We start from the raw sequence: 72,089 nt of genomic DNA, 5'->3' as shown, positions 1-72,089 counted from the left end.
CCATGTTTAACAATGGCATGAGGCTTTGCTTGTTAGCTTGCTCGAAAAGGATACTTCTAATTACGAGCTTTTAGTTGATTTAGGAAAATAGTGACGATAAAGATGAAACTTAGTTCTAACTCATCAGTGAAGTAATGCCTAGTTAAGGGTATGGCTTTAGAAAGTGAATTTATATGGAATGAGGACCCAGTTTACGACGATATATTTTCCTTGCATGTTGGTTTGTTGCTGTGATTGTTTTGCTCTGTGCTCAATGTGTAGCCTTCTATTAACATATGCACAATAATAAAAGATTCTAATACTAAGGCTGGCAAGATCTCAGTAGTAGTTATCAAGATGTCTAGCATGTGGATCTTTGATGTTCATAGGAAGAAAAGATAAGCATGGATATATAGGTAAAAATGGGGATGGCTACGTCAGCATGATTATTGAGGAGCTTTTATGTTAATGCTGACTACATAACAAGAAAGGGTAAATAGTTCCTAATGATGGAAATTTTGGAATTTGGTTTAGTGCGCTTTGGTTTTTGTACAGAGAAGCTCTTTACCTAATGAGGCTAATGGTGTTGAGTGCTTGATTAAAAAATGCATGCAACCTGCTTGTGTTGTAACAATGATGGCTTGAAGATTGATCTGAAGGAGTGTGCCTGTTTGCTTGAGTAACTATAGCATCTGAAGGCTTGGGGCATATTATAATTGTATCATGAATGCCTTTTCCAGCTTTTTAGAATCTCCTTTGTAACTAGTTTATGGTCTTGCCTCAGGTTGGATCGGTATTCCATTGAAGATGAGATGTCAACTTCATTAGTTGACACAAGTTACAGCAGCAACTATCCGCCACAGGCATATTGACATGAATGGGGGTTTAGCATCGCATCTTAGCATGATTGGATGTTCTCTCCGTTTGACACCAAGAGGACTCTGCTCGTCTTTTGTGTATAGTTTGAATAGAAGTTTTGCTTCTTAATCAAAGTCACAGCTTCTGAACATTGTGAATTTGATAGGGAGGTTGCAATTGGAAGATGGAGTTTGCACGAGTCACAGCCTAGTTCCATGAGAGGAACATGAAAAGATGTAATTAAATTTTCTTTTTTTAATACCCAATTCTTGGCTCTTGGAGAAAATAAACCACTCTTGTACTAATATATTTTTCTTGGTGTATATCAAAAGTTCACAAGAGGTAAGAGAGTAGGAAACCGAATATGGATTTTTCAAAAGTGAAGAAAACAAAAATGTTTTCTAATTAAGCTTGACTATTTTGCCTTTATGCTTGACTGTGTATTGGCAATGTTGTGACAGCAAAAGCATGATTTGGGTGGTTTGAAGCAAGTTATCATCCTGTTATGGAACAAGTGCATGATTTTTTTTTTCTTTCAAAAAGCATAGAGCATTGATGTGAAATTGAGGGAGTTTTGTGGCACTAATGGTTGTGATGTTTGAATGGTGTTTATAAATTGCTGCCAGTGGTGATTGTCAAGATAATCATCAGCTATATGTTCAGCAAGGAAGAAATTAGCTGCTGGAAGTGATTTGAGATAAAAGGTTCAACCTTGTAAGGACGGGATTTGAGATAAAAATATGCATATTTTTAGGAAAGAGGTAGTACAGACTATGAGAAGAAGAGGAAAAAATGTGATTTCTTTTTCAATAGCTAGAGTTTGGCTTTTGAGGAGAAAAACAAAACATTCTTTCCTGGTGTAAATCAGAGTTCATAGGAAGGTAAAAGTGCAGAAACCTAAATCCGAGTTTTTAAAAGTGAGAACAAAATGAAGTCTTTTCTGAGTAATAAGCTTGTTTGCATCACTTTTAACATGTTGCTTCTCTGCTTGACTATATCAGCTGGAAGTGTGTGTTTGCAAAATTGTTTCTGGCAATGGTTCCTGATCCCATGAACAGAGCTTAAGGGATAGATTGGGATCTACTGCTGTTAGAATATTGTAGCTTGAGATATGTCGCAGTGAGGAAGAAACCACCAGCTAGAGTCACAGCCTAGTCCCCAGTGAAGTCGCCAAAAATGTGAGGGTCTTTTTGCGTCTTAGATCTTTTGCAACAGGGCCCTCTTGATCAAGCGAGACTAGGCCCAAGATTGATCAAAGGTTAGACCTGAGAACAACCTCGTTGTGACCAAGTTGGTGTAACCGCAGCTATTTGGCTTGACAATAACGGCAGCGATTTGGCTTAGTGATAACGGCAGCGATTTGGCTTGACGATTACGGCAGCGATTTTGCTTGATGATTACGGCAGCGATTTTGGCTTGATGATAATGGCAGCGATTGGACTATATTTCACAGGAACAGGACTTATAGGCAGGCATGGTGTGGGAGCTAGATGCATGAGAGTTTTAGCAGAGAGAAGGTTCCAGCAGTAACATGATTTCTGGGTTTTGGGTTAAGGTTGGTTGGGAAGAATCGGTGGCTATTGATTCAGAGACGAAGCTTGATCTCTTGCTTGATGTTTCTGGGCTGTTGTGGCTTGCTTTCCTATGGCAATGAACTCGCCTTTTATAGTGGTGATAGACGAGAAGGATTTGTACCAAGAACCAGAGGCTTTGAAAGGGTATTCTAAGTTTTGGTGGGATCATTCTAAGACTTTCAGTGTTTGTTTTCCCCATGAAACCAGAAGAGTGAGAGCTTGCTTTGGCTATGTGGGTAAAGACCAGCGATGTAGGTATAGGACGGCGAGGGAGATCCCCGGTTTCGTGCTGCCGTGATTTTGGGGAGGTCATAATCCCTTGATTTGTGCTATTGTGAATTGTGAGTTGTGATCACAGAAACCTATGGATTATTGGAAACTGAGATAGGACTTAGGAGGATGAGAGTTTGGGAAGCTTTTGCATAAACTTGGGGTTATTACCAGAAATAGATGGAGTAGTAATCCCAGCAACGATTTGATGAAGCAACGTTCCTGATTTGGGGAAGATGACTCCAACAAATCTTGGGCTGCCGGTTCTAGTGTAATGGGTTTTGGATAGGGTGAATGACCCTAGTGGGCTCTAAGTCTTGTTGGGCCTGCTTTTATCTCTCTACTAGCCCATGTTAAGATATCGGCCCTCGAAGCATGAATTTTGGTTCCCAAGTCCAAAATCACCGACGGGCCTTATCATAACAATGGGCCTCGCACGATCTGTTACCTTCCACACCACACCCCGCCGTATAAGCCCCAAACGTAGCTTGGGTCTACGCGTATCGCATGGTAAATAAGCGTGTTGGCTCATTTGAAAATGCATGTCAATTGTTTGAGAATTTGGGCTTCTCGTATCGCTTGCTAAATAGAGAGCTTCCTTTTGATGTGAAATGGGCTTGTTTGAAGGCCCAATTAGGTTACGAGGTTGATGACTTCCCCTCTTCGCTTATCACTCATAGAATTTGAACTCGTGGAAATTTGGGTGTCAACACATCCTTGTTTGGGATCCTCTTTCTTAGATATCCCTGCATAGATGTAATAACATGTATCGGTGAAGCGGTATCAAACCACCAAGAACTAGAGGACACACTGACAAGATTATTTTCTAAATGAAAAACAGTTTTGGTTTTAAAATTATTACCTTTCTTTAGAAGCCAGTCCTTAAAACCCTTACAATCCTTTTTGACATGTCCAGGCTTTCGGCAGAAAAAACATTTCACAGAACCATTCTTAAAGTTTTTAAAGTTGCTAGACCCCTGAGCCCTGAGAAACTTTAGAAGATGAGGCACCTGATTGGTTTGATTTGCTGCTGAACCTTTTCTTAAACTGAGGCTTGCTGACAAAGTTGATTCCTATGCTCTTTCCCTTCTTAATTCTATCCTCTTCTTGAACACATATAGAAATTAATTCATTCATAGTCCACTTCTCCTTCTGTGTATTATAGTTAGACTGCATCTGACTATATTGTTGAGGCAGAGAATTCAAAAGCAAATGTACCAGGAAGGTTTCTTCTATGTTAAGATTAAGGGCCTTGAGTTTTGCTGCTACATCAATACCCTTCATTATATACTCTCTGACGCTTCCAACTCCATCGAATTTCATGGTAATGAGGGTGTTCATCAGGTTTCCAATCTCAGCCTTATCTGACACCTTAAATTTCTCCTCTACATTTTTGAAATATTCCCTAGCATATTCAGACTCGGGTATACTCCCTCTCACAGCTTCTGTCATAAATTTCTTCAAGATTACTAGGGTTAATCTGTTGTGTTTGTGCCACTGATGGTACCTATCTTTCACATCCTTGCTGGTAGTAGGTGTTGGTTCAGCTGGTGGGTCTTCCTTAAGGACATGGTCATAGTCTATCATGCCTAGATGCAGCTCTATGTCTTGCTTCCATCGCTTAAAATTTGATCCATTCAAGTTTTCAATTTGATGAAGTCCTAAAGGGAGGTTCATGGCTGTAGCAAAACATTAAAAGTTCCAGATTTAGTAATGAAAAATTATTAATTAGAATTATGGCATTAAACTGAAGTGCCCCCAAAATGCATAAGGTGTCTGCCTTACCTAGAGTGGCAAAGGACATATAGACACTAACTGAATCATATAACCAGAACATTAAAACAACTATAGGTTTATTAGATTATGTCAACACCTGGAGTGGCAAGAAGAACAACCTCTAACAACCACTGAATGCATTTCAATCTTCTGTTATATGCTAATATTGAACCTAAGAGATGTGAATGTTTAAACCTCCTAAAGGGAGCAAAGACACAGACAATTAGATTCAATATTACAAGGCGTTGATCCATTACTTATGTTTAATTTAGGTTCTTTTCAAAAGATTGCTATTGACAATACAGTTGGTTAAAGAATTACGATTAAACTGGATCAAGAGATTATTTGAAGTTTTATGTGTCTTGAGTTTTGTTAGATCGTTTTCACAAGAAATTAAATATACTAAATATAGAGAAAAACATAAAACAGTGAGCAGCTAATATTCATAGAAGAGGCAGAAGAACAATACTCAAAACACACTAACTTAATTAATAACAATAATCAATTATATGCGTGAACAATGCCAAGGAGCAGAAAGAAACATAAAGCATATATGAATTGATAATTGTTTTCCTTTCAAATTTTGTTTTCAGCAGTACGAAAGCATACCCAGATACTATACTTCCTTCTTGTCGATGAAGAGAGGCCAAGCCAAGACCCGTATGACAGCTTGTAGGATTCTTCAATCATGATCCCAATCCACTTGTAAGAAGAATTTAGGCGGAAAGACTCATGATCGAGATCACCATCGAAGAACCCAGAATTTTGGGAATGAAATTTGGGGCTGACCGTTATGGGATAACGGTTAGTTAGAACTGACGGCTGTTTTTACAAAAGCGGGTCTTAGGCTTGAATGGGTTTCGGGCTTCGATAATGAAGCGAGGCCCAACCAAAATTCTAGACAAGAAAAAAGTTTTTTTTTTTTTTTTAAACGATTTTGTTTTCAATTTTGGGTTCTTAATTGAGCACAATGGCTCTGATACCAATTGTTAGAAGTTAAAATAGATAGTCATATAAATATACATTGTACTCAACTATAAGAACACACTCACATATGCAGCATCTATGAATTAAGAATACAAACCTGGATAGGACATGTTTGATCTTCTCCTCTGAGCAATCTGATGAATGCAATCTCAGTAATGGGGCAGAGAACTTGAATGCTTGTGTAATTGCTAGAGCAGGGATCAAGGTCCATATATAGGCTTTAAGGATTAGGTGCCTCCCATAAAGGTTTCCTAATCCTATTACATCTAGGCCAACCTTTTCCTGTTCCATATGCAAATAGGTATACTTCATTAGCAAAGTAACCTTTAATCAGTACTGATATCAATAGGCAACAATCATGGAACCAATGAATACTAGGAATGTCTATTTGCTTCTTCTGTAAGGTATGCAACTTAGTTGTTGTAGTTCCTAATGAATATTGATAAGTCCACATCAAGTCTTACATCAATTACATACACTGGATGCAAAAAAGTTCATTAATCTAGGAAGTATTTCACTTTAAACAATGTAGAGAAATGGTTTCACAGAAAATGATTTGAAAAGAAGGAAGCAAAATTGACTTTAGAAAACGTATGGGCCTTATTCTTGCCATAAGGCTGAAAATCCCACAGATACCAAAATACCAGTCCTCTTCCACTTTCCAATTCCAAAGGAGTCATCTCTCACTTGGTACTAGCAGGTTAGCCGCCACCGACGGTGCATTCGAAGAAGATAAAAAGAGATGGCAAGTGGTCATTTCCTTTTTTTTGCTCTTTTAAGTGCATGTAATTTTTGATACCATGAGTTACTGTTTGGCATTCATAGCCAAGGATAGAAAGCGAAAATTGTAGCCATCAATTCACAGATTGGGTTGAGAGCATGAACAAGTATGGAAAGAAAAAGTAGAAAGGTGTGACTTCTTCTCCATTATTTTCGGTAACTTGAAGCATGCTTTGATCATTTCCATATCATGCGTAATTTTTGGTAATTTCCTGGCGAAGAGGAAAAGTGCGCGTGGCTGGTTAAGTGATTACACAATAGTCTGTTTTGTGACTTAGTCGCTTGTTGCTTCATTTCTTTTCTTTAAGAGATTGAAAAGAATTTTCTTAGAAACTTACTCTCCATGCTGCTGTCCCAGATTTTCTTAATTTGTTTATCATCGATAAGAGCCAAAGGCATCCATTGCGACTATGTGTGGTGGAGACCGGAGATATTGTTCCACAGTTAAGCAAAGACAGAGAGAGAAGCAATTGAGTGTCTGTACATAGAAAATTATTGATTAAAATGGGAGTGTACACATCGACTTTCCGCATTAAGTACGTAACAGAAATGAAATGGGCATGCGCAGACGGCAGAACTATAGGTTTTAAGAGTCATCTCTCCTTTCGGTTCATAAATAAAATGATAATCGATCAAATGATATAATGTGAGCAAAAGAATCTTAAACCATATAGAGTTCATCCAACTTGTAATCAAAACCATCTGCTTTGATATTACAATTAAATAAATATGTAAATAATTGTACGAGATAACAATCGAAAAATAATGAGAAAAGGAAATAAGAGATGAGTAAGTTACTTGCTTCGATGCAAGCATCTCCAATACATTATGAGAGGGTCAAATACTCAAATATATCCTACCTTCATGAAAAAGGGCGGAAACCATAATTTCATGATGGGTGTTTGATGAATATAGTGGTTTTCCACAGTCCTATTGGGCACCTAGACACAGGAAAGTTCCTAGCTAGTTAGCATATAGTGGTTGTCCACATAGTACCTCGCTAGTTAATTTTAAGAAATAAATTATATATACGAGTTTTTCCATCTATAAATAGTATCGCGCGCTAGAGTTGGATTAACCAGTACTTTTGCTTTGAACTAGTTTGGTTCGATCTCTCTAAGCTTCAAAATATTTATTCGTCTTGATTAAAATACCTTATTCCCAGTTACTACCCTAGCCTTCTTTACCATCTAATCCCTATTTCCTATTTCATCAATGGCAATCATCAGAGCAACAAGTTTCTCCAAGATTTCTTGCATAAGCATGGTCCTTATTTTGTTGTTGATTCAGATGAGTGCCAACCCAAAACCTGTCTTAGCTTATAGGGCCTTAATGGAGACGGAGAAGAGTGTTACAAATACAGCTCCGCTGCAAAGAGGACCAGTTCCGCCTTCCTCGTCCTCTTCATGCACTTACATCCCAGTAGATGGCCGTAGCGGCCACTGCGAGATTCATAAATAAACAGTGCAAAATACTAGCGAGCAGCTTCAATCTACTACTGCAATGACTGTAGCTGCATGCATACGAATATAGATATCTACATAAACAAATATGTCTTATCTGTGCGTGTATGTGTATCTCAGTTCTAAATTAAGTTCGATGATGTAGTACGTGATTATACATCATTGATTATTAAATAAGACTGATATTTATTATGCTTCTGTAATATATGCATGATAATATACAAAATAAAAGGTTTTTAATATATATATGATCGAAAAGTTGGTCTAATGCCCTACCCTATCTCTAGAAAAGATAAAAAAAAAAGGATCCCTCACTAGAAGGGCCCTGTATATATATACAGATCCTATCCAGAGCGGAGCTCCGCTTTGAAATTAATGTGTGAAGTTCGAGTTTTCGGTTATTTTTCGGTCGCATATCCACATCTCGACCGTTCAGTTTTTATGTACTACTGTATAGATCATCTCTGCAAATTTTCAGCCAAATTGAATATCGTTAAGGTATCTAACTCGCATAAACCAATGGACGGACTGAATCTGTCAACCTGAACCGTACTAGGTTTAAAGCAGTTATCAATGCCATAAGGATCATCAATTTGGCTGAAAATTTGCAGAGATGATCTATATACTAGTACCTACAAACTGAACGGTCGAGATGTGGATATGCAACCGAAAAGTGACCGAAAACTCGAACTTCACACGTTAATTTCAAAGCGGAACTCCGCTCTGGATAGGATCTGTACACACATATATATATATAGAATTATTCTCAGGTGCGGACGTCCGTACCGAATTTTCGGTACTGATTTCCTGTTTTCGACCACTTTCCGGCTACATTTTTACATCTTAACCGTTCAGTTTTTAGGCCCTAGTGTATAGATCACCTCTACAAAATTTCAGCCAATTTGGTGATCGTTAAGGCATCCAAAACTGCATTTTACACGAACGGACCGAATCTGTCAAACCGGAACCGTTCGTATTTATAATGGTAAATTGCAGTTTTGGATGCCTTAACGATCACCAAATTGGCTGAAATTGTGCAGAGGTGATCTATACACTAGGACCTAAAATCTGAACGGTTAAGATGTAAAAATGTGGCCGAAAAGTGGTCGAAAACAGGAAATCAGTACCGTCCGCTCGGTACGGACGTCCGCACCTGAGACGGACTATATATATATATATATACACACACACACAGCCCTTCTTGGCTGCGGACATCCGTTCCTAAGCTAAGGAACGGATTTCCAGTTTTGACCCACTTTTCGATCACATTTTTACATCTTAACCGTTCAGTTTTTAGGTATATATGAGTAGATCACTTCTGCAAATTTTCAGCCAAATTGAGGATCGTTAAGACATCCAAAACTGCAATTTACCATTATAAACACGAACGGTTCCGGTTCGACAGATTCGGTTCGTTCGTGTAAATTGCAGTTTAAGATGCCTTAACGATCATCAATTTGGCTGAAAATTTGCAGAAGTGATCTACTCATATATACCTAAAAACTGAACGGTTAAGATGTGAAAATATGATCAAAAAGTGGGTCAAATATGGAAATCAGTACCTTTTTCTTAGGTACGGATATCCGCACCTGAGCAAAGTTGTATATATATATTGTTGGACCATTCTTTGACACCATAAATTCTTTGGAAAGTCCATCTATTATCTAACCAAAAGCATAACTCATTTTGTAAGACGTCTTGTGTACGGTTGATCAAATCTTTTAATTTTTCGGTATATTATCAGGAGTTTGATTGTTTTTTTTTTTAATTTTTAATTTTATTATATTTTTAAAGTTGAAATTGAAGATAGAAGAGCAACAATGCCCTTTATCTCCCCTTTATTTCAAAAAAATACACGGGGTTGGGGGGACACAAAATCTTACCCCTAAAAAACAAACGGAAAATCAAAGGTAACTCAAACATCAACTAACGAAAACGAAAATGAAAATTAAGAAGAGCTACATTACACAACATACGATGAAATAAAATCAAGAGGCAAATCCCACCAAACCAAGCCTGGTAAAGAAAGACCAAAATTTACAAAAGTACTTGCAACTTGATTTTCTTCTCAAAAAATGTGTGATTTGGTGAAACCCTATGAAGAAAAAGCATGCCGAGATCTCCTCCTAATGATCGTCAGCTAATCTTTACTTTTCCAGTTCTTCTGGATAGTGGAGTAATGTTATGTGGTTTTTAAATCATGATTCAACAGACCTAAGAATCAAGCTAAAAAGAGCCTTTTATATACGTTTGGTTAATTATTATTAATTCCATTATAATCATGTAGGGTTTCATAATTTGCGGCTTGGATATCTAGGCTTATGCCATAATCTAAACATATTTTAAAATCTGACATTTGGTGGCGCACGTACGCATACTTTTAAAGATATTCTTGAAAATAAAATATATGCAATAAACTTTCAAAATGAAATGAGAAATGCATAATATGTACTCTGCAATCTGCAGAATATATGAACCGATAGTCAAAAATTATATATTGAACAGAATATTACGTACACATCGAAGCTAGTCATTACACTCAAACTTTGGTATTATGTTTTGGATTGAATACCTGCATTTTGGGTATACTTTAGCAATCATTGAAAGCACTGTTACTATAATATGTATTGAAGGTTCCTCTTCATTTCCAAGTGAACTGTCACTCTATATAAAATACCACTGTTCTGACGAAATCGTTTTAGCAATTGTAGCTATAGGTTAAGGTTTGCAAGTTCTAGCAACCTAATAAATGGGAGGTTGGTTACTATTCATTTTCCTAGCGAATATTATATCTCACTTTGTACTAATGATATGTTCATATCACTGCACATTACAAACTTGCCACTTTATATAGTGGATATATTCTAGACCAGCTAGATTCATTCATATATATAACCTCCTTGAGACCTTAATTGACTTGAAATTCATGCATTATATATTGCATGACAGCATACATAGGGATCTTATGATTACCAATATATAAGCTTTCATTTTATGCCATAAATATTTAAGGTAATGTATAGGTGCACGTGTGCATACGACAGAAGATTTTAAACTAAAACAAATGTGCGTGCCTGCCTTGAGAGATAATTAAGTTAAACCTTTTACTGCAAAATATAAAAGCTAGCCACTAATGTCTTTGCTATATATATGTACTCTATAATATGCAGAAATAAACAATTTGACTTGAGACCTCTACTGTAAAAACATCCATTATATATATATATATATATATATATATATATATATATATATATGGGAAAATTTCACAAACAGTACACTAAGTAAAGACCACTAATAAAACTTATACATAATTTTTCAAACCGATCATTTTGGTACACGAAATCTGAATCCCAACCCACTTTGTAGACACACCGTCACTAACGCCGTGAAGACTTCTGCCACCTGGCATAATTTAAGGGGTAAATTGGTCTCTCCTTATCTCTTGCTCTGGCCACCCATCTATTTCTCTCTTATTCTGGCCACCCCTCTCTCTCTCACCCATATCTTACCGTGTCCTCCTTCTCCTCCATGGGCGAGTACGCCGGCGGGTCCATTAAGAGATGAACGAGGAGGAGACTAAGATTCAGTGTCCATTATCGTGTCCTCCTTCTCCTCTAGGGACTGGGGCTGGACTTAGGTCCTCTCCAGAAAGCCCATCTTCGCTCAGGATCTGGAGATGAACGAGGAGGAGACCAAGATTCTCGGCTCCGACAACAGATGTAGCTGGAGACATGTCTTCTTCAAAGTCCGGTCTGAGCTCCGGAAGCTCGTGAGCTCCTACAACGTCACCACTCTTCCTCAAACTTACAAGCCCTACAACTCGTTGAACTACCCCAAGACGAAGAAGTGAAGATCGGAAGTGCGAGAATAAGGTTGCTATGTTCTTGTTCGGAAATCCAGAATGAATGAAGAAGATTGATTATATGATTGTAATTAGATGATATCTTTTCTTGTTCTATTATGTGTCTGTGGGGACTGCTTGTTATAGAACTACTTGCTGCTTTGGTCGTTGCTCATCGGATCGAAATCCTCTTGGATTCTCTGCAATTTTTTCTGTCGGTGCGGGTCTCGGGATCCGGAAGAAACGAGTTCCGGTCGTCGGCGCCGGTGATGATCCAATCGAAGGAAATTGCAGGGTTTTGCTGGTGCTTATTATCATCTTCTTAATTAGATTTAGACAGCATTTCATTCATTAGTAAATACCGATTTATTATGATTGTTATTATTTTTAATTTTTTTGGATTAAAGGCAATTAGTTTTCCAGACAACCTCCCATTATTAATTTGTATCAAATATTATGTGCTAGTTTTTCTAGTGATTATGAAATATTTATTAGCTGCTCTTTCATTCTTCCTGGAGATCTTGCTTTCAGTCCACATTTTTGAATATATATACATGTTCTTATTGCGGTGGTAGATCTAAGGTGAGGGATGCCTTGCGAGGAAAATGGGCACAAGGGTTGTGGTAGTGATCGGAGGTGGGGATGTGGCTGGGATTAGAATTAGAATTAGGGTTGTGGTGGAATTAGAAGTGGGATTGAGTTTGATGGGTGTGGATTTGGAAGGTGGAGGAGATGCAGTGGTCGCCGGAGTCATAGAGTTTTCTGGGTTTCGGTGTGTGGAGAGAGAGAGAGAGAGAGTCAGAGAGAGAAGAACTTCTTCTTTTTTTGACCAAAAAGAAGAGTCAGAGTGAGAGAGTACTAAACTATCCCTTGACAAATGAAAAATGACATAAAGTTAACGGCGTCATTAACGTCATGTATGGATAGTGGGCCGGGATTCAGATTTCGTGTACCAAAATGATCGGTTTGAAAAATTATGTATAAGTTTTATTAGTGGTCTTTACTTGGTGTACTGTTTGTGAAATTTTCCCTATATATATAACTTTGCTCAGGTGCGGATATCTGCACCTAATAAAAAAGGGTACGGATTTCCAGTTTTGACTCACTTTTTGATCATATTTTCACATCTTAACCGTTCAGTTTTTAGGTCCTAATGTATAGATCACCTTTGCAAAATTTCAGCCAAATTGGTGATCGTTAAGGCATCCAAAACTGCAATTTACCATTATAAATACGAACGGTTCCGGTTCGACAGATTCGGTCCGTTCGTGTAAATTGCAGTTTTGGATGCCTTAACGATCATCAAATTGGCTGAAATTTTCCAGAGATGATCTATACATTAGGATCTAAAAACTGAACGGCTAAGATGTAAAAATGTGATCGGAAAGTGGGTCAAAACTGGAAATCCGCACCTTTTTCTTCGGTGCGGATTTCCGCACCTGAGCAAACTTCTATATATATATATATATATATATATATATATTGTGCACAACACGTACGTATTCGATATTTTGGATTCCTCAAACTTAAGAAGGCACTCGTATCTTAGCTATCATTGAAAGCACTGCAACTACATACAGCTAGATTTTTGATCGATCGAATGTTAAATGTAGTTTAAATCGATCTCCAATAGTGCCGTTTATACAAGTAGATACGTCTTTTCTACTCTACTACTCGCACTAATTATCTCTGCATTATAGACTTATATAAACCCACTAGTAATCGATCACCTCCCCTTCCACTACATCGATCACCACGTACCTTTGGTTTCAAATATCATATATTGAGCTAGTTGTACTTAAAAAAAGTAACCTGGAAAAAATGTGACTTAGTTCGACCATCAAGTTATTGGTGCATGAAAATACTGAAAGAACTAACTTTTTTATTAATTTCACTCAATAAGATGAGATTCTTTCCACTTTAACGAAAGAGATAAAAAGCTGTATAAAAATATCTAAATTAAGAGAAGGAAATTATTGCAGCATTGCAAGACCATGTTGAAGATCGAGATCATGATTGATTGGGAGACCTTTTTTGCATGTGAAGCCAAATGAAGGCTTGAGGTAGTACATTGAAAATCTTATTTAAGTAATACAAAGTTACAAACCACTTTCGGTAGGAAACTTGAAGCTTAGCTAGTGGAAGAGTTGCTGCGCATGCCAAAGTTTTTCTCCTAATCAATCATAAATATATATGTAATGGATGAATGTTTGATACACACACACACATATATATATATATATATAAAATATTCTTTTCTATTTTGAGCCTGTACGAAAACTTAATTTTAGTATACACACACACACAACTTCTCCACCGTTTAATTGTGTCTATATATTCTCTCTCAAATAAAAAAAATTGTGTGTCTATACACACACACACTGTCACTGCTTTGATTTATGCTTGAGTGGAGAATATTGACAAGAGACAAGCTGCTTTTTGGTTATTTTATTATTTCTAGGGTAATTTTGTTTTCTTGTTTTTGCGCTTAATTAAAAAATATGGGTGTGCTAAGCGTGTGCTTAATAGTATATTCGTGTGAGGGGTGTATTTTGTGTACTCTGTGCGAGGACTTTTTCTGATGGCCTTAACAGACACTTCTTCATTGTACTGCTTGTTGAATTGCATAATAGATGACATTTTCAACTCAAAAAAAAAAAGACATTCTTAAACTTGAAAAGTGAGAATATTTTTATCTTTAGCATGTATTTTAATAATCAAAACCACTCATTCTCTAGTTACCTACGCACATATGAATCATACAAAAAGTTCGCCAAATCGAAAAACGTTTAACCATTTGATTAGCGCAATGTTCGTTTTAATTTAATCTACGAAAAAAAAACACAATATTGAATGACCAAATGATTATGAATTTGGTTGTTTTTTTGTTGTATAGAAATGTAAAGGATTAACGGTTAAAATTATTGAATTAGTTCATATAGTAGTGCAAAATAGTAAAAATCCTCAAATTATACACACACACATACATACATGGACGATCTGAGGCGAACGTCTGTAAACAACAAAAAATAACCGTTGGATATCATTAATGAGATCTCACATTAATGCTTAATTAGTATCCTTTTATAAAGCCAATAAGTCCTCTCTCTCTCTCTCATACACATCGATAGATTGATTACGGAGTGAAAATGAAATTTTTCTTGTTGCTTTTCAAGCCAACTTAAGATTCAAAACAACACATAGTAACCGATTAGAGAATCTATGACTCTTTTCAACAACAATCTGTCATTCCGTGTATTATTAGGATTGTGTATCTTGTATATTATTAGGAATATTCTCTTCTGTTTTGTTTCCTAATAGGACATGTTGTATCTTGTATATATACTCCTTTCTTGGAGAAGATAAATAACACATATGAGAAAACCCTAAAATTCCTTTGTTTCTTGGTTCCTTTTGACTTGGTATCAGAGCCGAGATCAATTCGGACTCGGCTGTGCTATTTGGTTTCCGCTGCGAGAAAATTTGTTCGCTCTTGACCTTTTGTCTCTTGTTCTTTCGGGTCTGTTTACTGGTTCTTTTGGTTGATTGGTTCGATATTGCTGGTTGTGCTTTTGTGGGAATTAGCTGCTGTTTTTGGTTCGTGATTTTGTGGCCCTTACTTTGACTCGATTGCTGGTTGTCCTCTTTATTCTATTGATTTGCTGAAGTCAACACGGGTGGTACCCATCTTGTCTCTTGCATATTCATTGATCAACCTTTATTTAGTATTTAAAGGTTCTGCATTGTTACAACTTTCTTTAATAGTTAAGGAAGAAAGAAGTTCCCAGGTCGTCTGCTAAGAAGATGGTGGACTTGAAGATCACTGACGGGAAAAGTGGAGAATCCCAGGAGTCTGGAGAAACAAGTTCTGTGGCACGTGAAGTTGTGATTGTTCAGAATGTCACAGATAATTTGAGTTTTGATGTCAAACTCGATGGTACCAATTATCAGTTATGGCAGAGACTTATGAAGATCCATATTCAGGGGATTGGAAAGTGGAGTTATGTTACCGGTAGTGCAGCAAGACCTATTGCAGGTCCAAAAGCTGATGAATCGGATACGGCAAATAATAATGTGATGGGAATTCTTCTCAAAGCTATGACTCCGGAGGTGATGAGATTATTTGCTAACTATGATTCTCCCAGAGCAATTTGGGATTCTGTTGCTGCTACATATTATGATGGGAGTGATTTTGCTCGTGTTCATGAATTGAATGTCAAAGCTTTCAAAATAACTCAGAGTGGACAGCCTGTTGCAACCTTTTATGCGAATTTGAAGACAATTTGGCAGGAGCTTGACCAAAGAAACCCTAATCCTATGACTTGTGAAGCTGATATTAATTCATATCGGAGTGAGCAGGACAAGATGCGTGTCCATATTTTTCTTGCTGGCCTGGACCCTCACTTTGAAGGGGCAAAGAATGAGTTATTGCGTCTTGCAACTCCACCTACGTTGGAGCAAGCTTTTGCGTATATCCGAAGAGATGAAGGTAATAAGGCTGCCGCTCAGAATCTTCATACTAAAATTTCTGGTTTAGCAATCCATGCTACACCTCTATCTCAAGCTTAGATTGGGAATTCTACTCTAGTTCCATCTCAGAACCAGTATCAATCACGGACTCAGGGATATCAGCAGAATTAGAATTATAACCAATTAACTTGCAACTATTGCAAGGAAGTTGGCCATTTCAAGAATCAATGCCCTAAGCTGCGAATGTTTAATTACAACAACAACTCTGGTTGGAGAGGAGGCAATAATAATACTGGAGGTCGTGGAGGACGCGGTGGTGGTCAACGAGGCAAAGCTGCAATTCAATTAGTGCCAGAACCTGACTTCTACAACATTGAGGGACAAGATCCCTCAAAGGGTAATGTTTCCTTGACTAAGGAAACTCGAGGTAAGATTGGTGTTGCTTTACATGTTTCTGACTTTACTGGTAGTGATACATGGATAATTGATTCTGGTGCGTCTGACCATATGACCTATGATAAGTCATTCTTTCTGTCTATGTCATCCCCTTCTATATCCCATGTTTCTAATGCGAATGGTGCATCTTTTCCTGTCTTAGGTGTTGGGTCTGTTCAGGTTACACCATCCATTGTATTGCATAATGTGCTTTATGTCCCTTCGTTATCTCATCATCTTTTATCTGTATCCCAGTTGGGGTCACAAAATAAGTGTTCTGTAACCTTTTACCCAATGTATGTTATTTTTCAGAATCTGTGCACCAGGGTGATTATGGGCAAGGGAGACTTGAGGGGAAGACTGTTTCACTTGGATTGCATGTACGCAGAGCCAGCACAAGCTTCGGAGCCGCCTTTGGCCCTGACATTGAATTCTGATCGATTAAATGAGCTATGGTTGTGGCACCGGCGGTTGGGTCATCCATCTTTTGGAGTTATGAAAAAGTCCATGCCTTCATTGTTTCTGGGAGTTAGTGAGTCTAGCCTGCATTGTGAAACTTGTGCTTTGGCTAAGAGTCATAGGTCTAGTTATCCTTCCAATTTTCATTCTAGTACTATGCCTTTTGAGTTAATTCATTCAGATGTGTGGGGTCCTTCTAAACATTCTACCCTTTCTGGAATGCGATATTTTGTGTTATTCATTGATGACTTTACTCGATTATCTTGGGTGATTTTACTTAAGTCCAAGGATTCTGTTTTCTCTGCTTTTACAGCATTCCATAATCTTGTTTGTACTCAATATGATGCGCATGTTAAGATTTTTCGTTCCGATAACGGGGGAGAGTTTGTTAATCATTCTTTTCATGACTATTTCCAACACCATGGCATCATACATCAGACCTCATATCCACAAACTCCTGAGCAAAATGGGGTGTCTGAACGGAAAAATCGTCACCTTTTGGACATGCCTCGGTCTCTTCTACTTAGTGCTAACATGCCTAAGTATCTTTGGGGAGAGGCCGTTTTGTGTGCTTCTCATCTTATCAATCGTCTTCCGTCTGCCCCTCTTCAAGGTCGTGTCCCACTTGAGGTTCTGTCTCACTATGTTTCTATTCCATCGTCTAACACCCTCCCTGCTCGTGTCTTTGGTTGTGTCGCTTATGTTCATCTGTATAAGAATCAGAGGTCAAAGTTGGATGCTAGAGCTCTTAAATGTGTGTTTGTGGTTTGTGGGGTATGGGTCTCATCAGAAAGGCTACAAATGTTATCATCCCTAATCCCAAAAATTTTATGTCACCATGGACGTTACGTTCAATGAAGATGCGTGTTATTTTTTACCTCCTGTAACTCATCGTCAGGGGGAGAAGTCTTGTTATTATGAGGATTTGTTCAGTGGGCAAGATGTGAGACCCGAGTTCTCTAGTCTAGAGGATTTGGGAACTGAACGTGACAAAGAAGCTAGTCTGGAGGAATTGAGCACTACACGTGACAAAGAAGATAGTCTGGAGGAATTGTGCACTACACGTGACAAAGAGAACAGCCGCCCATTGGTTGGTCCCACCTTCACCAAACGCGTCACACATCTTGATCGGACATCCACCAATCACGGAACCCAGCTTACCCATCTTGATCCGGAGCTCCATCCACCGACCCACATCGTGTCTAATTTGGACCTTGCAACCTGGGACAGCAACGATGGGTCGCCGGACGGTGGGAATTGGGACCTGGGTAGTCCGCTCCGGAGAAGGGAACCGCGACGAGGTCTTGGGTCGCCCGGAGATGGGCTTCGCGAACCGCGACGAGCACCGGAAATTGGCAAGTTGGCCGGAGACAAAGAGGCACCAGCTTCTGCAGTTGTGCCTTTGGCCGGTCCAGTCGGCCGGAGATGCTGTGATTACAGATTCCGTCGTTGATACCAGTTTTCTTGATTTAGTTGCTTTGAACAGTCCCCCTTCTCCTTCAGCGGTCTCACCTGCCCCGTTGTCACCTGAGGTACGTTCTCCTTCTTTTTTGTCTAATCCTTCTTCTGTGTCAGCTTGTGTTCCCACCAAACATATGCCTAGTCGTTCAACCCGTGGTCAGCCCCCGAAATACTATGAACCCACTCTAAATGCAAAACCTAAATACCTTGTTGCTAATTATGTGTCGACCCATAGGCTGTCTAAACCATATGTTGCCTTTGTGAATCAATTATCCTCTGTGTCTCTTCCTAGTAAAGTGCAGGATGCAATGAGGGATGAGAAGTGGATGCAAGCAATGGCAGTCGAAATGGATGCTCTTGAGAAGAATTGTACGTGGGAGTTAGTAACATTACCACCCGGGAAGAAGACAGTTGGTTGTCGGTGGGTGTTTACTGTGAAACACAATTCGGATGGATCGGTGGACAGGTACAAAGCTCGATTAGTTGCTAAGGGCTATACTCAGAAGTATGGGGTGGACTACGATGAGACGTTTGCACCAGTGGCCAAAATTAACACAATTCAGGTACTTCTTTCGTTAGCTGCTAATCTTGATTGGCCTTTGCAAAAATTTGATGTTAAAAATGCATTCTTGCATGGTGATCTGCATGAAGAAGTTTATATGGATTTGCCTCCTGGATATGGTACTTCCACTAAAGAGCAGGTGGTGTGCAAATTGAAGAAGTCTCTTTAATTATGGTTTGAAACAGTCTCCCAGAGCTTGGTTTGGCCGGTTTACCAAGTTCATGAAGAAAATTGGTATCGACAGAGTAATTCCGATCACACCTTGTTCCTTAAACATCAGTGTGGTAAAGTGACTGCCTTGATTATTTATGTTGATGACATGGTTGTGACAGGTGATGACTTGGAGGAGATTCAAAGGTTACAAGGTCAGTTATCTTCTGAATTTGAGATGAAAGATTTGGGTAGTTTAAAATATTTCTTGGGAATTGAAGTTGCTCGTGGGAAGGATTGTTGACAGGACCCGCCCCGGATTTCACCCCGAAATCCTACCAAAAATTTGGCGGAACTTCCCCTAAAAGTAGGCTACCCAAAACCTGTAGGAAAACATTTACACTTCTAAATCATCCATCCTTATTCTCCTGGAGCCATCTGCTCCCCAAATCACAACTCCAGTTTCACAGATATCAGTCTCAACCCAAAAACAATATTAATCTCATAGATTATCAGAACAATACTAATCCCCTAGGTAACCAAGAAAACAGAAATAGAATGAGTACGCGGAAGCAATGCTGTTGGCTATGCCTCGACTCCATGTACGCCCGACCTCAACTAATTTCGCTTGCAAACTGGGCATTTGAAACCGAAGGGCCCAGGGGAAAGTAATTGAAAACACGTTAGTGTGAGTGGACAAAAATAAATAATTAAGATGATTTAAATGAAGCAAACTTAAATACTTTCCCACTTATTTAAATTTATAAAACTTCGATGCATGCCACGTTTATAAAACACATTTCTTTAAACTCAAAATCTCGTGAAAACATACCAGCCCCGCTGGTTAAGAGATATCGGACTAGGCCCCGCTAGTCAAGTAATAATAGGATATGGGGAAGAGATATCACCATACGGGTAAAGGAGCCCCTTAGGCTCTTCCTACCCTCGACTGCCACCCACACATAGATTGTGTGAGGAGGAAAACTAATAACCTCGACTACTACTCACGTGAGGAGGAGAATAAACTACCTCAACTGCCACTCACAAACACAAAGTAAGTGAGGAGGAGACCTAGTATTGGACCCCGGTATGGTAAGGAAAACAATCGAAAACCAGTAAATCCATAAATCCATAAAGCTTCCCCAATATCTCACGAGAAAAGATATCTTCCAATGACGTGGCCCCGCACGCCAAAATAGTCTCGAAGTCATAAACAAATGGGCAAGAAATAATAAATAATTATAATTTCCTTAGGAAATCCCATTTCCGATAATATTCCAGAAAATCCCAAAATCATCATTAAGGCATTCCCAATGCCAAAACCGAAAGTCGATAAATAAATAAGAAATATAACTCCAACGAAATTCCATTTTGAAAATCTTTCAGAAATCTCAACTCGACGAATAGAAATATATTTAATTCCGAAAACCACCTCAGAAATAATTCGTCGAATATCCATATCAATCATAAATTCAAATCCGAGCATAGAAACTCACGTTCGAAAATCATGATGGAAAATCCAATGAAAATTCCAATAAATATTCAAAACCAAATAATATCCGAAACTAAATAATATGCTCAAAGAATAATATGATAGTTAAATAAAGCATTAATTTAAGAAACAACCCATGCATCAATTCTTAAAAACAAAAGTCCACTCACAGTACTATTTAGGCGATCAAGCGTACGAGTTTCTTCGTCGAGCAATAGCTCAGTACGTCGCCCTGTACATAAATATAATTCATGAATAACGGTTCGGCAATTAAATGCGATTCTAATAACTTATCCTCCTAATCAAACTTCCAATTTCTTTTCCAATTTAATCCAACTTCACCCCTAATACCAACTCATTAGTTTAAAGGTTCTAGGGCAGAACCGAGAGAAATCCGACGGTCGGATTCTCGGAAATCGATATTCGAAACCCTCAATTTCAGAAATTCATAATCAATTCGTAACTCCTCCAAAAATTACCAAACTTCATAAACAAGCTCTACTCAAATTATAGGATTTAATGGGCTAAAAATTGGAATTAAATGTCAGCCCTACGCGCCACCACACGCCACCCACAGTGGCGGCGCGTGGGGCCCACGCGCCGGCGGCCACCACCTCCGATGGCCACCAAATTTGGACAGTAGCTTCTACTCAACAAATCCAACCATTCTTTCAACTACAACAAGTTTCAATTTTACCTTGAAGGGCTCCAAACTGGCCGGTGAAGTTTTTCCAGAAAAACCCAAGAACCCTAGATATTGCAATTGTCAATCCGGCCTCCACACAGCAAATTGGAATGCAAGACCTTAGGGGAAATGATCCTTGGCAAAAACCCGACCTTCGATGTCCGTTTGGTGGCAGGAGGTGGCCGGAATCGCCGGGAATCGACGAAAACTCCAAACTGCAGCTGTGAAGAATTTTGCTTCGATCCGAGGTTTCTTGGCCAAATCGTCACAACCCAAGGCCGCTAGGGTGCAGGGAGGAAGGAGGCGCTCCTGTGGTGGCCGGCTGCGCGCCGGTTGGTGGCCGGAAGACGTGGAATCGAAGGAAGGGAGAAGAACCCGAAAGGGAAGGAAGAAAAGTCGGGGGAGAGGAGAGAGGGAAGGGGTGGGTTTCCGGTTTTGGAAACCTACCTCAGTAAATTTCCTTATTTAACTAAATTTTTACCATGAATAGTAACTTTCGTATTTCACTCATAGCTTTCACATACGAACTCCGATTTTTACGTACCACATATGCACGCGCTCGGTTTAACGTCCTCTACAACTTTCATGAAGAACATTTTCTCAAATTTTGACCCGAACTAAAAGTCAACTTTTAGGGCCACTAAAGTTACCAAAAAAGAGTAAAAGTAAATCAAATTGTCGTTTACTGTCCAAATGACTAGTAAACTGGTGAATTAAGATACGGGATGTTACAATTGTATTGTGTTGAGTCAAAGGAAGTATGTTCTAGACTTGCTGGAAGAAACAGGTATGCTTGACTGTCAACCTATCGATACTCCTATCGAGCAGAACCATCGATTAGCAGAGTATTTGGATCAAGTACCTACAAATAAAGCGAGATACCAAAGGTTAGTTGGACGGTTGATTTATTTGTCTCACACTAGACCGGATTTAGCTTATGCAGTTAGTGTGGTGAGTCAATTTATGCATAATCCTAGTGAGGCTCATATGGGTGCTGTATTTCGTATTTTGCGGTATTTAAAGTCTGCTCCAGGGAAGGGATTAATTTTTTTCAAAATACAGTCATCTAGATGTTTCTGGATACACAGATGCCGACTGGGCAGGTAATATTACAGATCGCAGGTCCACTTCGGGCTACTTCACATTTGTGGGTGGTAACTTGGTTACGTGGAAGAGCAAGAAACAAAAGGTGGTGGCTCGTTCTAGTGCAGAAGCAGAGTATAGAGGAATGGCCTGAGGACTTTGTGAGATGTTGTGGTTGAGAAATTTGTTGAGAGATTTAGGGTTCAAGCAGAAAAAGGCTATGTCGCTTTATTGTGATAATAAGGCTGCGATTGAAATTGCTCACAATCCTGTTCAGCATGATCGTACGAAACATGTGGAGGTAGATCGGCATTTCATTAAAGAAAATCTTGATAGAAATGTCATTTTGTTTCCCTTCGTTCCTAACAGTTGGCAGACATTCTCACAAAGGCTCTTTCGAGTAAAGCATTTTATGACTCACTTGACAAGTTGGGCATCCGTGATCTGTATGCACCAACTTGAGGGGGAGTGTCATTCCGTGTATTATTAGGATTGTGTATCTTGTATATTATTAGGAATATTCTCTTCTGTTTTGTTTCCTAATAGGACATATTGTATCTTGTATATATACTCCTTTCTTGGAGAAGATAAATAACACATATGAGAAAACCCTAAAATTCCTTTGTTTCTTGGTTCCTTTTGACTCAATCTCCTATATGAAAATCTAAGTTTTTTTCTTTCTTTTTAATGAAATTGGGATTCAAAGTCACAAATCGAAATTGGGGAGAAATAGTAGCAGTTTGAGATAAGAAATTGAACGATAAGAGGAGATGGGTTTGGATGAATGATCTTTAACAGCTTATGGTCTTCTGGGTTCTCATCAGTTTTGCATTACAAATATGAATGATCGAATGAAAAATAAAGAAGAAAAAGAGGAAAGAAAGAGAAGCAGAAAGAAGGAGAAACAGAGCATAAGAACATTAAATTTGGAACTTTTGAAGCTGCTTTAGATGTACTTTGAAGTTCAGAGCAGTATTTTTCACATCATAGATTTGATAAATCAGAGAGACAAATTGGCATAGAAATCAGGTTGGTGACAAATGAGTTCATACTGATTTGTAAGAAACTTCACTTCACTAACTGCTGCCTCACCTAAGCACTATGCCCCTCACCCAAAACCAACGTACCCAAGCTATAATTTCAGTGAGAACTCATATCTAAAAGAGGAAGAAGAAGACGATAACTTTGGTGTGTGATTCATGGGTATATATATATATATATATATAGATTTTATCCAGAGCGGAGCTCCACTTTGAAATTAACGTGTGAAGTTCGAGTTTTGGGTCACTTTTCAGTCGCATATCCACATCTTGACCGTTCATTTTTTAGGTACTAGTGTATAGATCATCTCTGCAAATTTTCAGCCAAATTGATGATCGTTAAGGTATCTAACTAGCTTAAACCAATGGACGGACTGAATCTGTCAACCTGAACCGTACTAGCTTTAAGGCAATTATCAATGTCTTAATGATCATCATTTTGGCTGAAAATTTGCAGCGATGATCTATACACTAGTACCTAAAATCTAAACGGTCGAGATGTGGATATGCGACAAAAAAGTGACCCAAAACTCGAACTTCACACGTTAATTTTCAAAGCGGAGCTCCGCTCTGGATAGGATCTGATATATATATATATATATATATATTATTTCATTCATGAAATCCAACAGCTATGATTACACGTCCGCATCTTTTGTTTTTCACGAACATCCTCCTTTGATCGTCCCCCCAAACACACACACACACACACACACAGATATATATATATATATATATATATATATATATATATATATATATATATAGAGAGAGAGAGAGAGAGAGAGAGAGAGGACCTCGTTTAAGAATTTGAGGATTTTTACTATTTTGCACTAGCATATGATCTAATTCAATAATTTTAATCGTTGTTCCTTTACATTCGTATGCAAGGATTGTGTCTACAAAAAAATCAATGAAATCTATAACCGTTGACCTCTTTACTTTAAGAATATGAGGATTTTTACTAATTTACACTAGTGTATGACATAATTCAATGATCCCAACCGTTGATCCTTTACATTCCTATGCAAAAATTATGTCTCCATAATCACTTGGTCTTTGAAAATGGCGTAAACAAATGTAGTCCGTTAGATTAAATTAAAACGAACATTGTGCTAATCAAATGGTTAAACGTTTTCCAATTTAGCTAATTTTTTGTAGAATTCATATGTGAGTAGGTAACTAGAGAATAAGTAGCTGTGATTATTAAAATATATGCTAAAAAATAAAAACATCCTCACTCAAGTTTAAGGAGGCTCTCTCTCTTAAGTGTGTGTGTGTGTGGATACGCGTATGTGTCTATTTGTGTATAGGATATGACATTTTGAATGCTTCAAGAAAGAAAAACTTAATTTCTGATTACTTCAAAATTTAATTTTATGTATGATTAATGTCAGTCATTTTATAAGTTCTTCTGTAAAGTCTGTCTCCACAAAATCAGTCAAATAAAATATGTCCACAACTTAGTGTATAGTAACTTAGTAAGAATCAAAAGCCAACTCAAATAGGAAAGAAGCATACAACTCGTAATTGTTTGGTGACTAGTCGCCGGTCATTGCACTAGAACCTTCACATTCCACTTTGTTACATACCTGTCACCAAAGCTCGAGGTGTCGAAATTCTTACAAACTGATCTCTGGCAGGCAAGTATTGTGGGATACACTTCACATTCTCTTGCTAGCCCGTGTACTCAGCAATTTCTGACTTCTTGCTCCTCGTAATTCCATAACAATTGAACTCTGTACACCACTCTTGTGAGCCAAATCAGAACAGCGAATACGTAAGTTCTCTCATGTACATATGATTATTGCCATCAGCCCGTCGCTTTACTGGGAGCTTGCCTGATCACAAGAGAGAAGTCAAATTAAACTAAAGCAAAACTAAGCTAACAAATGGCACCAAAATCAAACTGAGGAGGCATGTGGATATAGTTAGCTGACATTTGTGTATGCAATGCAATACATATTAATGTCAGCTACCGAACATAACCAACGACGTAAACCAAGACTAAATACGCGACATTCTTCTAAATGGAAACACGTTCTGTAAGTAAGTGCAAGCAAAGTGAGCCAGAAATTTGGAAATTGTAAGATGTGGACCTACAGTAATCGCCTAAAGCAACTATTTATGATTACTTGTGCCACAGAGGCCGGCACGGCATGGCCGAACGGTTACTCCTTTACAGGAGAAGGACTTGCAATTGTCCCACATCGAATTCCAAGGGAACTGACTCCCACCTCTTACTACAAAAGGCACCACGTTCCAAATAAAGTAAGTTCAAAGAGTTGTCCTTCCGTACTGTTACTTTGTCCACATATTGCACCGATATTGACTTAGGCATTTCATTGCGATTATGGGCAAATGAAGAAATATTGCTCCGTGTTTTGTGGTCAGAGAAGTTCGTTTGTGATTGCACACTAAAGTTGTTTCCGTTGCGTACTATTGATGCAGTCAAGAATGGAATTTTGCTTCGTATTTTCTCAAAACTCCCTTACAGAAAGTTGCAGATGGTTCTGCATCAGAACTGCATAATTACATGAATTATCCTCCTTTAGTTATTTACGAAACTTGTTTTATATATTTTGTTGCATATTGTCTACATATGTGAATCTATGTCTCGATGCAGGTCTATCAAGCAATTGTTGCTTATACAAATAACAACAACTTTGTGTTTTTCTCCCTGTATTGATATTGTTGCTTATAATAAGTTGAAAAGCATGAAATGCCTAAATTTGAAATATCAACTGGTAATTTGATATGTGGCTTTCTGGGAATACTATGGAAGATGGAGCCATAGCACTTTTTTTATAGTTTTCTTGCTAAGGCATTTGGTATAAACAGATCAAGACTTGTATTCTGTGTTTTAGAGCTATGATTGTAGTTTCTATAGAAGGTCTTTTCCTCACATAGTTTTAAGACACAGAAATAGCATATTGCAAATTGAATAACACACATTCAGATATAAGAATTTCTTCTTCTGCAATTTAGGTGATGATTGATTTTTATTTACCAATGTGTTATCTGCAGGTTTGGCCTTGTGATTCAGTTATGCCATGTTTTCTGCTCTTATGTGATACCTGGCATGTTTTCAGCTAAATTTATTATGGGCTTTGATCGATGCAATTATGTTTCCTGCATTAGGTTTCATAGATATTTTGCTCAAGTTTGGTTGTTTTGTATTGGTGTTTTCTATGTTTGCTTGAATGCTGAAACCTATTTCATAAAACTTGAAAACAGAACACTTATTAAGCGGTTTAAGCTTTAATCATAAAATTTTATCTTATAAAACTCGCACAAAATTTTAATGCTTCCTCTAGGTTCTCTCTCTTATAGGTTCATCAACATAGAACCATTGACCGGATCCAACTTCAAGAGATGGAAAGCAGACATAGAGATTTATTTGCGTATTCACCACTTAGATTTGCCCAAGGATCCTCGTGCAGCTCTTACCATAGCTAGTACCAACAATGAGATAAAGTACCACGATGAGTGGCATAGGCTGAATAGAGTCTGCAAAAACATCATGAAACGAACAATGTCAGACACCATCAGGGGTAGCATTGAGGAAAAAGAGCTAGCTACAGAGTATTCAGTTTCAATCGGTGAGAGATTCACAGAAAGTGACAAAGCTTAAATTGCTACATTGTTGAACAAATTAATGAATACTAGATAATAAGAGAGCATATTTCGAAGTTCGTATATTATGCAGCCAAGCTGAAAACTCTGAAAAAGATGAGATGATCATTCTCCATGTCTTGAACTTGCTATCTCCTAGTTTTGAATACCTCAGCACGTACCACATATATGGCTTAAAAGGATAAGGGGAACATCAACGAATTGATTTCAATTTGTGTTCAAGTAGATGACAGAATTAAGAAAGAAAACGGTGAGAAAGTTGGGCATCTTACGTTGAAATCTAAATGGAAGGAGAACAAGCAGAAAGAGAAGAAGAAATTTAACCCTAAAACAGCCCTTGTTCCCAGCCTCATAATCTAAAGTTCACTAACCCTATTAGACAAAATGCTACTTCTGCAGAAAACATGGCCACCTTAAGAAAGATTGCACCAGTTTTAAAAAATTGGCTTCTTAACAAATGTAATTTTGAATTAATCCCTAGTTTTTTCATAGAAATAAATTTAATTCAAAACACTCCAAATAGTTGGTGGATTGACTCAGGATCTCCTATACACATAACTAATTCCTTGCAGGTACATATAAGGAAGAGGACACCAAGAAGTGATGAACAAAAAATCTGTGTAGGCAATGGCAGGAGGGTACGTACGTAGCAGTCAAGGCAATAGGACCTCTTAGGCTTGATCTAGGATCCAGAAATTTCATTGCTTGGATTATGTTTATTTTGTACCTTCCATGAGAAGGAATTTGATTAGTGTCTCCCTTTTAGTTAAACTTAGTTGTACGTTTCTCATTGATGATAATGGAATAAAGATTTCAAGAAATTCTTTACTTATTGCTTCTGGTGCCATTGTGAATGACTATTTACAATTACATTTTTCAGTTCCTAAAAAGTTTATCTATCAAAAACACGTGTAAGCGTCCTTGGCTTTGCGTTGTATCATGTGACCATTGATCGGTATTTGCACCGGAACCTTCACATTCCACTTCGCAAACTCTTGACTAGTAATTGCGGGCTGGTATCTTTTCGCCGTAACATGCATTTGTACGTGGTGGTACACATACATTTCCACACAAAGCTTGATGGACAAGCCAGCTATATTCCATGTCTTAATTAAGTACCCGAGTGTCCCTTCATCTCTTGCCATCATTTTTCAGGGAACCTGCATGCTTGACGTATCATATAAAAGAGAAAAGGCTATACCTGGCCGCAAATACTACTGCGGATCAGCTGGCACACGTTTACGTACATTTTGAGTTAGTAGCTAGCTAGAGACAATTTCGCATGCAATAAAAACAGAGAATGTCGTCCTTAAAAAACATATAACCGACACCAACTTAATTCTTTAGTTGGGAAGCTCTCTGCTCTTTTCTAATGATCGACAATGTAACTGAATAGTGTGTAGCAATCAAAATGGAGGTAAAAAAAATCAAAATTCCCCGATAATTGACTTCACAAAGTATTAATTGATAAAGTAATCTAGGGTTTATATCCAAAATCAATTTGTAATAGACGGAGTGACCCAAACTCTTATAAATCCACAACAATGTCTCATTTTTCCCATGTGGGAATATATATTCTCAATACGCCCCCACACATGTGGTGAATTTTCAAGCCATACACGTGGACAACTTTGGGTGACGTGGAGCCCGTGTGGCCGTGAGGCATGCACATATGGGTAACGTGGCTCTGATACCATGATAAAGTAATCGGATGCAGATTTGCTCACCATCAACAATTAAGTGGTGATACCACCACTATATATGAAGCTGCCACGTGTATAACAATCTAACCATAGTTAACTAGCTACGTCTAACTTGTTGTGCGGAAGCGTAACAAACACAATATTGATATGGAATTAGATGAGCGACCAAACAACGAAAAAGAAAGCAAACACAAGAACACAAGAATTTATAGTGCTTCACTCAATCAATGTGATTGAGTTACGTCCACTTCGGAGCCGGCGAGAAATTCCACTATAATCAATTTGAGAGAATACAATTAGAGTTTGATAATAAACTCTCTACCCAAACCCCAATTCAACCAATTCCCTAGTAAAACTGAGAATAGGCTATTACTCTAGGTTAATTATTTTTCTCTCCCTCAAAACCAATCCCTGCGGCAGCAATACCTTGCTATATATATTCCCTAATTAACTTAGGGATGCATATATAACCTAATTAACCTAGGCAGCCCATGGGCTCTTCACATTTGACTTTGTCCACCAATCAAATTAAAGCCAATATTCAATAATCTCAACCTTGGCTTTACTTGATGTAAATTCTCCAAAGTAGAACTTCAAAACCAATCGCCGCTCCGACATCCCCGTAGGGAATTTCAAATTCTACAAACACCAATCAAGTTCAAGCAATGCTTGAACTTGCTCAATGGAACCGACTTTGTCAACATATCAGCAGGATTATCTGCAGTTCCAATTTTGAGGAGTTGAACATCACCATCCTCCACCATTTGACGAATCTTGTGAAATTTGACATTGATATGTTTAGTACGAGCATGAGTAACTTGGTTCTCTGCTAAATGAATAGCACTTTGACTGTCACAAAAAATATCCACATATTCTTGAATAATTCCCAAGTCTTCAAGCAAACCACGAAGCCAAACTGCTTCTTTTGCACCCTCTGTTACCGCCATATATTCAGCTTCTGTAGTCGACAAAGCAATTGTAGATTGCAAATTCGACTTCCAACTCACCGGTCCACTAGCAAGAGTAAACACATAAGCTGTAGTAGATCGGCACTTATCCAAATCACCTGCGAAATCAGAGTCCACATATCCAACAACACACTGACTCGTCTTATCCTGCTGAAAAACCAATCCAACATCCACAATACCAAGAATATACCGTAGAATCCACTTTACTGCTTGCCAATGACCTTTACCTGGGTTATGCATATATCTGCTCACCACACTTAAGGCCTATGAAATATCCGGTCTAGTACACACCATACAATACATCAAGCTACCAACAGTACTAGCATAAGGAACTTTGGCCATATATTTCATATCATCATCTGTGCTAGGAGACATAGTAGATTTAAGCTTAAAGTGAGAGGCAAGAGGTGTACTTACAGGTTTAGATTTATCATTCATGCCAAACCGATGCAGTACCTTCTTCAAATATTGCTTCTGTGACAAACAAACTTTGCCTCTTGATTTATCTCTTTCAATTTGCATGCCCAAAATCTTTTCAGCTTCTCCCAAGTCCTTCATCTCAAATTCACCACTCAATTGTGATTTCAATTTATTTATCTCCACCTTGCTCTTAGATGCAATTAACATATCATCAACATATAAGAGCAAATAAATGAAAGTCCCATCTTGTAGCTTGCGAAAATAAACACATGGATCATAAAGACTCCGAGTGTACTTCTGACCGAACATAAATTTATCAAACCGCTTGTACCACTGCATTGGAGATTGTTTCAAACCATACAATGATTTATGCAGTTTGCAGACCCAATTTTCTTTACCAGCACTTTTAAATCCTTCTGGTTGAGTCATATATATCTCTTCTTTTAATTCACCATGTAAGAAAGCAGTTTTTACATCAAGCTGTGCTAACTCCAGATCAAACTGTGCAACCAAGGCCAATAAAATACGAATAGAAGAATGCTTAACAACAGGAGAAAATACCTCATTGTAGTCAATTCCTTCTTTTTGTGCATAGCCTTTAGCTACCAACCTAGCCTTGTACCGTGATCCTTCCTTTTTAGCAAACACCCACTTGCAACCAATTGCTCTCTTCCCATGCGGTAACTGAACCAACTCCCATGTTTTATTCTTGTGAAGAGACTTCATCTCCTCACCCATAGCTTTTTCCCACTCTACACAATCTGCATGTATGACAGCTTCTTCATAAGTAGTAGGAATTTTTTCTTCAGTAACTAGAAGTGCATAAGTCACCATATCATTAAGCCAAGCTGGCTTTTGAGCATTCCTTTTTCCCTTTGTAGTTGCAATTGGTCCATCTTGCTGTGTAGGCTCTTGGGTTGGAGCCTCTACTTCAACACTCATGTCCTCAATATTTAAATCATCTTAATCAACAATAGGACTCACCGGATCAATTGGAGTTTCAACAATTTTTTTCTTTAACTCCACCTGCTGCAAACTCTCTACGGTCATTCTCTGCTCTTCAGAATTTTTTTGCTTGTTCTGATCAACCATAACAGCCTCATCAAAAGTCACATCTCTGCTTACAACAACTTTCTTCACATCTGGACACCAAAGCCTAAATCCCTTAACACCCTCATTAAATCCCAAGAATATAGCTTTCTTGGCCCTTGGATCAAGCTTGCTTTCCCTGACATGAAAATAAGCAGGACAACCAAAAATATGTAAATAATGATAATCAGTAGCAGGTTTACCAGACCATACCTCCATGGGAGTTTTTCCCTCAAGTGCAGCAGTAGGTAACCTATTAATGAGATGGCTTGCATACACAACTGCCTCAACCCAAAATTCTTTGCCTAATCCAGCATTAGACAACATACACTGAATTTTCTCCAATAAAGTCCGATTCATGCGCTCTGCCACCCCATTCTGTTGTGGTGTCTCTCTAACTGTGAAGTGTCTCACAATGCCCTCATTTTGACATAGTTTCAAGAAGGGATCAGATTTGTATTCACCACCATTATCTCACCTGAGCCTCTTAATTTTTCGACCGGTCTGAGTCTCAATCATCTTCTTCCACTTCACAAATATATCTAAGACTTCATCTTTATGCTTCATGGTGTACACCCATACTCTTCTAGAGAAGTCATCAACAAAAGAGACATAATAATGCTTACCTCCCAAAGATGCAGTTTTGGTAGGTCCCCATACATCAGTGTGAACATAATCTAGAGTACCTTTAGTCTGATGAACTGCGGTGCCAAATTTAACTCTAATCTGTTTTCCCAAGACACAATGTTCACAAAATTTTAATTTTCCTGTCTTTGCACCTTTCAATAGACCTTGCTTCATTAATCCCTGCATTGCTTTCTCACCAGCATGTCCAAGACGCATATGCCATAATTTTGTATTGTCTGCATCATCATCATCTGTAGTCTCAGATATTGCTGTTTCACCTGTCACTGTGCTCCCTTGTAGAAAATATAAATTTCTGAACCTTTCACCTCTCATCATCACAAGTGAACCAGAGACAACTTTAGCAACTCCACTTTTCAATGTAATTATGTGCCCTTTTGATTCTAAAGTTCCCAAAGAGATAAGATTTTTCTTCAAATTTGGAACATACTTGACATTAGTTAACTCTCTAACTACTCCATCATGCATCTTGAGACGAATTGTACCAATCCCTCTTGTTCTGCAAGGACTGTTGTCTCCCATCAAAACTACTCCACCATTCAACTCCTTGAAAGTAGAGAACCATTCCCTATTAGGACACATATGATGTGAACAACCTGAATCCATAATCCACTTGTCAGAATAACCAACTGCAGATGAATTAGCCAAAGCAAACTCAATCTCATCTTCTTCAAAATCTTCAAAAGCTGATGAACAACTCAAAGCAAAATCAAAGTCGTTATCTTCATCATCTCTTACAACATTCACTTCAGACCCCTTCTTGTCTTTGTTCTTCAACTTAGGACAATCTTTCTTCGAATGACCTTTGTTGCGACAAAAAGCACACTCATCTTTTGCAGGAAATTTACTTCTTGACTTGGAACGAGATTTACCTCTTTTTCCAGTAGGTTTTCTCTCATCAGATCTGCCCCTTACTACAAGTGCTTCACCTGACACATTCTGAAGTTGCTTCTCTTTCTTTCGGCACTCATTATTTATCAATGAATTACACACATCATCAAATTTCACAACATTCTTTCCATGCAACAAAGTTGTAATCAAATGCTCATACTCGTCAGGAAGAGAATTTAGCAAACACAAAGCTTTATCCTCATCACTAATTTGCACATCCAAATTAGCCAAATCTGCAAGTATCTTATTGAAATCACTGATGTGTTCAGACACAGAAACACCCTGTCGATAATTAAATCGAAAAAGCCTCCTCTTCAGGTGAAACCGATTTTCAGCACTCTTGATCATATATTGGTCTTCTAATTTCTTCCACAACTCTTTTGCAGAGGTTTCTTTCATGACAAAAAATTTCTGATCTTTAGCAAGGCACATTCTGATAGAACCACAAGCCCACTTGTTAATTCTCGCCCACTCCACATCATCTATGTCTGCAGGTTTATCTTCCAGAGCTATATCCAATTCTTGTTGACACAAGACATCCATCATCTCACACTGCCACATGCCAAAATTGTTGGTGCCAATAAACTTTTCAACTTCAAATTTGGCATTACCAATTGATGGCCTGGAAGTCGACCAACGCAAAGAACCTGAAGACTCAGCCCCTTTCTTTTTCTTGTCAACCATGATTTCCAATCAATGAATCAATTCCCAATTCAGAACCAGAGCTTTGATACCAGTTTGTTGTGCGGAAGCGTAACAAACACAATATTGATATGGAACTAGATGAGCGACCAAACAACGAAAAAGAAAGCAAACACAATAACACAAGAATTTATAGTGGTTCACTCAATCAATGTGATTGAGTTACGTCCACTTCGGAGCCGGCGAGAAATTCCACTATAATCAATTGAGAGAATACAATTAGAGTTTGATAATAAACTCTCTACCCAAACCCCAATTCAACCAATTCCCTAGTAAAATTGAGAATAGGCTATTACTCTAGGTTAATTATTTTTCTCTCCCTCAAAACCAATCCCTGCGGCAGCAATACCTTGCTATATATATTCCCTAATTAACTTAGGGATGCATATATAACCTAATTAACCTAGGCAGCCCATGGGCTCTTCACATTTGACTTTGTCCACCAATCAAATTAAAGCCAATATTCAATATAACTCAATCAATTAAAACTTATCAAAAAAAAAAAACTCAATCAATTAAAAATGAGAAAAAAACATTTAACATTATTAAAATCTTTATATTTTATTTATTTTACTATTCATCTCCATCTTTCATCATTCATCCTTATCATCATTTTTTCTGGGTTTTCTCTTGGATTCGTTCTCCCCCCACTCCAAAGGCCAAAGCCATGACTATCGAAAGAGAAAGCAAAAGAAGAATCGGAAAGCTTCTCAGGCCACTGCCAGGGACGTCAACGGCGGCGACGATGTGAAGGTGAACAACGATGAACGATCCTCCACGGGTTGTTGGGAAGTTGAAATCGAATATATTCCGAAGAAAGCCCGATCTAAATGAAGACATCATGGACGAGGAGTTCAGAAAAAAATTCAAAAATTCACGTTCAAGAGTGTTGCGGGTGTTGTGGAGGAAGCCTCAAGGAAGAAGGTTGATTCAACGGATTGCAGAATTGAAACAGATCTGTGCAGGGCCTGTTGTTGTTGAGGTGTGGGAATGTGGGATACAACTGCTGATCCTAAATATCTTTTCTTTTTGAAATCGTATATTTTCTTGGATTTCTGGGTGTTGTGGTGTTGGAGAGATTAAGGTTTGGGGATTTGGTGAGCAGCCTTGAGATGGTTGAAGAGAGTCTGCAGATGAGACTGAGAGATACCCAAACGAGAAATAAGATGGATTAGAGATGGCATGGGCAGATGCAATTAATTGTAAAACAGACTTTTATTATTACATTTATTGTGTGAGTTTGGCAAAGAAATTAACTATAGTCAACCACTGCAAGTGGCCTAGTGGTTCTTGCCTAGTTGGGTGTGCTCCCCAACCTAGGTTCGAACCCCGAAGCTGTCAAAGTGGCGAGGCACTGTGCTGCAATGCACAGTTGGAGCATTTCACATGCGCCGAAGGGGTTTATCTTGGGCCTAGGAAGCCTTTGGGTTCCCCTTGACAAAGTCAAAAAAAAAAAAAAAACTATAGTCTTATTTTACGCATGTCAGTATTTGAGAGGGTGGTGGCACCATCACCAACCGTTGGTGGTGAGCAAATTTGATTTCAAAGTAATCTGAGGTTCACATCTAAAACCAATTAGCAATGGATGGAGCCCAAAGCCTTATAAATCCACAAGTAAGGTCCCATTTTTCCCATGTGGCAGTATATATACTCAACATTAATATGTCGTGCTTTAACTTCATTATGTATAAATTTCATTAATCCAATAGCTAAGATTAAGATTTACGAGTGATATGTGTGTATTTGTAAGTGGACTATAAATTTCATTGACTTATATGTAAGTTCCAATTATCCAATTCGTTGTCGTTGTAAATTCCGCAGAACCATGGATTCAAACTGTACTTTCCATGAAGCTAGTTCATAGCTAGTCACAACCTTGCTAGATAGAAAACGTAATGAGATTCAGATATAGCCCACTTACAAATACGTATATATAATTTGTCAATATATGGATTAATTAAGTCTGGCAACAGTGGAGTGGAGTCCTCATCCTATGTTTTCCCGGAAAATTACACGGAAATCGCAGACTTGGTTTTTGCTTGGTGTTGATGATGTAGAGAATGACAGAGTACCGATATGTATGGCGCTTTTTTCCATATCCATTTTGGAGCCTCTTTAATTTCTAGGTATTTTCTTATAGTCCTCTCTAGGTGTCTTATAAATCTATCCATTTACGTTGTGACACAGATTTCCTCATCTAAGAAGCGTGAGCAATAAGCAGGGATCTATTCAAACCCCCCATTTCTCTCTAGCTAGCTAGCCGTCCCGGCCTCAGTTCCGATTCCCCAACCCCTCCTGTAAACAATTATTTCAAAAACCGATCATTTCTGTTTTGCCAGCTCATCAAAACAATGTTTAAGTTGAAGAACAAAATCCTCTTGATGGTTATGCTAGTGGTGGTTTCCTTGTTGGTCATTCTTGCAGCTGCAGCCGGTCGGCCTTTAGGACATGGCAGCAGCAGTGGCAGGATGATGAAACAGATGAGCACTACTACTTTTGGTGTGAAATCCAAGGCGACGGCGGCGGTGACATCTTTAGACCCGAAGGATAAAGGGGATGTGCCGCGTTGTGGCAACCCACGCACCAACGTCCCAAAACCCGGCCATTGCTAGTTGAAAATGAAGCTCTCAAGACCGGAACAAGCTTGATCAAGTAATCACCATCTTAAATTCTCTTGGTGCATGTTATCAGCTGGTCCACATTATAGCTAGGAATATCTTGATTCATTCATTCATCCATGTAAAAATGTTTATGTTTCCTTCAGTTGTAAATTCTTTCCCAAATGGATTTCCTTCCTTTTCTTGTTCTTCAATCAATGTTGAGCTTGTAACTCTAGTAGTTATGGACGTGTGTTTACTTCAGTATCAAGTTTTTTTTTTATATATTTTTTTATTTAAGTTTATACAGTCATTATTCTAACATGTGATAATTACCAAAAAAATTCAGATATAAATTTGCAAGTTGACAATTTCAGTGGAGCAATCTCAAGTCTCAACCACTTGATCACAAGATAACACAATTTCCATGTAATTACTTTTGAGTGAGATGGACAACCAAACTTATGGAAGAAGCAAAATCTGTTTCCTGGAAAATAAAATTTGTATAAGATGTTTACTGTTTGCGTTGACTATGAAGAAATTATCAGGTTTCTTCGCTGACTATAAGAAGTCAATTTTTATTTTCTTTTTTCTCCTTTCCTAGTGGCCCTGGGCATTTTGTTTCGGACTTCTGGTCTTGAATAATGAGATGGGCCGGGTGGATAGTCCGACTAGCCCATGCCCCATTTTCTTTTATTCGGGTTTTGCCAAAATTAAGGTAACATAGGGGAGGGACACCTGGCTGCTGCTGCTACAGTTTTGGAAAGATATAATCCTAAAATAAAAATCGCAGACATTCAGATCTAGCGAAAAAATAGAAACCCACACACTCTGGTCTGGTGTTGGTTCTTCTATACTTCTATTGTTGGTCGAAACGAAGGATCAATATAGAAGCTTAAGTTTAGCCACAGGTTGTTATCAATTTTGATAGGTAATTTAGATCCAGGCTTTTATTCCTACCCTGGATTTCTGAGTTTCTAATCCAAGTTTGTGCTACCAAAAGCTTTAAGCTTTGAGCTGCAAAGTTAGAGTTTTGCTTGTGAAGTGTCGATTTTCAATGATCTGCTAACTGGGTAAGCCTAAAGTTCTCAAATTTTTTGGGTTTCAGTTTAGTATATGTGATTTTAAGAGGTTTATTTGAAGCTATCGTAAAGTTTGTGAGATATGTGGAATTTGTGAATTATAGTTCGTAATTTGATAGAAAGGTTGTTAATTTCTGTACTGGGTGGATTTAGATTTTTGAGTTGTGTTTTGTTGTTCAAAGGCAAGCAAGATAGGTATTGGAGTGTTAAAGTTTTAGGATATTGGGTTTGTGTTTGGAGAAATTAGGATGGGTGAGAAGCTTTGGGTGAATGAAGAAGAAAAGGTCATAGTGGAGTCAGTACTAGGCACCGAAGCCTGCCAGGTGTTGATCTCATTGGCTTCGGAGAACTTGTTGTCCGACTTGGCTAGGCCTCCGGGACAATTGGGAGTGCAGCAGGGGCTGTCCCAGCTTGTCCAAGGGTCCAGTTGGGATTACGCCGTCTTCTGGCAGGTTGTGGGATTGAAATCTGGTGGAGCTGCCTTGATTTGGGGCGATGGACATTGCAGAGACAGCAAGGGTGGTGGAGTTGGAGACGAGAGTTCTAGTAGAGATAGCAACTTGGAGGGAGTGCAGAAGAAGAATGTGGAGGTGAGGAAGTGGGTGCTTGGGAAGCTCCACTCATGTTTCAGTGGTTCGGGTGAGGATAACTATGCGAGGAGGTTGGATCGGTTGTCAGATGTGGAAATGTTTTACCTTACTTCAATGTACTTTAAATTTCAACTTGATTCACTGTATGGTCCTGGGGAGTCGTACAAGTCGTGTAAATCAATTTGGGTTTCAAATGTTGCTAGTTGCTTACATCATTACCAGTCGAGATCATTTTTAGCTAGATTGGCAGGGTTCCAAACAGTGGTGTTTGTACCTATGAAATCAGGAGTTGTGGAGCTTGGTTCAGTCAAATCAATTCCGGAAGAACAGAATATTGTGGATGTGGTCAGAAGTGTATTTGGGGAATCTAGCTCTGTTCAAGCAAAGGTATATCCAAAGATTTTTGGACATGAGCTAAGTCTCGGTGGTCCAAAATCACAACCGATTAATATTGCCTTTTGCCCAAAGGTAGAGACTGACTCTTCATTTCCTTCAGAATCTTTTGACTTACAAGCAATAGGCACTTCAAACGGATCTCGAACTGAGGATAATGAAGTTAAACTGTTTCCGCACTTGAGCCAAATTATGTCTGGGAATTTCAGTTCTACAGCTGGTGTTTCAAGTTTAGAGCTGCCTAAAGACGAGTCATCGGCACAAATTGATGAAAGGAAACCTAGAAAGAGAGGGAGAAAGCCTGCCAATGGAAGAGAAGAACCATTGAATCATGTGGAAGCAGAGCGGCAGAGGCGTGAGAAGCTTAACCAGCGGTTTTACGCACTTAGAGCTGTTGTTCCTAACATATCGAAGATGGATAAAGCCTCTCTCCTTGGTGATGCCATTACCTACATCAACGATCTCCAGATGAAGATCAGGGTCATGGAAACTGAGAAGCAGATGGGAAACAGCAGCCAAATGCAGTTCCCGGTTCCAGAGATTGATTTCCAGGAACGGCACGAGGATGCTGTTGTGAGGATGAACTGCCCACTGGATTCTCACCCGGTTTCTGACGTCATCAGAACACTCAAGGAACATAACATTGTAGCTCAAGATACTAATGTTTCCATAACAGACGATGACACAGTTATTCATACATTCTCCATTCCTACTCAAGGTGGTGATGCCGAGCAGTTAAAGGAGAAGCTGGTGGCCTCTCTTTCAAAATCATCCCAGTGTGTTTATGGTACTAATGATATTCAGTGAAGTTGTTTCATATAATATGCAATACCTTACACCTGTTATATTATTTTATTGTCCTCTTGTATTTTTTTTTCCTTACCCATTCTGGTTAGCAAGATACATATAACTGTGTATTCTTAATTAACAAGATAACTGTGTATTTCTTTTTGGTTTCAATCTTTGAGTGTCCCCTTGTATATTTATCTTACCCGTTCTATGATTCTAATGTATAAGCAGATTTTATTTGGGGGAGGCTGGGAATTACCTTAGTCATGGGGAAAGAAAAAATGGACTGAAAAAATATTAACCTATGCCAAGAGATCTTCTCAGAAAGTCGAGTTCATTCATCAATTAAGAAAAAAGGGAAATGTTTCATCCTGTTTTATGCATATAATATTGTTTGAATTTGACACTTTGTTTTGTATACTGGTTCCTCAGGGCTTGGTCACAATCAACTAGCAAATGTATATGTTTTACTTTTAGCCGTTCTATTCTTCTGTGTGGCCCATGATTCAAATTTTTTGACCCAGAAGGAACTGAACTGAACCGATGCTAGAACAGTTTTTGGCGCCCAAGTTTGCTAGCATGTATTTGATTAGTTCCAAACTCGGTTCAACCTTCAAACCACAACTCGGTCAATGTCAAACTCAGAGGCAGTAGAGCTGCTAGGCGCAACAAGTCAAAGACATCTCCAATTAAAATTGCAGAGAGCCCTATATAAGTAGCTGTCCCCCTCCACCAAACTCACACATTATTCATTTCCTAGTCCATTTCTGTACAACCAAACTGAAAAAGGAGAAAGAGCACAGAGAGAGATTGTTAGAAAAACCTGCAACAAAAACATACATTGATTCCATTCCCTGAAACAAGATAATGAGGTCGTCTATGAACAGAGGCTTGTTCTCGGTTCTTTTGATTTGTATAGTGTTGTTTTCTTGCGTGCAACTTGGAGAAATGAGGCACCTGAAAGCAGAGCAATGGGCTAAGAACAATGGTCTGCGACTTGTGTTCGAGTCCCTCCAAAAGGGTTCAGCCCCAGGGGGCGGAGGCAATCCCTGCTCCAACGTCCCCGGTCGAAGTAAAGGTCATTGCTAAAATCGGAATGAGACCCACAACTGGGATTACTTCAACTGTGAATTTATTTTTGCATTTGTATTTTCGGCTTCAAAACAACCATGTCAACTAACCAAATAAGATTTGTGCAGCCATGGCTGCCTTGCAATAGTTGTAAACTTGTAACTATAATAACAATTTATTTATTTTTTATATATGGAACTCATTCATTTGTTTCACCCTATATGAGTATATGTGAGGAGATAACGTCTTGTAAATACTCTTCTCTTAATCACTCCCCCTACCCCAAGGGATGAGGGAACTCGGGAAGTGAAGTTCTTAACAGGTTAAAATCTTGCATGAACTTGATAGTTAAGACAAAACTGAATTTGCAACACTACAAAAGGTACCACTTGCTCCAAAAAAAGGAGAAAAAAATCTTTAGCATTTCTTTTTTCCGAGTACAAACAGAAATACAAACCAAAATTTGCAACCAAAAACCTCTCAAAAAACCTACACCTAGTTTCATCATAACGAAAAGCATCACAAGCTGAAAGTGGTAAAGCATGATCTCAAGTTAAAGAAAATGAATGTCCAGTAATAGCAATAAAATTTACTTCGCAAAGAATATAAGAAAATGAAATACCTAAAATTATATCAAAAATAGCTGTAAATTTTTTAACAAGCCATAAATTAATTTATATAACAATGGTGTTCAGTCATGTCGTATGAAATCGTCTAAGCTATCGCTGCAGGATGATCAGATAGAGAAGTCATAATAAGAAACGGTCCTGATCGTTGGTCAACGTGTCAAGTCAAATGAGACTCCAGATTTCAGTATATTATGCATGTAATTCATGATTTGTTTTTGTCAAAGTAGTATTGCTCTGGTCGTGTAAAAGCTTAGCATGCACCAAACAGTTCAAAACATTCAACGTTCAAGATCGAGCCTCCTACACGCTTTTAGCCAACAGAACCCTAAAGCTCAGGGCAAAACTACCCAGCATGTGACGGTCAAGACTCGAGAGATATATATATAATATATATATACAGCAAGTCAATCTTAAACTATAGCTAGATCATCACCTATATATTCTCAACTTTTTCACTTGGACTATAGTAATTTTATTATTTTGCGGTTTATATTTTATATAATTTTGTTTTCTAAGCGATACCGCAAAAAGTGATTCACATATCATTATTTGATAATTATACGTAAGCTAGAGACTTGAGGCAAAAGAAACCGGGTATGAAATTGCGGCGCATGATATTTCTATGCGGACAAGAGACTTGAGGAAAAAGAAACTAGAGGATATGAAAGTGAAACAAATGAATGCCAACGGCGTCGTAGTACGTAATCTTCAAGCTCAAGATACAGTGATAATCCCAGTTTCTTGCGGTGTCACCAGTGACCCATTCAATTTGACCTTTTAAAAACAAAATCGTCAATAGTCAATAGCGAATAGCTACACAAGTATTTGAAAAGTTCAAGCCATAGTCAGTCATACAAATATTGGTCCAATTTGTTGCCTATAAAAACCCCTCTACCCTCCTTCTCTTATTCATTCACTGCATTCCTTCAATCTTTTCATATTTTCTTGCATACACACAGAACCACAGAAACACAAACTGATTTTGTTCCCCAAACTGATTTTTTCCCCAATAGTAGACGAAATGAAGCTCTTCATGAGAATGGTCGTGGTGGCCGCAGTGGTGGTTATTCTTATGAACATGGACTCAAATGAGGCCTGCAGGGTCTTAAACACAGATGTTCTGCAAAAGGGTACTGTCAATCCTCCCCCGATCCCTTCGATTATGAAACAGATGGTGCAGAGGGGACCAAACTATGAGAGTACTACCAATCAAGGACTGCACTATGTTTCTAACCGGGGCATCTACATTCCTTCAATTATCCGACAAAGATTGCAGAAGGGGACTGTACCCTCTGGCGGTAATCCAGGCACTAACGTTCCCTGAAGATCCTGTTTCCTTCCGCAAGTGGTTCCAGCAAGTTTCGGTCGTTTTTTTGATCCATCAGTTGTAAAAATTGTTTATGAGCGCCTGATTAGTATACAATTTATACCAAGTACATAGAAATTCATTGTTTCTTTTAGGGCATGATATGATCCATGTTATGTATAACGTACATGCATGCATCACTTGCAAGATATATATGACAATAATAGAACTATTCCATCATAGTTTTATCAACTTTTCTGGTGAATTCAAAAGCTATTTCCTTTATATATATTGTGACGCAGTTGGAAGTAATGTGGTTAACAAGCTATAAACCCTAAAACAAAGAATTCTGGAGTCCACTAGAGAATATGAGAAAACTCTCAATTTGATTGATAATAATATGAGAAGTCGAGAAGATCAAGTCTGCAGCCGTTTAAAGTTGCTTAAATACTAGAAAACAAACCCTAGGGCAACTAACAATCAAGCCTAAAAGCCCACGGGTTAAATCAAAACAAATCCAAAACGAATTAGAAACCTAAATTGGTGAAAAAATAGTAAAATGCAGTTTTGAGGCCCAACACGACCTCAGAAGCCCGAAAAATCCCGTACATTGTGGCAAAGCAACGAGTTTGACTCCTAGCGCCATTCCCTTCTCGGAAAGGTATAATAATTAATATTCTGACACCAAACGCCAAATTTGCAGCCTATCGATTTTACCCTTTTTACGATTAAGATTCTCTCACTACTAGCAAAATAGGCATCTCACACAGATTTAATTCACACAGATTTTAGAAAGCCACGGATATCAGTGTGAATTGGAAATACATACAGAAAACCGTGTGAAATAGGTATAATTGGGCCCACAAGAGTTTATGGAATAACAATAACCACAAAAGTCCGTGTGAAACAATATTAGATACAGACGTCCGTGTGAAATTTATCATCTACTCACACGGTTATCCGTGTGAAACTTAATTCACACATATTTCTGTATATATTAAATATTAGTTTATTAATTTTTTTTTTTTTTGTGCTATATGAATTGTAGAGGGACGGTCTTCCGTGGCTAAAATATTTTGACACAAATATCTGTGTGAAATGAGCATTACACAGATATCTGTGAGAAAAGAAGATACGGACATCCGTGTGAGAAAAAGACACGCATACGGAATTCTGTGTAAATCTTCAAATGTGTATCTCACACGGATATCAGTAAGAATTTTAAATGTATCTCACACAGATTTCAGTGACAATACAAAAAAATTATATTGTTCGGAAAAAAAAAAATCACACACTGCCCTTGAGAAATATACTAACCCTAATACCCTGTCAGCCTCTTTTTCCTTTCAAACCCGCAGTCACACGCTCCCTCACGAACTCTCCGTCTCTGTTGTTTCCGACGCCAGCCCACGATCTTCAACACCTCACACCGCCATCACCATTAAGAGCAATAGAGAGAAATGAACAAAACTCGGTTCTCACCACTAGACCTCGGCCACCGACGGACGCCGTTTCACATGCCTCACAGATCTGTTCTCTGCCCTGCCCATACACTTTCGTCTCGGAAGTGCTTATTCCATTGATGTAAGTTTCTTCTGCCTTTTCATAGTCTGTTAACAGCCTTAGAGAAAATGTAAAGAAAATCATTGATGTAAGTTTCCCCAAAACTCAAAGATTGAATCTTTCGTTGCTGGTTTTAGATCAAAGACCATGAGAATTAAAAGCTTCTGCACGGCGTCCATGTCATCTTGGTCTTCTTCTCTCCAATTGGTATATTCCCATTCCATTTTCTCATGGATTTGGTTTCTGGGTTTCAATTGTTTTGTGCTTAAATTGGATGATTATAGAACATTGCATGTGTGTTTTATGTGAGGATTGATTGGCGTTTTCCTTTATTGGCCATCTAATTAAAGTTGTTTTTAATGTTTCTTCAGTACTGAGAGATTTTGACTACTACGGTGCACTGACTTCCCTTCTGTGGCTTCAAGCTCGATCAACAGATATAGCCAAAAGATTGGGTATGTCTTCTACCTTTAATTTCTTATTTAATTGCTCAATGGTTTCCTTTTACTGCCTTTCTAAGGCCTTTGTCCATGAGCAGCAATGTTTGTTGCTTGGTTTGTCTTGTTCCTATCCTACGCCCTTTAATAATTTGTTGATTGTTGGCTTTTGGTTGCTTATTGTTTTTGTGTACTTTGTTTCTAGACACTCTGGTCCAGTCATATTGTTTTCAGGTGAAAACTATGGGTGGGTGGTTTTTAAGGTCAAGTAGAATTATTTGTGATTGTCCTTGAGCTATTGCTGGAAAACTGGGTATAGTAAGGTACAAAACATGTGTGTTGGGGACTACTCACAGATCTCTCTAGTTCTAAGCATCTCTTTTGGACAATATTAGGATCCTAAACATACTAGATGTGTGTTATATTCTTCCCGTAGTTTTAACAATTTGAATGCTTTTTATGATTTTCTGACCATTGTGATTGATGGCCTTGGGGATACTTGTGGTTTGCAAATTAGACTTTTTATTATCCATCCCACCTAATCTGTTATTGCAAGTGAGTGAATGACCAGAGGATAGTCGCATGCCTATTATTGATAGATGCATCTTCTAAATTGGATCCTTTTGGTAGCAGTCGTTGAGAGTACACAACTAAGGAATCTTTTTTTCAGTCATATATGACTTCCAATCTTGCTGTGAACATACTTTTTTATGCGTAGCTGCAGCTAATGTTTATAGATGCATCTTCTGATTTTGATCCTTTTAAGGTAGCAGTCATTGAGAAATAGTATTTAACCTTCTTTTTTGTTTTTGGTCAAACAAAACAGTGCAATTGTATGACTTGCATAGCTTGCGTTAACATTGACACTTTGGGGTGGATTGCCTTAGCTAAATTTTGAGCATAATCACTGCAGCCTTGTTGATTTGGAGTATAAATTTGTGGTAGTCCTGAGAGTTTGTGCGCAGGAAACTTGGAGGTCAGCTGATGTTTTTCCAAGTAGACTTGCTCTGCTCTTGGCTGCAGAGAATTGTCCCTTCTTTTCTCTATTCCATTCCTGTCTGCATTTTAGTCCGGAATCAAAACTTTGGTCCAGTCATGCCTCTTGAGACTTACCGGAATCCCAAGAAGAGGGACAGCGACGAGGTCGAGATCAAGATCGGCACGGCGCCGTTTTGGCATAGGTTCCTCTTTATTTTCTCCAAGAAAGACAATTTTATAGAGGGAACTTGTTTCATATAATTGGAGTGAATTCATCAATATGTGGTTGAGATTTTTTATTTCCGGTATTAATTTCTGATGGAAAGGAGATTATTTAGTTATTTCTGGGTACAATATTGATTGGGTTGTGAATTCATTGTATGTTACTGTTTGGATTCTGATTAATGGAATTGTATATTAAAAAAAAATTAGCACCAATTTTTTTTTTGGAATATCATCACTCCTACACACTGAAATCTGTGTGAGTTAGGAAGATATTTCACACTGATTGGGATATCAAAATATCATTTACAATGTTGGAAAACAAGTGGGACCCACTTAAAATTTCACACGGACTCCTAAAACCGTGTGAATAGAGCATTAGCGCCCCCTCCGAAGGCAACCGAAATTAATTCCGTAGCTGCACTGTAGGTACAGGCTTTTACATACTGACATCCGTGTGAAATACTACCATTTCACACAGATTTAAATCTGTGTGAGTTGCCCGTTTTGCTAGTAGTGTCTTCAATCCTAATTGTCATCCGTTCTACATCATTTTGGGTTGACATACATGACTAGTCATGCATCATTCAGATTCAAAAACCTAATGGTGTTTGGCCTCAGGAAAATCTTGATTGGTGAAAACTTATAAAATATGGATAATTTTACTATATATATATGCACATATGTCATTCAAGAACTAATACACTAAGCACTCAATTACTCAAACGATTGCCTAGTTTACTTCTGTGGTTTACCTAGCTTAACGCATATTTTTTCTAAATTACCACAAGAGTTGTTCTAGTGGCAACAGATCGAGGTGATCAAAGTGGCTACTAGTCATTTTCTTTTCACTTTGGCTCTACAATTGGAGGTAAACCCTGTTCAAAATTCATTGGTGTTCCATGTCAATACAAGTCTTAGATTTCTAAACAGGGTCTAGTAGCACTTCCACAATTGGTAAGGCAATCCTTCGCTACAATTTCCGTCCCTTGTTAAAGATCGATTGATATGATTGCAAGAGCCATAATTAATCCTTTGTGATAAAATCATCAAAGTGCATAATGCAAAACATAAAACAGACTAACTTTATATGCTGCTCAAAATAATTCACGTATTCATTTTATTCATGTACATTGCGTCTAGCTAGATTACAACAATTAATTGATGATATAACATTATTTGACGTTATACTATAACATTATAGTGTATAACAATAAGTTACGTAATTGTTATTACCATTTGCTGTGGTACTAGTTTATTACCATTTGCCAATTGACTAATTTATTATTCATGACCATGCCGGTTAGTACTGGAAACCTGAAGTTAGGGTACGCATATGGAGGAGGCCTGCAAAGTTTCTTTGGTTAATGGTTGAAGCAGCATGACCACTAGGAGGAGGCTTAGGACCAGGCTTGTTGGTGGTCGGATTAGGTCCACCGGGAGGGGGAACACCCTTCTGCTTCGGCTCCATTAAAACGAAAAGTTTGTTCTTCGTCAAGTTTTCTACAGTGGTGTGGCCTGCAAAGTTTCTTTGGTTAATGGTTGAAGCATCATGACCACTAGCAGGAGTCGTAGGACCAGGCTTGCCGGTGTGTCCATTAGGTCCACCAGAAGGGGGATCACCCTTCTGCTTCGACTCCATTAAAACAAAAAGTTTGTTCTTCTTCGAGTTTTCTTCCTCGTCATGCAACACCCTGCCAGCCTCGGACAAGTGCATGCTTATGAAAAATAGCAGTAGAACTGCTGTAACTCCAATAACATTAAGAACACCCATGATGATGAAATTGTACTATAAAACTTAGAAGAGCTAGCTAGCAAAGATTAAGATGTAAAACAACGATTGAAGGATATGTGGAGATGAGGTGAGTTAGATCACTTACACATATGGGCATTTATACTAACCAACATATATACATCAGCATGACTTTTTTCAACCTTGTTTTATACGTTAAACGTGGTCTAAGTAGCATTCAACTATTGGAGAAAGTATTAAGCTTAAGGAGTCGTGCAAACGTACGTTGAGGGTTTACAAGAGAAGGAAAAACTACTATTAAACACTTCCAGGAAGTGTTAATAACAATTCTCATTCAAGAATAATAATGCAGTCTAAAGTTGTGGAGCTTGTTCCATTTTTTGTTTTTGTTTTTGTTTTTGTTTTGTTTTCCCATGCAATGGAATGCATTTAGCACACAAAAAAATCAAACGCTATATACTATGTATCATTTTATGGGTTAATTTCTCGGTAATGTTAATGTGTAAGAAATTTGGAAAAACTCATAGCATGCCTGATAAATGCCTCTTTGCAAATGATATACCAAATGATACTCAGATCTCTGGTATTGAATATCAAAATATTAAAAAACTAGAGGTATTTGCTGTAAATTTGACCCAAATATAGTTTGACCAATAGATATCTAGAAGAGTGACCTTAAGCTTGGCCCTTTGTGTTATACTAATTTGGTCTTTTAGACTTGTTATTGGTCTTTTGATTAAGCAAATAGTTCGGGTTTATGTGTAACTCGACTATAGTTGCCTGGCTGCCTTTCAGTATAAATCGACAACTACAAGATCATAAACTATAGCCAATACGACCCACCTGCAAATCATATAGATTAAGCAAATTAATAAGTCCTAACTCTTAAGGAAGTTAAATATTTGAAATTATGCTAAGGCTTTGGTTGATTGAATTGTAGCATTTGTTAATTACAAGGGGAGACATGGAAAGAATGTTATTAGTCTTTCAATGCATTTAATATTGAGTTTTATATGTCTTAGTGAAATACAGTGTCTAATAGTAGTTTTAGTACTTTGAGACATGCTAGCTACATAAGGAAAATGTATGTAACTAGCATTTCTCCAATCGTAAAAGTTTCTACCAACGATTATTACAAATAGTTTAGATTGCAGATAAGTTTGTCCAGACCAAAGAGACTCTAAACTTCAGTCATCTATTTTGTTGATCTTTGAATTTCAGTCATCAGTCATCACCATAAGATACGTAGCTCACAAAAATAAATTGAATTGAATTTGCTTGTGTCAAAGTATTATGATATTGTCGTGTAAAAGGTTAGCATAGACCAACCACTTCAAACATTCGACATTCAGACCCTCCCTGCCTCCCACACGCTCTCCGACCAAATTAAGCTTTAAATGAAAGCTCAGTCCAAAACTGTGTAGCAAGCAAATCGTGTAGAGTAAAGAAATTTTATGAACAGGTGGGTCAAAGATATATGCCCGTCCCTTTAGTAAAAACAAATCAACCTTTTACATTAGCTAGCTACTAATTAAAAGTGCAGAAATTCTAGCCTACAATATCGATATATTTCTTTTCTCTGCTTCAGCAAATTGGTTATTTTCTTTCTTCTTCTCTATCAAAAAGGTGAATAATTGCTAAACGTTATATATAATTTTCCATCATTATAGAGCACATCAGAAAGAATATTACTTAAGCAATTTATCATACATATTAAAACAAAAGAAAAAAAAAATACAGATCATAGAACTAATATCATAAAGAAGAGATCTCAGAATTGTTGCCTTGCACGATGCTTCATCATGAAAGAATTAGATGGGTTGATCTCCCCCGAATCATGGTCCAGATTCAACAAATTTTTACTTCTTCGGGTGTCATGTTGCTTTATAATTAATGGACTAAAAATGGAATGGTTAAGATGTCGATATGTGGTCAAAAAGTGGATTAAACCAAAGACTCTTAAAATAGCAAAAAAAAAATATATATCACCCTGATATATAAGATGAGAGAGCCCACCCACTAAAGAATCCTTATTTTTGGTTTTTTTTTTTTTTGAAAGGGGTTTGGAACCTAGCTTAACTGGGAGGCTCAGCCCCATGCCCGAATATTATTAATAATAGGAGAACCATTGTTCAACGAGGGGGACATATAACCTTCACCTCGAGTAGTAGTACAAGAATCCTCATAGAGTGCGTTCTGAATAATAACAGGAGCCTCCTTTAGTCAATACTCATCTAAAAAGAATCCTTATTTTTGGTCATTTTAAGAGATGACTTATGTGACACACTTGACTTTTAATTAAGTCTCCATAAGTAGATCACTTATGCCAATTTCTAACCAAATCAGAAAAAATTAATCTCTTCATAATTGTAATTTATCATTATGAACATGAATGATTCAGTTTGATTTTATCTAGTTCAGTTCCTTAATAAGTTTTCAATTTGGCTCAAGATTTGTATAAGTGATTGAATAGCCGATTTGCCGATCGAAACGTGAGTCTCACAAGTGATCCCTTAAAATGATAAATTATAAAAATAAAAATCTTAGTGTAAAAATGTAAAATAGTAAAATTCCTAATGTTCTCTCTAGAACCAGCCTACATATATATATATATATATATATATATATATATATATCAGACGTAAGAGACTGAGCAGGCTGGATATAAATGAAATTAATAAGTCTCATGCATATAAATGAAGAAATGGAGTTGAAGAAAAATAAATTAGAGAATATGAAAATGAAACAAAGACAACGCCCGTGATTTCCAAAATACATGCATTTTGAAACACTGATACCAATTTCTTGTGCGACCCATTCAAATTTTGACCTTTTAACTAAATCACGGACAGTCAACACAGCGAATAGCTACACAAATATTTGAAAAATTCAAGTCATCGTCATCGCGCGTGTATCAGAATTTATACTCGTCCATTTTGATGCATATAAAAACCCTTCAACCCCCTCCATCTCATATTCATTCAATTCATTTAATCTTTTCATCTTCTCTAGCTTGCACACAGAAAAGCAAAAAAAGAACCAAAAAAAGCAATAAGCTTTTGTTTGCCCAGAAACGAAATGAAGTCATTCATGAAAATGGTGTTGGTGGCCACAATGGTAGTTGTTCTTATGAACATAAACTCAAATGAGGCCTGCAGAGTCTTAAACAAAGATGTTCCGCAGAAGGGTGCTACAGTTAAGTCTCCCCAGTTCCCTTTGGTTATTAACCTAATAGTGGAGAGGACTATAGTCCGGTCATCGCCCAGTACTGGTCCTAATGAGGGGGCAAAATTTATCCCTTCATCAACTGGCAATGGACTGCACTATGTTTCGGACGGGGAGATATACATTCCCTCGATTATCCGCCAAAGATTGCAGAAAGGTAAGGCGCCGCCCTCTGATGGTAATAACCGTACTAACAAGCTTAAGCATTGAAGTTCATAGTTCGCGCAAGTTACGTCGTTTCTTGAATAAGTTGTTTGAGTTGTAAAAGTTTCTTATATGCTTCATAAATTTGTATACAAAATAATTGGACAGGATCATATGTAACACCAAGTACTAAAGAAATTCTTTTTCCCCTTTATTCTCTCTTAGGGCATGTTATGTATATCATGCATGCATAATTTGTATCTAACTGCGGATCAATAGAATTTATATTTCTCCCTCTCTCTCAAACAGAATTTCATATGCATGCATAACTTGCTGAAAAGAGATTTCATTAAGCTTTGAAAACCTTAAAAATATTTTGCGAGATACTATTTTTTTTTTTGGACAAAGAGATACTATATATATATTGAGTGACATTAATTGTCGGTCATTTTTTTTTTTTTGAAGGGAATTGTCGGTCATTAAAATACTACTTTTTTTTTGAGGTAAAAAGGATTGAGATTAATAGGCTAAGCAGGAGGAGGAATCTCCTTTAGTACAATGTCTCGGATGCAATCCGGAGTGGTCTGAAGACAACAGAAGGTCTCTTCAGATTCAAAAGCTAAACTAGCCAACCTATGTGCTATTTTATTACAAGTACGAGGGGTATAGGAGAGACGAACTTGCTGCACATGACTTAGCATGAATTGGATTTCCTCAATCAAGTTCCCATACTCTGAAAGAGTGGGAGAGCTGCTGTTGATATCTTGGACAGCTAACAAACAATCCGAAGTGATACACACCGACTGGTAATGATACAAATCAATGAGTTGCAAGCCTGCTTTGATGGCCAGGAGTTCAGCGTGCATAGCCGAGCTGACACAATGAACTGCAATTTGGTAAGCAGCCTGGACTTCACCCTGAGTATTACGAAGGATTCCCCCAAGACCACATTTGGTTAGTTGGGGAAGAAAAGCACCATCAACATTTAAAGTGAGACTATCCTCATGTTCTGGGCGCCAAACTCTGTTTATGCGTGTGGGGGGTATAGTCTCTTTAGCTCGAGCACGCTGAAATTCCTCTAACCAGGTAAAACAACTAAAGAAGATCTCCGAGGCCGAACTGGCTTTGTTCTCCCAGAGGTTCATGTTTCGATTCTTCCATAGCCCCCATATAACCATTAGAAGTTGCTCAAAAACCCCCATATTGAGATGGAGAGCTTGCTCCAACATCCATTCCCGAAAGGTGAGATTAGGAAGTAGCGTCTCCTGCAAATGAAAGGGAGCTTGGGACAGTAGGGTAGTAGCTATAGGGCACTTACAGAAGAGATGAGCTGAGTCTTCCACCACAGCGTGGCATACCGGGCAGGAAAGCTCTCCCGCATACCCTTTGGTAGTAAGCCTTTCCCTGGTGGGTAGAAGAGTACAACATGCTCTCCAGGCACATATCTGAACTTTGCCTGGTATTTGGGCCTTCCAAATCCTTTTCCACAACACTTGGAAAGGATCTCCATGAGATGACGAGGCTAGTGCATTATCAAGGACATGCGTTCTTGCTATCCAGTATGCACTCTTCACTGTATACCAACCCCTTCTATTAGGAGACCAATAATACTTGTCACAGGAACCATGCCTGCCCAGTGGGATACTAAGCACTTTGGCCGCAACTGGTGGATGAAAGACTCCATAAACAATGTCCGGAATCCATTGCCGAGTCGATGGATCAATAAGATCAGAGACAAGTTCCACCGCTGTGTTTGAAGGTCGTTGGAGAAGGACCTGTGAACAGTTCGGTATCCATTGCTCACTCCATATGTTAACATTCGTACCATCCCCAATTTGCCATTTAATACCAGCCTTGAGGATAGGTCGACCTGCAAGAATGCTTCTCCAAGAAAACGATGGAGCTTCCCCTAACTCAGCATGCCAAAAATCACAATTTGGAAAGTATCTAGCTTTGTACAGTTTGGCAATTAGTGAAGATGGATTTGTAACAAGTCGCCACCCTTGCTTGGCCAACATAGCTAGGTTATAAGCATATAAATTCTTAAAACCCATACCTCCTTCATGCTTTGTCAGACATAACCGTTCCCAACTTCTCCAATGGATCTTCTTTTTGTCATCTGTATCCCCCCAAAAGAAAGATGCACATAGTTTATGAATATCATCACACAAAACCTTGGGCAACAAGTAACAATTCATTGCATATAGAGGCATAGTCTGAGCTACAGCTTTGATGAGGATCTCCTTTCCTGCACAACTAAGTATCTTGGCTATCCAATTAATGAGCTTCTTGGACAATTTCTCCTTAATGTACTGGAAAATCTGAGTTTTAGACCGGCCAACACGCAATGGGAGACCCAAATACCGATCATGCTCTGTTTCACACTTGACTTCTAAAACTGCAGCAAGTTGAGTTTGAGTATGCACGGGCACATTCCGACTAAAAACAACACTACTCTTCTGGAAATTAACTTTCTGACCAGAAGCCCGCTCATAAGTGTTCAAAATTTGTCTAACAGTATGACATTCCTCCAAAGTAGCTGTCCCAAATAAGAGACTGTCATCAGCAAAGAAAAGATGATGTAGTTTTGGAGCTTGCGGACACATTTTGAGGCCCTGAAGCGCTCCTGACTCAACAGCCTGAGTTATTAAGGATGATAAACCCTCCGCACATAAGATAAACAAGTAGGGCGAGAGCGGGTCCCCTTGCCGGATACCCCTTGTCGGGACGATAGTCTCGGATGGCTCGCCCTGCACAAGAATGGCATAGCTAACAGTAGTCACACAACTCATAACCATGGAGATCCACGTAGGCGAAAAACCTAGTTTCACCAACATAGCCTGCAGGAAAGACCATTCCAGCCGGTCATAGGCTTTACTAATGTCCAACTTAAGAGAGAAAAACCCTTCGTCTTGAGTGGTGAGTTTGTGCATAAAGTGAGCTGCCTCAGTGGCAACAAGCGTATTGTCAGAGATTAGCCTATCAGGAACATATGCACTCTGAAGTGGAGAGATGATGTCTGGAAGCCATTTCTTCAGTCGGTTTGCAATGACCTTGGAACTGATCCTGTGAATAACATTGCACAATGCTATGGGACGAAAATGTGAAGCCACAGTAGGATTCTTGATTTTTGGAATTAAGCATATATATGTGAAATTAGATTCCTCCCAGATCTCTCCAAACTGCAGAAAGTTACGTATAGCAGTACACACATCTAGTCCAACAATATTCCAATATTTTTGGAAAAAGAAAGGAGACATACCATCCGGACCCGGGCTTTTTGATGGATGCATTTGGAATAAGGCAGTTTTGATTTCTTCATCCGAGTATGGAGCATTGAGAACCTCATTCATGGTTGATGTGACCTTCATAGGTGTAGCTCGGAAGACTTCAGAAATGGCAGACTCATTTACACCCTCAGACGTGAAGGTCATATTATAAAAGTTAAGGAGAAGCTGCTTTATCTCTTGCGGATCAGTGGTCCACACCCCATCAGTATTCATTAAACCCCTGATGGTGTTTCTACTCTTCCTGTTAGAGGCCTTCCTGTGAAAAAATGCCGAATTCCTATCCCCATCCTTTAACCATATAGCCCGTGATCGCTGTCTCCAATACTTTTCTTCAAGAGAGAGCAATTGACTCTGCTTTACATGCAGTCGCCGTTGTTCTTCATATTGTTCGACAGAATAAGGTTGCTGCATGATATCCAACAGTTTGCTTTGCACTTCACGTAGCTCCAGTTTTTGTCTTTGGAAATCAGTAACATGCCATTCCAAAAGTTGCTGCCCCGTAGAGAGTATCTTGGACCCTAACTGTTTCATCATGTTGCCAGTAAGTGGGGAGGACCAATTTCTTTGAATAATATTCAAGCACTGCGGATTTCCATGCCAGACCTCCTCAAAACGGAACTTACGAGGACGCCTATTCACCGGATCTCTTGCAGCCCTAGCCTCAATCAATAGGGGGTTATGGTCTGAATCAGAGGGGGGCAACGTGAGTGTTCTGCTTAAGGGGAATATAGCCTTCCATGAGGCAGACGTGAAGCTCCTGTCTAAACGCTCTTTTATGAACTTGTTAAACCATGTAAAACGGCAACCATAAAAACCCATATCACTAAGGCCAGCAGCCTCCATAGTCTGTCTAAAAAGAGCCATTGGAGCAATTGCACGAGGAGGACCCCCTGACTTATCGGCTCTAACCATGAGCTCATTGAAATCCCCGGCCATGAGCCAAGGTAGGGCACACGTTTCAGCAGCTAGGGCATCAATCAAGGACCATGTTCGATGTCTATCTTCTCTTGCAGCATACCCATACAGACCCGTGAAACGCCAGACCTCATCTGTATCTTTTTCCCGAACTTCAACATCAATATGATGCGGGGACTTGGTACGCAGATCAACATGGAGTTCATGAGACCACAGCATTGCAAGCCCCTGGGAGTTTGGTCCTTTTTGGACGCAAATATTATCAGCAAAACACAGGCGATTGGTAATGGAGTCAATCAATTGCTTTGCAGCTAGGGTTTCTGATAAGAAGATGAGGAAAGGTTTCTTAGCGTGGACCAGATCCACCAAAGCTCTCTGCGTCGCAGTATTGACTATCCCCCGACAGTTCCAGACAAGGACATTCCCTTGCAACATTGTGACCAGAACGGTGGTCGCTTAGGGCGTCGCTGACAGAGCGGCGCTTAGGGTTTTTCATTAAAATACTACTTGGTTGGACATTTTATGGGAAAAAACCGTGACGAAGGGTGCATACATGTTCAAATTATTGTTTATCAACACGTATCACATTTGCTCGATCTTTGAAAGGCGTAGTACAAGAAAAACTGATAAGGTGATCGATTAGTTGAGTATATAAATCTCATGTGGGAAAATGAGGATATTGTCTATGAGTTAATAATTAATTGAGGTTTTGTCCCTTTACACTAAATCTAGAGAAGTTTTTCCCCCTTAAACCACTCACTTTTTTTTTTCCCTCTTACCCATAACAACTCTTATAAGTTGTTCCTCCCTAATACTCAGTTAAGATTTTTTTTTGAGACTATTTTGTCCTCACCCATTTGTCATATAGAGAGAGAGAATCTATAAGAGACTTTGTCGGTAACCGGTTGCCGGCCGCCAGATTTCTCCGAAAACTTTGCTGGAGGTCCTCAAAGAGGTTGTCGGAGATCTCATAGGTCACGTGAGACCTATAAAACCCAATAAACTTTTATTGCCCCCAATTAAAGTTTAGCTTATTGGGGGGGGGGGGGGGGGGGGGGGGTTGGGGAGGAACCATTTAGGGGTAATAAAACATTATTGGGGGGTAATAAAAATTTATTGGAGGGAAGGGGGACTAATCTTCCTAAAATTAGACAAATAAAACTTTGATCAAGAAAGAAAATGAGAAGATTACATCAATTCAAAGCCTTTTATTGGGGGGCAATAAAACCAAATAAAATTTGGGCATCTAGACGGAGGATTAATTTCCCTAAAATAGACAAATAAAACTTTGATTGATAAATAAGATGATGAGATTACTGATATTTAAAACATTTTATTATAGGGCAATAAAAGAAATTTAGTGAAAAAAAAAAAACTCTTTCAAAACCCAACTGTTGATATTGATTCAAAAAAATAAAATAAAAAAGACACCCTGCTGTTGACATTAGCTTAAGCCTTTCCACAAAACTAATTCTTCAGAAGAAAAAAGATTGAGTGGACATTCGATCATGATTACAAGTGCCCCCAATAACTTACCATCACCATTCAAAATGATTGCCCCCAGGCCTACCTTTCCTTTGTCTTTTATCAGAAGCACCATCAAAGTACAAAGGAATTAACATTCAATCCACCCAACCCCTGCACTCCATTTAATTCAGACCCAGACTAACCAGACCGCTGCACCTCCCTGTTCGACAGCACACCAGCTCTCCCTTTCTTCACTTCTTGTGCTCTGACAAAATCCTCCTGCCATTTAGCACACTGTAGTAAAATTTGGTATTGTAGACCGCTAAGAACCTGGAGGGGGTGTGGTGGGTGGAAGAGTCGGGGGAGGAGGAGTCGGAATCGTCGTCGTAAGAGAGAGTGGGGAGGAGGCAGAGGCTGCTCAGCTTCCACCGAATCATGATTTGCTTCAGCGGCACCCGGATGTTCGATCTCCACCTTCTTCATCACCTTGGCGGCCGCCATTGTTGGGAGGACAGATCGAGAGGTGAGAGAGAGAGAGAGAGAGAGAAGGGATGGCAGGATCGTCCCAGTCAGTCCGCGTCGAAAGTCGTCCGCCGCGGTGAAGAATTTGGAGAGAGAGAGAGAGAGTGTGTGCGCGCACGCGCAGATTTTCCGATGAGAGAGAGAGTAGCATGATGTAATTCATTAATTATGTTGAGGGGAAAATTATTATTTTATTTTAAATTGGGTAAATGGGAATACAAATTTGTTGTTGGGGTAAATTGATTAATTTTAGTGCATTTTGGTGCTTTGGCTTAACTTCATTCATCCCCAATTGGTTTTGAAAGTGACTTTATTATAGTATCAGAGCGGGTTATCGATCCCATTTGTGCGTGCCTCGCAGCCACACAAGCTCTACGTAATCCAAAATAAGTTGTTCATGTAGATGCTTGAAAATTCGCCGCCCGTGTGGCACATGTTGAGCATATAGATCCCAATTCCCAAATGGAAAAATTGAGACCTTACCTATGAATTTATAAGGATATGGTAAACTTCATCTATTACCAATTGGTTTTGATTTTGAAGCTCAAATTACTTTATTAAATTGTTTGCTAAAACGTTCTGTCCCTTTTTGATTAATTTTCTGATGAGCCAATTAGCGACATAACCTTGTTATGGAGCCGTAATTTGTGATAATCAGATTATCCAATGCAGAGCCGGCCCTGAGGGCTGCTGCCTGAGGTAGCCGTCTCAATCCACCGGTTTTTAGGGGCCTTGGAGAAATTTAATTATGTATATATGTTATATATAGTATATATATTTTCTTTGCTATCATAGACACAAATGGATGTGTTGCTCCAGCAGCAAGCTATTTGTCTCTTTCTGAACCAACCAAGGTTCGAACCTCGTAGGCGTATTCTCTTTTCACTTTTTTACGAATCAACATTCATAGGCATATTTTAACTACTTTTTGTATTTCAGAAATTTATATACGAATCAACATTCATATATTTTTGTTTTGTTATTAATTCTACACAAAATTTTGTACTGCGTTTTGACGATATATATACACACACACATGAGGGGCCACATTTTATTTCTTCGCCTCAGGCTGTTAGAGTCTCAGGACCGGCCATGATCCAATGTGACCACTTCATCAAAGTGCATAACGAAAAACGTAAAACAGATTAATGTCTGCTGTTTTAAATGAATTCATGTATAATTCTTCTTCAAATATAACTGCATATAACTAGGAGTACAACAACAAAATGTATTACATTATTTGACTTTATAGGTCAGAATATTTGCTGTGGTACTATACTTCCATTTTTCAATTAACTTACATACAATTGGCCACGCCAATTAGTACCGGAGACTTGAAGGCGGCATAGTAATGTGACCTGCAAAATTTCTTTCGTCAAAGGTTGAAGCGGGATCGATGACTCTTAGGACTCGTAGGACCAGGGACGATGGTGCGCCTATTATGTCCACCGGGGGGGGGGGGGGGGGACAGTGTTAGGATTATGAGTGTTAGTTAGTTAATTAGGGTTAATTAGTTAGGTTAATTAGGTACTAATTCTGTTATCAGTTTGCATGAGTTGTCTTCATGTGAGCTATAGATAGTATACACGTGTCAATCATCTGTGTTCTTTCAGCTACTATATATAGTCCTACTGTACCTAACTTCACGATTGATGGAATAGATCATCTTCTTCATTTTACATTTCTCTCTCTAGCTTAGCTTTGCTTATGTAGCTTTCATGGTATCAAAGCCAGGTTTCGATCCAGGGACCTGCCAACTACAAAGCTGCACTTCAAACTCCAGAATGGAAGAATGCAATGCTTGAGGAGTATAATGCTCTTATGAATCAACACACATGGACTTTGGTACCTCTTCCCCCTGACAAAAATCTTGTCTCCTGCAAATGGTTGTTTAAAGTCAAGAGAAATGCAAATGGCTCTATTGCTCGTCATAAAGCACGACTTGTTGCAAGAGGATTCAGTCAGGAATATGGAGTGGATTATGATGAAACCTTTTCTCCTGTGGTTCGGCATGCAACAGTGAGACTAATTCTTTGCTTGGCTGCTTATCATAGCTGGGAACTTCATCAGTTAGATGTTAAGAATGCATTTTTGCATGGTCTCCTAACTGAGGAGGTATATATGACACAGCCTGGTGGTTTTGTTGATCCTCATACTCCTCACTATGTCTGCAAATTAAATAAGTCACTCTATGGTCTTAAGCAGGCCCCCAGAGCTTGGAATGAGAGGTTCACTACTTTTCTCCCCACTATTGGCTTCTCTTCCTCCTATGCTGATCCTAGCTTGTTCATCAAACAAACCCAGTCTGATTATGTCTTTCTACTTCTGTATGTGGATGATATAATCATTACTGGGTCTTGTGAAATATTGATTGCTTCAGTTAAACATGCTTTGCAACAGGAGTTTGACATGACAGACTTGGGAAAACTCCATTATTTCCTTGGTCTTGAGATTTAGTATATGCCAGATGGTTTATTCATTTCACAAAGGAGATATGCTAAAGATTTGTTACATAAATCTGGCTTGGATGACTGTCACACTCACTCTACACCGGCCCTGCAGATCTAGTTTAAAGCTATTCAAAGACACAGGCACTCCCTTGCAGCCTCATGATGTTATTCAGTTTCGAAGTTTGGTTGGATGCCTCCAATATCTAACCTTCACAAGGCCAGACATCTCTTATGCAGTCAACTCAGTTTGTCAATTTCTACACAATCCTACTGATGAACACATGACTGCTGCACACAGGATTCTCATATACATCAAAGGCACCATGGATCAAGGTATTTTCTTCCAGAAGGGAAACAACATTCACAAAGACACTGCACTGCAGCTTCAAGCATACTGTGATGCTGATTGGGCTGGGGATCCAAATGATCGAAAGTCTACCACAGGATTCGTGATCCTCCTTCATAATTCCCCAATATCTTGGTGCAGTAAGAAACAAACTGCAGTGTCTAGGTCCTCCACTGAAGCTGAGTACAGGAGCATGGCAGACACTACCTCAGAAGTCATGTGGTTAATGCTTTTACTCCATGACCTTCATGTCCATCTTGTTGATGTTCCAGTGCTTCATTGTGACAATATTTCTGCTCTTGCCTTGACCACAAACCCAGTCTATCATTCCAAGTTGAAGCACATTGAGGTTGACGTGCATTTTACTCGCAATCAAGTCAAGGCAGGCTCTCTCAAACTGCAATTCATCACATCCAGAAATCAGCTGGCTGATCTTTTCACTAAAGGACTGTGCTCACCTCAACACTCTTATCTTTGCTCCAGCTTGATGCTTTGCACCTCCCATCAAGTTGAGGAGGGGTGTTAGGATTATGAGTGTTAGTTAGTTAATTAGGGTTAATTAGTTAGGTTAATTAGGTACTAATTCTGTTATCAGTTTGCATGAGTTGTCTTCATGTGAGCTATAGATAGTATACACGTGTCAATCATCTGTGTTCTTTCAGCTACTATATATAGTCCTACTGTACCTAACTTCACGATTGATGGAATAGATCATCTTCTTCATTTTACATTTCTCTCTCTAGCTTAGCTTTGCTTCTGTAGCTTTCAGACAGGACCCTTCCTGTTCTTCTGCTTCGACTCCGTTAAAACGAAAAATTTGTTCTTGGTGTAGTTTTCTTCCCCCGCAAGCAACACCCAGCTGCCAGCATCGGACAGATGCACAGTCATGAAAAATAGCAAAAGCACTGCTTTAACCGCGATGCAAACGTTACGAAAACCCATGATGATCTATGAAATTGTACTAAACTACTAATAGCTAGATGAATATCTGGGTACGGGAGGGTATAATTGATCTACAATGAATAAGGTTTGTTCTATGGAGAACAAGTGAAGTGCATGAGTACATTTATAATCACCAATATATATACACACATGGATTTCAACCTTCTTTCATACGCCAAACATGGTCTATATTCCACAATTGTAGAAAGTATTAAGGGTTTAGGAGTATGGCAAACGTTGTAGAGAATAGTACTCGAGAATAAAAATAGTACTCGAGAATAAAAAATTTCTAGTGCGCCAAAAAATGTGGACTGAGTTTTGTGGGAGTGTTAACAACAGTTCTCATTCACGAATAAGAATGCACACCAAAGTCGTGCAGCTTGTGCAAACGTATTTCTACAATTGCATGCATTTCGGGCAGAAGAAATCAAACTCTAATGACTATTATGAATTTCTCGATCTTAATTATGCTAACATATCAAAAATAAGTAGTCAATAACTCCATATATTGATGGACCATATGTCCAAATGCATAGAAAGCTTAAGATACTTGTAAGGTTGCTTTGACCCATACATATCTTATATCTAGAAAAGCGACCCTGGGAATACTAATTTGGTCTGTTGACTTATTGGTCTGTTTTTCTCAAAAAAAAGAAAAAAAAGACTTATTGGCCCTTTAATCAAGCGAATCTTGTAGGTTTCATGTATGATTCGCTCGCAAAGGTTATAATCAACAGGGTAATCTTAACCGACCCGCTAGCAAATATGTATGGATTCCATGCAATTTTTGTAATAATTATTTCATTTATTTTTATATTAGAACGGGGTAAATCTCATAAATCATTGGTATTTTAGGATTTAGGGTAAAAGCGTAGGGAAGTGAAGTTTGCGACACAGTTAAAACCTTCCATCCGTCCAGTCAAATGGGACTCCAGACTTCTGTCATCACCATAACATATGTATTTTTTTTTTCTTGGTCGAAATATGTAGTTCATATAAATAAACAAAATTGAATTTCTTTTTGTCAAAGTAGTATGCTCGATCTTGTCGTGCAAAAGGTTAGCACACACCAAACACTTCAAAACATTCAACGTTCAACTGTTGAAGACCCTCCTACATGCTTCGCCATAATACCAAAGCTCTAAACCTGATCGAGTTGCAACAAATCGTGTGAAGAAAATAAAAGAAAACTCAGCATGAGATGGTCAATATATACACTACATATAGCTAGCTGGTAAGAGAACAAATTCTAGCTATATAGTGTTATAATAAATATGTGAAAAAGATGCTATTTAACTTTGACTCGAGGAAAATGAAATTAATTAAGCAGGATAATTAGCAAGTCTCATGCATGATTCTCTGCAAAAAAAATGGACTTGAGAAAAAAAAAATTACAGGATATGAAATGAAATACAAAACAACGGCGAAGTACGTGATCTTCAAGCTCAAGATAGATTATGAAACGATCCCAGTTTCTTGCGGTACATGCGACTCATTCAGGAATTCTGACCCTTTTAACAAAATCGTCAATAGTCAAAACAACGAATAGCGCGCTACACATGTATTTGAAAATTTTAAGCCATACCAGTCCATCTTGATGCATATAAAAACCCTTCGAGTCCTCTACCCCCTCATCTCTTATTCGTTCATTCGATCTTTCATCTTTTCTTGCATACAGAGAAGCACAAAAACAAAGTCAAAGGCAGGACAGTAAAGTTCTTGTTTGTCCAAAATAACGAAATGAAGTTGTTCATGAAAATGGTGCTGGTGGCTGCAGTGGTGGTTGTCCTTTTGAATATGGCGGGTTCAAATGAGGCGTGCAGAGTCTTAAACAAAGATGTCCTGCAAAAGGGTACTGTTATTGATCCTTCCCATTTCCCTGTGGTTATCAATCAAATTGTGCAGAGGACTATATTCTGGCCACCCAGTACCGGAGGTCCTATTGAGGGGACGAAATTAGTCTCTTCAACTAGCAATCAAAGAGTGCACTATGTTTCTAATCGGGGCATCTACATTCCTTCAATTATCCGCCAAAGATTGCAGAGAGCTCCTCTGCCGCCCTCTGGCGGAAATCCAACCACTAATCCCTGAAGCTCATGGTTCCTTCCTCAACACGGTTCCAGCAAGTTTAGGTCGTTTTTTCATTAAGTTGTAATGAATATTGTTTATGAGATTCACACAAAAGAAATCGTTTTGTATACAAATTTGAAGGGTTCTATTTATGTAACAACACTCATAACTTGTATCTATACAGAATAACAAAATTTATGATTCTTTACTTTGGTCAATTTTTGGTGACAGTGAGTTTAAAAGCTATTGCCTTTTTACTGTGTTGACAACTTGACATGAGTTGTACATTAAAAAAATCTGCATACCTACAAAAAAAGAAAAAAGAAGCCTTTGCTAAAATAAACGTGGCTCTCTCTTTTGTGTGGTGGTTGCTGGGGCTTGACCTTGGTCGCTATGATTTTCCCATGTGGCTGGGATAGCTTTTTTTTTTGGATACATCAGGAGATAGTTACGAAATTTCCTCTGTCCATCAGGAGAACTATTGTGCAGGACTGCTGGTGAAGTAACGTAATTACATATTATTAGTTTTTTGGGGAAATGTCTCTTTACCCTAATTCTAGGGATATTAATCCCCCTTACTCCACCTAATTATTAGTTTTCACCACTATCCTTATTCCTTAAGATATTTTGTTCCCCAATACCTAATCAAATTTTTTTTTTTGGGCATCACCCCTCGCATAGAGAGAAAGAAAGTGGAAGAGAGAGAAGTTATAAGAGACTTTCTCAAAAACCTCGCTGGAGGTCGCCGGATTTCATCGGAGGTCCCTAAAGAGGTGTCAGAAATCTCATAGGTCACCGGAGACTTTTTTTGTTCGCCAATAAAAGTTTTATTATCCCTCAATAAAAATTAGTAAAAGTTTTATTGCCCCCCAATAAAAGCTAATAAAAGTTTTATTGCCCCCAATAAAAGTTTTATTGAGGGTCAATAATCACTAAGAAATGAAGATGTTCTTGATTTTGAAAGTTTAAAAAGGTTTATTGCACCCCAATAAAACACCAAACAGTCAGTATCAAAGATGGAGGGAAAGCCAAAAACCTCCGACAGACTAAACACATCACATCTTTGGATAATAGCAATGTCTTCTTACCGATCCATCTTGCCTGTTGAACAATTGCTTCTTCATGTAATGCATTCGACTTTAATAACTCCGGTCCACTCTACTGCTCAAGAACAACCAATCCCACAAACTATTTCTATAACTTCAACCACAACGTGCTCCAGAATTCACTTCAGATAAAGCTTATCGTGGAACCAACTTCAAGCTCAATTGCGGACTGGCAACAATGTCTTCATTGATTGATTCCATTCACATGCAGTGATCATAAAGCTCCTCCAACTGGAACCTACAAACCACATAATTGTTAAGTAATTCATGGATACAACTTAAATATTTCATTTGCATTATCTCAAAACCGACGAATAAAAAATATCGTCAATTTCGGAAATCACCTCGAAAAACAATTCGTCGAAAATTCTTAAAAAATCGTAAATCATTTTCAAAAACCAATTCAACATGCTCAATATCCTTTCAAATATATAGTAATATCATTTCTGCAAATCACAAAAGAAATCCAATAAATAAACCAAATAGAATCCGAAACCAACCCAAGTATGGTGAAGAAAACATTCAAAAACAGTAAAATCCATAAAGATTCCCCAAAATCTAGCAAATGAAAGCACGAGTACGATTCCCAACCGTACTCGAAAAATTTTCATGATAAATCAAATAAAATTCAACGATGTGTCCCACACGCCAAAATATTCTCGAATCGATCAATAACAAATATGCGAGATTAAAATTATAAATCATATATCATAACAATATCCAAATCCGAAAGTCAATAAATAATAGATATATATAATTCCATAAAAAATTCCATTTTCGAAAATCTTTCGGAAATCTCAAAACCGACAAATAAAAATATCATCAATTCCGGAAATCACCTCAAAAAACAATTCGTCGAAAATTCTTTAGAAATCGTAAATCATTTACAAAAACCAATTCAACATGCTCAGTATCTTTTCAAATATATAGTAATATCATTTCTGCAAATCACAAAAGAAAGTTCAATAAATAAACCAAAATAGTATCGCCAAAATTCAAAAAATTGACACAAATCATATGCTCAAATAATCAACGCAAATCATATGCTCAAATAATTGAAACGATTATTAATAAATCAATAATTCAGAAAATAATTGCATGCATCATTTAAAATCAAAGTCCACTCACAATACAGCTTAGGCGGTCATGTGTAAGGCTTCCTTTGTCGAGCAGTAGCTCGGTATGTTGTCCTGTACAAAATTATAATTCGTAAACGACGATTCGAAATTAAATACAACTCTAAAACAAAACCGGAAAACCCATCGCATAAGTAATTCGTCAAATATCCTAATTCACACAGCAATCAACCCAAACTTCAAGGGTTTTGCCAACTTAATTATTTTAACATTCCAATGAAAATTGAAGACGATCCAACGGTCAGATCTCCTCAAATCACAACCGAAAATCCGAAACTTCAGAAATTCCCATCAATCCCAAAGTTCGTTGTATGGCTACCAAACTACACCCACATGCTCGTAACAATGAGCTCAACCCAACAGACCAAAGCAGGGCACTAGGAACAGCTGGATGCTCCCCCGCGCACCTTGACAAGCGGCTACGTGTGGGCTCCACACGCTGCCGACTTCAACCCCAAACTGGGTCACCAAACTTATATCAAAATGTTCCTTACAACATCCCCAATGTTTGGGCCCAAAATGAGCATTTTGGCCTGACAAGGCACGTCTTGGAGAAATTGAGCCAATGTCAGTGACTCAATCTATATATTGTCGACAAGTTTGAAATATATATTTAGAGGCTAAATAAAGCCTACCATGGAAGCATGGAAGCATGAAAAGTCAACTTTAGCACATTTTCCTACTTCGGCTAGGAGAAACCGAGCTAAACAGATGGAGCGGCCGCCTGACCAAATGAACTCGAAATGAGCTGAAACTATGCAGATCTATTCTAGACATCCCAAGGATCATTTCTTATGAAGAGTTCCAGAGCTAGTTTTGAGTGGAAGGCCTTCAAAAAATCAGTCTAATTTTCTGCAGAAGCAAAACTGGAAAACTGGACTTGTAAGAGGTCCAGCAGCGTTTCCGGCCCAACCACATGGAAGAAAGCTCTGAAAATTTGCCACAATGATCTACACTCATTGTGGAACATTTTATATGAAGAAATCAAAGGCCCATTTTGAGTTCTTGGTGGAGATATAGCTGCAGAAAAATTGGAGCAGTAAGTGCTTAAACCTAACATTCCATTAGTGTTTAAGTGCTTAAACCTAACATTCCATTAGTGTTTAAGTGCTTAAACCTAACATTCCATTAGTGTTTTAAGTACTCAAACCTAACCCATCATGATTTGTTTAAGGCCAACCACTATGGCTTGGTAGCCTATATATAGAGGCTACAACAAGTATCATTAAACAACAACAATTCATTCATCAAAACATCTCTAAGATGATCTAAGTTCTCTCTAGAGCAACCTCTCTAAGAGCAACTCCTCTCCTTCTCTTTCTCTTACCGGTGATCACACTCCTAGTCCTAGTCTTCTCAGAAGCAGACTTTCAGTGCCACCAAACCCTCTGTCAACGTGCTTCGGTCCTATTCTCCTCGGGAGCCGACTATAGTACCGCGACCATAACGGTTACGGAACTAGCCAAGCAAAGGTAACGCCCTCGCAAACCAGCCAAGCTAAAGTCACGCTTTAGCAAGTTCTCTCTACTTCCCAGTGGTTCTCACTCTACTCGATCTACAACATTGAGTATCGATTGTGATTTTCAAGAAGCTCAGCAAAAGTCCTCACCAAGAGGCATAAAGAATCCCACGACGAGGTTGGTGCTCTCCTCGTCTACAATCGTTTGAAAGAAGTCAGGTCAAGGGACACCCCCGACGACCGCACCCGAACGGTGCTGGCACCCCGCGCAAGAAAAGAGACTGTTGACCAGCTGCAGCAAATTGGAGCCAAACATTTTGGCACGCCCAGTGGGACTACATCAGAAGTTTTTCTCTTGAAGCACATTCAACCACCGGGCTTCAAAACAAACATTTTGGCACGCCCAGTGGGATTACATCAGAAGTTTTTCTCGTGAAGCACATTCAACCACCGGGCTTCAAAACAAACATTTTGGCACGCCCAGTGGGACTACACCAGAGTCTTTTTGTGTTCACCATCATTGGGATGCCAGAGGAAAATCTTTACCAAAAGAAATTCCTGAAGTCATGCCTGTTTGCTATGTGCCCATTCCCATTCCAGAGAATGCGAGCATAGAAGAGCGGCTTGATATCCTTCAAAAGAATTCTACCGCATACCATGAGAATTTGAGAAAAGCCCTCGCGGAGGACCGTCGACGGCTCGATGAGTTCACGATTTTGGTCAAGAGGCTCGAGTTGGGGGAACAACAAACACAAGGCAAATTGGAACGTCAAGAACCTGCTCGCAAAGAGGTCGTTTCTGAGACTAACTTGCCTATAGGTGGCAATCAACCTAAGGGTCTCACTGGTGAGTCACAGCCTTACACAGAGGTTGTGCATGGAGAAGACGGTCCACAAGAATGTTTTTTTGACAATGAAATTGTCTCTGAACAGATAACTGATTTCTCCACTGATCAAGCCAAATACGTGGCTACTGATCAGATGCATGGGGGGCAAGATATGGCCCATGATCATCCCTTTGATCAAAAGAAGCAAGTTCATGATCATTTTAATTGTGACTCTGCTACACGTCACACCATGTTTTGTGGCCAGCAAGTGGTCGTCTATAATGGCCAATCTGTGGCTAATCCTGAAGACACCATGTTCTATGACATGGTAGTTGGCGACAAAGCCGATCTTGGAACATCTTCATCTCCAAAAGTGCAATTGAAGATCATGTTTCGCCAACCAACAAAGATACTTGGGGGGCAAGATTACTCCTCCTACAAGCCAAATTTTTCCCAAGTTTTCGATGCGAAGTATCTTTGTTCCTTTCCTACAAGCTCTCGCAAGAGGGGTTTTCATGCTATACCATTTGACACATCAGATCTTGGAGAAAAGCATAGATGGCCACCCCCGTGACCTTCTAGAGGTTAGCCAAACGTGTCGCTGCTAGCTCCTTGCTTTGTTGTTAATTTCCTGTCAGTTTTCAGTTTTTTACCTTTATTTTCATAGTTAAAAAAAAAAAAAAGAAGTTGAATTTGGTAAGGGGTTGTGAATCATAACGGAATAGGTGAAGTCTCTTTTGTTAATATTGGCCTAAACTCCTTATTGGTGCCTAGTTCAGGTCCCTTAAGGTTAAGGGCGGCTTTTATTAACACTTGTTGAACTGTCTTCACACTTATGACCTTTCTCATCTTAGTAAGTATAGCCTATGTGAAATGTAGTAAGTATAGCCTATGTGAAATGGTGTCTAGAAAGGGGACAACGTTCATGACAGGTGCTTGAATCCAGAAGTGCGTGCAAATGGGCCTAAACCACTATGTGGGAGTAGCTCATGCCAAAATGGATTCTGCCTCTCTTGTTTGCCCTCCCCCACCTGGCCATTTCAGTAAGGTTGCCCAAAGGATTTGAAAGAAAATTTGTGTCTAGGCGACTATACTTGGGCCGCATGTCTAAACCTTGATTCACATTGTCTTATTGAATTCAGCTACTTAAAAAAAAATAAATAATAAATAAATAAAATAAAAAATTTAGTGCGATCCAAAAATTACTGAGGAGTCAAAACACTGAGGGATTCATTTGTTAGCCAGTCTCTTCGCATAAGCCTTCGTGGGCAATTCTAGTGTTCCTACACTCGCGAAGCCCATTCATGAAGGCCTGTTTTTGAGGCCCATAATCGTTTCTTCGCTACGCCTAGCAACACTAGGGGGGCAACACTACACTATAATAAGCCGAGTCAGCAGCTCCGGAAACTTTTTCCAGCTTTGCCCTCGCAGGAAAGGCTGAGCTCAAGGGAAATGTAAGAGCCACCACCGTGACCGCCACCTCCATTGGAAGTAGTCTTCATGTTGCCAAAGATGTCCTCACCATGCATGGGGAACAGAGGAAGGGTTTCAATCTCCATGTTCATAGATCCATAACCACCATAGTTCCCTATCTGCCCGTTAAAAGCAATCACACCAGCTGAAGAAGCAGAAGCAGATGCAGAAGATCCGAAGTTAATATACTGATCCTCAGGTTTCCAATTGGTACCATTACCATTACCAACAAGCCCTGATATTTGCATGGGCACATGAACATACGAAGTGGACCTCTTCTTCTGCTTCTCCCGAGCCCTTTGGTTCACGAACCAATAATAGACGTTCTTGAACTCGATCTTGCCGTACCATTTCAGCTGGAGATAGATCCTCTGAACCTGCTCTACAGTTGGGGACCTAACTCCCTTATTGTAGAAAAGCTCCTTGAGGATTCTTATCTGATCTATAGTGGGAGTCCACCTGCTCCGCCTACAAAGCATGTTAGCACTACTCCCGGCTGCTTTATTGCTTCCTCCATCATCGGTTGGTTGCTGGGTTTGTGGTTCCATTAGTGATGGGTTGAGAGAATGCGAGAATTGAAGAGTGGTGATGATGAGTAATTAAGAAGGGATTATTGGCGCATGGGGGAACCGAACGGTTTTCGAGGAGGTAACTGTTCCATTTTCAATATTATCTTCTCAAGATGGAGTTTTCAACAGCTAGTTAATGCGAAAACTCATTAAGAAGATAAAACCAAGAGTTTTGAGTTGGGAGCCAGCAGGTGGATCCAAAATATACATATTTTCTCAAAACCCTCGCCGCGAGGCTCTTTTTGACGCAGAGCATATTTTAAAAGTTTATATTATTTTCAATATACAACTATGGGGGCCTATATTCGTATTGGTTTCTCACGGATATTTGAATATCAGGATAAGAAAACATTATTGTATTCAAAAAGTGGCTTTGCGGCCAAAAGCAGTACATTCATTACAAAGCCAAAGGTGGCTAAAATACAAAACAGGAATCTTTGGATATCTTTTGAATCTTTCCTCAAGTGGAAGCAGCTATGGAATCCAACGTCGGGTTGAGCCGAGCCTTTATCCCAAGGAGGGGCAGACTTCAGGGAAGGAAAAAGAAGAGGAACGGAGCCCTCGCGCCCCCTTTACAGGGAAGCTACTAAGAAACCCAACGTCGGCTTGAGCCGCGCCATTATCTCAAGGAGGGGCAGAGAGTGAAGGAACCAAATATTGGCTTGAGTCTCTGCACCCCCTTTAGCCTTGGTAACCACCATTAGTTGGACGTGAAGTATGGGAACAGCCATTCTGTAGCTTGAACCCATTCCTTCAAAGAGTCCATCCCTTCTCATCCCTCCAAGATTTTGTCAAAAAGAGAGAGGGGGAGAAGGAGGTGAGAACCAAAGCCCCTTCCATCTGGAGGGCACAACACGGGCCGGGTCCAAAAGGAAGGAAACAGAGGAGGAAAGACGAACCACAAAGTGGCCTTCCTCCCTTTCCCCGTTTCGCTCCACGTATGGGATTTTCTCAAAAAATGATCTCACATGACCGGAGATCCCACACTAATGGAGCTCCCCGTACTTCTTTTCCCCTGAAAGCCTATACATTCTATCCAGGCTTTCAAAGGTAAAAACACGGGTTTGCCTAAGATTACGCCATAAGGCCTAACCCAGGCTTAAGATTACGCCATAAAGCCGAAAATTTAGAGGCTAAAGGCTATTTCATGAGGGGAAGATTTGTGAAGAAGGAGAAAAAGAAGCAAGGACTGAAAGGCCATTTCTTGAATGTTTCAGAAGATTTGTTGTGAGTATTCCCTGCCCAAAATACACTATTTATAGGGACTTCAGGCAAATCTCCACCCTTGGATGGATGGTTAAAGAGTCAAACTGATGTTAGTAAACCGAGATTAGTGATTTCAAATCTCGGGAAAAAGGGACTAGTAGCACGTGAGGAAACCGAACAGTTTTCGAAGAAGCCTACAGAGATTGGCCCGTGAAGCTCAATTTTCAAGCAAAGTTCCTCCACGCGGAGGTCTGCCACAATGGCACCAGCTTCGGCCTGAGTGGCCCATTTCTTCAGAAGCAGCCAAAGGTTCATCAAGTTGGGCTTCTTCTGCAGCAATCGCATTCTCAACAAAGAGCCAGCGAACAAGGCAGATACTTGCTGCTATACACATGGCGAAGCTACCACCAAGGAAGAGAAGGATTCTCATTCGCGATCAAAAGCAGTCTCCTTCGCATGGGGGGCACGCTAAAGTTCTGATCTCCTAAAACCTGCCCAAGTTTCGTCAATTCACTGCATACCAGACATCAGATACATGAGGGGCAATGGCCTATTTAGAGGCCTATATGGAATCAGTCAAGTAATTTCAATCAAGCCAATAAAAGTGGCTTTGGAGCAACGATGTTATAAGAGCAGTGCTAATTCAAGACCTCTTCAGTCAAGACGAAGACCTTTGACTTCGAGGTCTGGGGGGCAATGTTTGGGCCCAAAATGAGCATTTTGGCCTGACAAGGCACGTCTTGGAGAAATTGAGCCAATGTCAATGGCTCAAGCTATATATTGTCGACAAGTTATGTCGACAAGTTAATTGATTTTTTTTTTTTTGTAAAAATCAGATTTGTTTGTTATGTTGTTCGTTGATAACTATATGAACATGGTACTCTTATATTTGTTATGTCGTTCAATTGTTTTGGAATTAAAACAAGATACTGATCTTCTTCTCTCTTTTTTTTTTGTTTATTTATTTATTTATTTTTTTGCTAATGGAGGCAGTAAAGGCTTAAAGCCCAGAAAATGAAAAGAAAAGATATATCTACTTCGCCAAAGCTTTTACAATAGCCTGAAAGCCCAAAAACCCGGCCCGAATTGAAACGGGCTGGTCCCTGTTGGTTGCAAAACGGTATTTTGGGCCCGAACTGTAAAAAAGTGTCGGTCCCTGACCCAGTAAAATTTTAGTTGGACCCGGCCCGTGCCCAACCTTATTTTCTAATACTTGGTTGGATATTTTATGGGAAACAAACCACAACGAAAGGTGCATGCAGACATGTTCAAATTATTATTTATCAACACAATTATATCACATTTGCTCAATCTTTGAAAAGGCGTGGTACAAGAAAAACTGACAAGGCAATCACGTACGTTGAGCATATAGATCCCACATTAAAAAATGAGGACATTGCCTATGAGTTTATAAGAATTTTGGTAAACTTCATCCATTGCCAATTGATTTTGGATGTGAAGCTCAAATTACTTTTCATGGTATCAGAGCCGGTTATCCCACGTGTGTATGCATCACGGCTACATGAGCTTCACATCACCCGATATAAGTTGTTACATACATGTATGGCCTAAAGGTTCGCCACACGTGTGGTGACTTGTTGAGCATATAGTTCCCACATGGGAAAATGAGGACTTTACCTTCGAGTTTATAAAGATTTAGGTGAGTATATAGTTCCCACATGGGAAAATGAGGACTTTACCTTCAAGTTTATAAAGATTTAGGTGAGTATATAGTTCCCACATGGGAAAATGAGGACTTTACCTTCGATTTTATAAAGATTTAGGTAACTTCATCCATTACCAATTGATTTTGGTTTTGAAGCTCAGATTATTTTGTTAAATCACTTGCTAAAACATTCATTCCTATTTTGATTTTTTTTAGATGAGCCAAAGCCAATTAGCAACATAACCTTCTTAAAGAGCCATAATTTGCGATAATCCAATCACATCCTATTTGACCACTTCATCAAGATGCATAATGAAAAACGTAAAACAGATTAATAACTGCCGTTTCAAATGAATTCACTTATTATTCTTCTTCAAATATATCTGCGTATAACTAAAAGTGCAACAACAAAATGTATAACATTATTTGACTTTATACTTATTAT

General features: G+C 38.8%; 3 protein-coding genes and 1 long non-coding RNA gene across 6 annotated transcripts; 2 read left to right on the top strand and 2 right to left on the bottom strand.

The window, feature by feature from the left end:
- Positions 1-1,859: 1,859 nt before the first annotated feature.
- LOC133741324 (uncharacterized) lies at positions 1,860-5,281 on the bottom strand. Of its 2 annotated transcripts, XR_009861806.1 has the most exons (3): positions 5,067-5,281; positions 3,544-4,360; positions 1,860-3,427 (listed from the first exon to the last, which is right to left on the bottom strand). XR_009861806.1 is itself a non-coding variant. In XM_062169253.1 (2 exons), the coding sequence occupies exon 2, from the start codon at positions 4,356-4,358 to the stop codon at positions 3,651-3,653; it is 708 nt and encodes a 235-aa protein (XP_062025237.1). In that variant the 5' UTR covers positions 4,359-4,360; positions 5,067-5,281; the 3' UTR covers positions 3,475-3,650. The 2 variants fall into 2 exon arrangements, 1 of the variants encoding a protein (XP_062025237.1); XM_062169253.1 differs by lacking the exon at positions 1,860-3,427 and having other exon boundaries at positions 3,475-4,360.
- Positions 5,282-36,802: 31,521 nt separating this feature from the next.
- On the top strand, positions 36,803-39,068 carry LOC133738113 (transcription factor bHLH3). The gene has a single exon (XM_062165561.1). The coding sequence runs from the start codon at positions 37,350-37,352 to the stop codon at positions 38,889-38,891; it is 1,542 nt and encodes a 513-aa protein (XP_062021545.1). The 5' UTR covers positions 36,803-37,349; the 3' UTR covers positions 38,892-39,068.
- A 4,091-nt stretch (positions 39,069-43,159) lies between these two features.
- Positions 43,160-45,309, top strand: LOC133736796 (uncharacterized). 2 transcript variants are annotated; one of them, XR_009859727.1, is made up of 4 exons: positions 43,160-43,463; positions 43,580-43,649; positions 43,814-43,897; positions 44,706-45,309. It is a non-coding gene; the product is annotated as an uncharacterized LOC133736796 (long non-coding RNA). The 2 variants fall into 2 exon arrangements; XR_009859726.1 differs by having other exon boundaries at positions 43,164-43,463; positions 43,814-45,309.
- Positions 45,310-50,728: 5,419 nt separating this feature from the next.
- On the bottom strand, positions 50,729-54,841 carry LOC133737766 (uncharacterized). Its single transcript, XM_062165262.1, has one exon. It carries the CDS (start codon positions 54,839-54,841, stop codon positions 50,729-50,731), a length of 4,113 nt encoding a protein of 1,370 aa, XP_062021246.1.
- Between the last annotated feature and the right edge of the window lie 17,248 nt (positions 54,842-72,089).

The sequence above is a fragment of the Rosa rugosa genome, chromosome 3 (genome assembly GCF_958449725.1).
Source record: "Rosa rugosa chromosome 3, drRosRugo1.1, whole genome shotgun sequence".
Lineage (NCBI taxonomy): Eukaryota > Viridiplantae > Streptophyta > Magnoliopsida > Rosales > Rosaceae > Rosa > Rosa rugosa.
This window is presented reverse-complemented; position numbering and strand designations above follow the sequence as displayed.

Coding starts and splice junctions, on each gene's coding strand:
- LOC133741324 (XM_062169253.1), bottom strand. CDS start 4,358: ATGAACCTCCCTTTAGGACTTCATCAAATTGAAAACTTGAATGGATCA.
- LOC133738113 (XM_062165561.1), top strand. CDS start 37,350: ATGGGTGAGAAGCTTTGGGTGAATGAAGAAGAAAAGGTCATAGTGGAG.
- LOC133737766 (XM_062165262.1), bottom strand. CDS start 54,841: ATGTTGCAAGGGAATGTCCTTGTCTGGAACTGTCGGGGGATAGTCAAT.